General features: G+C 42.4%; 1 protein-coding gene across 1 annotated transcript; it reads left to right on the top strand.

Annotated features, from left to right (window-relative positions):
* Positions 1-31,062: 31,062 nt before the first annotated feature.
* On the top strand, positions 31,063-47,634 carry LOC120995370 (gap junction beta-3 protein-like). The gene is made up of 2 exons (XM_040424520.1): positions 31,063-31,153; positions 45,764-47,634. The coding sequence occupies exon 2, from the start codon at positions 45,778-45,780 to the stop codon at positions 46,582-46,584; it is 807 nt and encodes a 268-aa protein (XP_040280454.1). The 5' UTR covers positions 31,063-31,153; positions 45,764-45,777; the 3' UTR covers positions 46,585-47,634.
* Positions 47,635-72,089: the final 24,455 nt, after the last annotated feature.

The following is a 72,089-nucleotide window of genomic DNA, read 5'->3' as shown; positions in this document are numbered from 1 at the left end:
TCATGGGAGGATACCACAGAGGAAGCCACTGCTGTCCAAAAAAAAAAACATTGCTGCACGTTTACAGTTTGCACAAGAGCACCTGGATGTTCCACAGCAGTATTGGCAAAATATTCTGTGGACAGATGAAACCAAAGTTGAGTTGTTTGGAAGAAACACACAACACTATGTGTGGAGAAAAAGAGGCACAGCACAACAACATCAAAACCTCATCCCAATTGTGAAGTATGTTGGTGGGGGCAACATGGTTTGGGGCTGCTTTGCTGCATCAGGGCCTGGACAGATTGCTATCATCGAAGGAAAAATGAATTCCCAAGTTTTTTAAGACATTTTGCTGGAGAACTTAAGGCCATCTGTCCACCAGCTGAAGCTCAACAGAAGATGGGTGTTGCAACAGGACAAAGACCCAAAGCATAGAAGTAAATCAACAACAGAATGGCTTAAATAAAAGAAAATACACCTTCTGAAGTGGCCCAGTCAGAGTCCTGACCTCAATCCGATTGAGATGCTGTGGCATGACCTCAAGAAAGCGATTCACACCAGACATCCCAAGAATATTGATGAACTGAAACAGTTCTGTAAAGAGGAATGGTCAAGAATTACTCCTGACCGTTGTGCATGTCTGATCTGCAACTACAGGAAACGTTTGGTTGAAGTTATTGCTGCCAAAGGAGGTTCAACCAGTTATTAAATCCAAGGGTTAACATACCTTTTCCACCTGCACTGTGAATATTTACATGGTGTGTTCAATAAAAACATGGTAACATTAAATTTTTTGTGTGTTATTAGTTTAAGCAGACTGATTGTCTATTGTTGTGACTTAGATGAAGATCAGATCACACTTTATGACCAATTTGTGAAGAAATCCATATCATTCCAAAGGGTTCACATACTTTTTCTTGCAACTGTATATAAGTATATATGTGGAGGTAAAGGCAGCGATGTTAATTCTTTAACTAACTAATAAACTGTTAAATAAATATAATAATAAACAACACGTCCACTCAAATAATGATCGACTTCACCCAATGAATCTAACATCGCGACAATATAGGGGAGGGGGGGCGGGAACTGTTTGTTGTCCAGTGCCTTGAATGCGCACTGACCGTTATCTCCTTCTATTACAGGTACCTGGAATGTCCGTTGAAGAGAAGGACCAATCACCATTCTCCAAGGGCACCTGCAACTTTTCCCATTCGCCGATGACTTGACCAATCAAATCCTGTTGCCAGGTAATAAATCAATAACTTTATTATACACCACATACACCTATACAATGAACGGAATCATGCCATCATGTGTTCCCTTCATTTTATACACACTTCCGGGCCTATACATGATGGGCATAGGTTCCAGGAATTACTACCAAGACCAGTTAACTTCTGAATAACATTTTTTAAGGAAACTATATAAGTAAATATGTGGAGGTAAAGGCCGCGATGTTAAATTCTTTAACTAATAAACTGTTAAATAAATATAATAAGAAACAACACGTCCACTCAAATAATGAGCGACTTCATAACAATTCTGGTCTGATATAGATCTAGAATCTATCAGATTTCCATCTACCTAGATTTTTTATTAAGGATGAAGACAATCCTTGTTGCGCAGCCAAGGTCGCTGCTCCTATTCTGAATGAATGGGCAGAAATATTATAGTCTTGATAGCCTAACATATGTAGACATTTTTTTAAAGTTGCGTTAAATTGAAATCTAGTAAGCGGAGAACGATCCCGGTGTATGAATAAAGGACCATTCATCTTTGGCCTACTGTTTAACCAATTTTGCATAGCCATAAAAGGGCATAATTGGGTGTTAAGGAGGGGGTGTAAAGTTATCCAATGACCTTTTTGTAGTTGATCTGTATTTGATTTTTGTATGTAAAGTTTTAAAACAATATTATCGCAAACCAAATCGGAAATGTTAATTGGTGATGTACTGTGTTTATTCGCAGCTGTGAATTCGCTGATCCGAAGAGCAGCGAAGAAGGCCAAAAGAAGAACAGATCGGAAAAGCAGAGTTTCTAGATCCAAAGAACATATTGAGGGTAAAATGTCATATAATTGTAATAAAATTCACAGTACATCTATTCAGACCTTTTAAGGCCTGATTCAAAATGAAATTATTTTTTACTGGTTGTAGACATAAAATTTTGAAAAAGAATGAGATTCCGATAAAAATTTTGTTTATAGTATGGAAATAGTTTTTACTTACCAGAAAATTATTGAAAAATTCGAATAAAGGTAAAGAATCATTGGAAAACGTATCTAAATTTTTGAAGTCACAAAATGACGTCCATATTTTCCAAGTAGATGTGTAAGAGGACCATGTATTTGGGGAAAGAGATTTCCATATTAAGTCCCGCAGAACTCCTAAATTATTTTCCAAAAATGAATCGGGCAGGAAAAGTTGCAGGTTGCCGCTTCTGGTACTAGTTCTTTGAAGAGTGTGAGATTCTGACGAGATAAAGCATCTGCTATTAAGTTAGACTTTCCAGAAACAGATTTTGCTTTTAGCCAAATATTATTAATTAGACAGAACTAAACTAGCTTGCGAAGTAATATAGTAACCGGGATAGATTTTGACGCAAGACAATTAATAGCAAAAACTACACCCATGTTATCTGATAATAACAGAATTATTTTGTTAGCAAAATTCGACCTGCAAATATGTAATGCCACTAAGACAGGAAACAGTTTAATAAAGACTATGTTTTTTACTATACCTGTATCCTTCCATTTTTGAGGCCATATTTCCGCAGAACAAAAAGGATAAAAAAACGCACCATAACCTATGGATCCTGCTATATCAGTGTACAATTGTAATGCACGCGTGGTGTCCTGGCATTGGCCTCACAGAACACATTCCGCATGCACTGACTAGTCTTTCCACGGCGCATGCGCGAGATTACTGCGCACCAGGCATATGATGTCGGTGATGAGGAGTGAATAAATTAGCAGTTGCTGGGCTCAACGAGAAGGGGTGTGGCTGGGCTCCAACGGACAGAGGGACAGCCCCTTGGGCTCCTTATTTAGGTAATTTGCAAATTAATAAAAGCGATTTTATAGACAAATTACAAGACACAGGGCAGTAATACTAGTATATTGTAATATAAATCGTGAAGACTGATGTGGTCATGTTAACAGCTCAGTAAGGGAAATCCAGGTGACAGAATCCCTTTAACTTTGTTAGTTTCACTGGAGTTGTTGCTTTTTCCTTCAGTATCTTTTGAAGTTGAGGCCCCAGCTGAACCAAGCTTCTTAAAACACTTGAAGACTGGGTGGTCTCTGCCACAAAAGGAACATTCGTGCCTATATTTGCAATTTGCATACCATCTGCATATGTTTTCTTAAATGCAAAGCATAGGTCTCTCTTGTTGTTACTTTGTTGGCGAAAATTTGTATTCTTTTGTCTAGAACATTAGATTTAGCCATAGGCCAACATCCTTGGATCCCCATTACATATTAGGGTAAACTGACAGTTTCTGCCTGAAAGATTAATCATATGAATAGTGTTGAGCGAACAGTTCGAGCATAGTTCGGGTCCGTACCGAATTTTGGGGTGTTCGTGACACGGACCCGAACCCGAACTTTTTCGTAAAAGTTCGGGTTCGGGTTCGTCGTTCGGCATGTATTTTGGCGCATTTTGAAAGGCTGCAAAGCAGCCAATCAACATGCATCATACTACTTGCCCTAAGATGCCATCGCAGCCATGCCTACTATTGGCAAGGCTGTGATTGGCCAAGTGCAGCATGTGACTCAGCCTCTTTATAAGCTTGTGCGCACGTCGGGACGTGCTCACTCCCGATGTGAATAGAACAGGGATAGACGCAGCTGATGCTAGGGCGAGAATAGGCTGGGATAATCGAATAACTGGAAGCAAATTTCTCTCCTCCACCTGTGATTCATCTGAACAACTGCAGCTGAGCTGCTTTTTTGATAGGGATTGGCTATTTTTAGAGTGGCCAGAGTGATTTTTCCATCCACATGTACCTGGGCTGACCGCCGGCCGCCATTTTGCGACTTGTAGTGCTGCAGCAGAAGCTGCCACAGTGTGCATTCCAAAGCTCCAAACAAGTCAGACATCTACACCTGGGATTCAGACCAATAGCGATTTAGCAGCACAGTCCAAGGCTATTTTTTTTAAAGGTTGTGCAGACCATTTTGTGGCACATGTTACTGGGCTGATAGGCGGCGGCCATCTTGGGACTAGTGTTGCAGCACAATCTCTCCCAACATCCATTAATCACTTGTAATAGTGGTCTGTGCCATAGAAATCCTACATCAGGGACTTGGGTGTGCTTGTGTCACCCCTACTAATACCAGTCCACCTGTAATCCATACAGTGAAAAGCCATAAAGTATTCCAGTGAGGGAATTTTTATTTTATTTAAAAAAGGCCAAGTTAGTTTATCTGGCGTTCAATATACTAGATACAGTTAGGCCTGCGTTTCATACATCTGGAATTAGCAAACTAATGTGCTGGGGTTGGGAAAACATATATGTACCCATACTAGAATCTGTCAAAGAAAGCGGTACTCACATATAACAGTCATTCCATCTGTAATCCATACAGTCAAAAGACTGAAAGTATTCCAGTGAGGGAATTTTTTTTATTTAAAAAAGGCCAAGTTAGTTTATCTGGCGTTCAATATACTAGATACAGTTAGGCCTGCGTTTCATACATCTGGAATTAGCAAACTAATGTGCTGGGGTTGGGAAAACATATATGTACCCATACTAGAATCTGTCAAAGAAAGCGGTACTCACATATAACAGTCATTCCATCTGTAATCCATACAGTCAAAAGACTGAAAGTATTCCAGTGAGGGGATTTTTTTTATTTAAAAAAGGCCAAGTTAGTTTATCTGGCGTTCAATATACTAGATACAGTTAGGCCTGCGTTTCATACATCTGGAATTAGCAAACTAATGTGCTGGGGTTGGGAAAACATATATGTACCCATACTAGAATCTGTCAAAGAAAGCGGTACTCACATATAACAGTCATTCCATCTGTAATCCATACAGTCAAAAGACTGAAAGTATTCCAGTGAGGGAATTTTTTTTATTTAAAAAAGGCCAAGTTAGTTTATCTGGCGTTCAATATACTAGATACAGTTAGGCCTGCGTTTCATACATCTGGAATTAGCAAACTAATGTGCTGGGGTTGGGAAAACATATATGTACCCATACTAGAATCTGTCAAAGAAAGCGGTACTCACATATAACAGTCATTCCATCTGTAATCCATACAGTCAAAAGACTGAAAGTATTCCAGTGAGGGAATTTTTTTTTTATTTAAAAAAGGCCAAGTTAGTTTATCTGGCGTTCAATATACTAGATACAGTTAGGCCTGCGTTTCATACATCTGGAATTAGCAAACTAATGTGCTGGGGTTGGGAAAACATATATGTACCCATACTAGAATCTGTCAAAGAAAGCGGTACTCACATATAACAGTCATTCCATCTGTAATCCATACAGTCAAAAGACTGAAAGTATTCCAGTGAGGGAATTTTTTATTTATTTAAAAAAGGCCAAGTTAGTTTATCTGGCGTTCAATATACTAGATACAGTTAGGCCTGCGTTTCATACATCTGGAATTAGCAAACTAATGTGCTGGGGTTGGGAAAACATATATGTACCCATACTAGAATCTGTCAAAGAAAGCGGTACTCACATATAACAGTCATTCCATCTGTAATCCATACAGTCAAAAGACTGAAAGTATTCCAGTGAGGGAATTTTTTTTATTTAAAAAAGGCCAAGTTAGTTTATCTGGCGTTCAATATACTAGATACAGTTAGGCCTGCGTTTCATACATCTGGAATTAGCAAACTAATGTGCTGGGGTTGGGAAAACATATATGTACCCATACTAGAATCTGTCAAAGAAAGCGGTACTCACATATAACAGTCATTCCATCTGTAATCCATACAGTCAAAAGACTGAAAGTATTCCAGTGAGGGGATTTTTTTTATTTAAAAAAGGCCAAGTTAGTTTATCTGGCGTTCAATATACTAGATACAGTTAGGCCTGCGTTTCATACATCTGGAATTAGCAAACTAATGTGCTGGGGTTGGGAAAACATATATGTACCCATACTAGAATCTGTCAAAGAAAGCGGTACTCACATATAACAGTCATTCCATCTGTAATCCATACAGTCAAAAGACTGAAAGTATTCCAGTGAGGGAATTTTTTTTATTTAAAAAAGGCCAAGTTAGTTTATCTGGCGTTCAATATACTAGATACAGTTAGGCCTGCGTTTCATACATCTGGAATTAGCAAACTAATGTGCTGGGGTTGGGAAAACATATATGTACCCATACTAGAATCTGTCAAAGAAAGCGGTACTCACATATAACAGTCATTCCATCTGTAATCCATACAGTCAAAAGCCATAAAGTATTCCAGTGAGGGAATTTTTTTTTTATTTAAAAAAGGCCAAGTTAGTTTATCTGGCGTTCAATATACTAGATACAGTTAGGCCTGCGTTTCATACATCTGGAATTAGCAAACTAATGTGCTGGGGTTGGGAAAACATATGTACCCATACTAGAATCTGTCAAAGAAAGCGGTACTCACATATAACAGTCATTCCATCTGTAATCCATACAGTCAAAAGACTGAAAGTATTCCAGTGAGGGAATTTTTTTTATTTATAAAAGGCCAAGTTAGTTTATCTGGCGTTCAATATACTAGATACAGTTAGGCCTGCGTTTCATACATCTGGAATTAGCAAACTAATGTGCTGGGGTTGGGAAAACATATATGTACCCATACTAGAATCTGTCAAAGAAAGCGGTACTCACATATAACAGTCATTCCATCTGTAATCCATACAGTCAAAAGACTGAAAGTATTCCAGTGAGGGAATTTTTTTTTTATTTAAAAAAGGCCAAGTTAGTTTATCTGGCGTTCAATATACTAGATACAGTTAGGCCTGCGTTTCATACATCTGGAATTAGCAAACTAATGTGCTGGGGTTGGGAAAACATATATGTACCCATACTAGAATCTGTCAAAGAAAGCGGTACTCACATATAACAGTCATTCCATCTGTAATCCATACAGTCAAAAGACTGAAAGTATTCCAGTGAGGGAATTTTTTTTATTTAAAAAAGGCCAAGTTAGTTTATCTGGCGTTCAATATACTAGATACAGTTAGGCCTGCGTTTCATACATCTGGAATTAGCAAACTAATGTGCTGGGGTTGGGAAAACATATATGTACCCATACTAGAATCTGTCAAAGAAAGCGGTACTCACATATAACAGTCATTCCATCTGTAATCCATACAGTCAAAAGACTGAAAGTATTCCAGTGAGGGAATTTTTTATTTATTTAAAAAAGGCCAAGTTAGTTTATCTGGCGTTCAATATACTAGATACAGTTAGGCCTGCGTTTCATACATCTGGAATTAGCAAACTAATGTGCTGGGGTTGGGAAAACATATATGTACCCATACTAGAATCTGTCAAAGAAAGCGGTACTCACATATAACAGTCATTCCATCTGTAATCCATACAGTCAAAAGACTGAAAGTATTCCAGTGAGGGGATTTTTTTTATTTAAAAAAGGCCAAGTTAGTTTATCTGGCGTTCAATATACTAGATACAGTTAGGCCTGCGTTTCATACATCTGGAATTAGCAAACTAATGTGCTGGGGTTGGGAAAACATATATGTACCCATACTAGAATCTGTCAAAGAAAGCGGTACTCACATATAACAGTCATTCCATCTGTAATCCATACAGTCAAAAGACTGAAAGTATTCCAGTGAGGGAATTTTTTTTATTTAAAAAAGGCCAAGTTAGTTTATCTGGCGTTCAATATACTAGATACAGTTAGGCCTGCGTTTCATACATCTGGAATTAGCAAACTAATGTGCTGGGGTTGGGAAAACATATATGTACCCATACTAGAATCTGTCAAAGAAAGCGGTACTCACATATAACAGTCATTCCATCTGTAATCCATACAGTCAAAAGACTGAAAGTATTCCAGTGAGGGAATTTTTTTTTTATTTAAAAAAGGCCAAGTTAGTTTATCTGGCGTTCAATATACTAGATACAGTTAGGCCTGCGTTTCATACATCTGGAATTAGCAAACTAATGTGCTGGGGTTGGGAAAACATATGTACCCATACTAGAATCTGTCAAAGAAAGCGGTACTCACATATAACAGTCATTCCATCTGTAATCCATACAGTCAAAAGACTGAAAGTATTCCAGTGAGGGAATTTTTTTTATTTAAAAAAGGCCAAGTTAGTTTATCTGGCGTTCAATATACTAGATACAGTTAGGCCTGCGTTTCATACATCTGGAATTAGCAAACTAATGTGCTGGGGTTGGGAAAACATATATGTACCCATACTAGAATCTGTCAAAGAAAGCGGTACTCACATATAACAGTCATTCCATCTGTAATCCATACAGTCAAAAGACTGAAAGTATTCCAGTGAGGGAATTTTTTTTTTATTTAAAAAAGGCCAAGTTAGTTTATCTGGCGTTCAATATACTAGATACAGTTAGGCCTGCGTTTCATACATCTGGAATTAGCAAACTAATGTGCTGGGGTTGGGAAAACATATATGTACCCATACTAGAATCTGTCAAAGAAAGCGGTACTCACATATAACAGTCATTCCATCTGTAATCCATACAGTCAAAAGACTGAAAGTATTCCAGTGAGGGAATTTTTTTTATTTAAAAAAGGCCAAGTTAGTTTATCTGGCATTCAATATACTAGATACAGTTAGGCCTGCGTTTCATACATCTGGAATTAGCAAACTAATGTGCTGGGGTTGGGAAAACATATATGTACCCATACTAGAATCTGTCAAAGAAAGCGGTACTCACATATAACAGTCATTCCATCTGTAATCCATACAGTCAAAAGACTGAAAGTATTCCAGTGAGGGAATTTTTTTTTTATTTAAAAAAGGCCAAGTTAGTTTATCTGGCGTTCAATATACTAGATACAGTTAGGCCTGCGTATTATACATCTGGAATTAGCAAACTAATGTGCTGGGGTTGGGAAAACATATATGTACCCATACTAGAATCTGTCAAAGAAAGCGGTACTCACATATAACAGTCATTCCATCTGTAATCCATACAGTCAAAAGACTGAAAGTATTCCAGTGAGGGAATTTTTTTTTTATTTAAAAAAGGCCAAGTTAGTTTATCTGGCGTTCAATATACTAGATACAGTTAGGCCTGCGTTTCATACATCTGGAATTAGCAAACTAATGTGCTGGGGTTGGGAAAACATATATGTACCCATACTAGAATCTGTCAAAGAAAGCGGTACTCACATATAACAGTCATTCCATCTGTAATCCATACAGTCAAAAGACTGAAAGTATTCCAGTGAGGGGATTTTGCTTATAAAAAATAATATATTTCATTGTGGTGCGAGTTGAATCGCAACAATGAAGAAAAATACTATTAAGGGACGAGGACGCGGTCGTGGTGGTGTCCGTGGAGCCTCTGTTGCTGGTAGAGGACGTGGCCGTTCGGCCCCAGGCGCACACAGTAGGGAACGAACTCCCTCAACTAGCCGGCAGAATGTACCGCAATATCTCGTGGGGCCCAATGCCGCTCTTAGGATGGTAAGGCCTGAGCAGGTACAGGCATTAATCGATTGGGTGGCCGACAGTGCTTCCAGCACGTTCACCACATGGTCTTCCACCCAGTCTTCTGCGGAAAGCGCACAGGTGGCACCTGAAAACCAAGCCCTTCAGTCTGTCACATCACCCCCAAGCATATCAGGGAAACGGTCTGAGCCACAAGTTATGCAGCAGTCTCTTCTTCTGTTTGAAGACTCTGCTTCCAGGGTTTCCCAGGGGCGTCCACCTAGCCCTTCCCCAGTGGAGGAAGACATACCATGCACTGACGCACAACCACTTATGTCTCCAGATGAAGAGGACATGGGAATACCACCACAGCAGAGTCACCGACTCTCTGATGATGACGAAACACAGGTGCCCACTGCCGCGTCTTTTTGCAGTGTGCAGACTGAACAGGAGGAGGTCAGGGAGGGAGACTGGGTGGAAGACGATGCAGAGGACGATGAGGTCTTAGACCCCACATGGACTGAAGGTCGTGGCGATGACTTTCACAGTTCAGAGGAAGAGGTAGTGGTGAGACCGAGACAACAGCGAAGCCAAAGAGGGAGCAGGGGGCCAAAGCAGACGAGCCGCCGCCCCCAGAGTTCGCCTGCTACTGGACATCGCCAACAGGGACCCAGCCCCACAAAGGCAGCTTCAAAGAGTTCCCTGGCATGGCACTTCTTTAAACAATGTCCTACCGACAAGACCCGAGTGACTTGCACGCTCTGCCATCAGAGCCTGAGGCGAGGCATTAACGTTCTGAACCTCAGCACAACCTGCATGACCAGGCATCTACATGCAAAGCATGAACTGCAGTGGGGTACACACCTTAAAAACCAGGCACTCGCTGAGGCTCCCCCTGCTCCCTCTACCGCTGCTGCCTCGGCTTCCGCCTCGAGAGGAATGTTGCCACCTGCCGAGCAGCAAACAGAGGATGTGCCACCGACACCACCACCACCGCCACCGTCAACTAGCGTCTCCACTATATCACACAGCAGCGTTCAGCTCTCAATATCTCAAACCTTAGAGAGGAAGCGCAAATTCCCCCCGAGTCACCCTCGAGCCCTTGGCCTGAACGCCAGCATTTCTAAACTGCTGGCCTTTGAAATGCTGTCATTCCGGCTGGTGGACACAGACAGCTTCAAACAGCTGATGGCCATGGCTGTCCCGCAGTATGTGGTTCCCAGCCGCCACTACTTCTCCAAGACAGCCGTGCCTTCCCTGCACATGCAAGTGTCCGATAAAATCAAGTGTGCACTGCGCAACGCCATTTGTGGCAAGGTCCACCTAACCACAGATACGTGGACCAGTAAGCACGGCCAGGGACGCTATATCTCACTAACTGCACACTGGATGAATGTAGTGGCGGCTGGGCCCCCGGCGGACAGTTCCTTGGCGCACGTCCTTCCGCCCCCTAGGATCGCAGGGCATCATTCTCTGCCTCCTGTAGCCTCCTCCTCCTACTCGGCTTCCTCCTCCACTGCTTCCACCAGCTCATCCGGTCCGCCACACACCTTCACCACCAACTTCAGCACAGCCCGGCGTAAACGTCAGCAGGCCATTCTGAAACTCATATGTTTGGGGGACAGGCCCCACAGCGCAAAGGAGTTGTGGCGGGGTATTGAACAACAGACCGACGAGTGGTTTCTGCCGGTGGGCCTCAAGCCAGGCCTGGTGGTATGCGATAATGGGCAAAATCTCGTTGCAGCTCGTAGCCGGTTTGACGCACATCCCTTGCCTGGCGCATGTGCTGAACTTGGTGGTGCAGAGGTTCATTCACCACTACCCCAACATGTCAGAGCTGCTGCATAAAGTGCGGGCCGTCTGTGCGCGCTTCCGCCGTTCACATCCTGCCGCTGCTCGCCTGTCTGCGCTACAGCGGAACTTCGGCCTTCCCGCTCACCGCCTCATATGCGACGTGCCCACCCGGTGGAACTCCACCTTGCACATGCTGGAGAGACTGTGCGAGCAGCAGCAGGCCATAGTGGAGTTTCAGCTGCAGCACGCTCGCGTCAGTCGTACTGCCGAACAGCACCACTTCACCACCAATGATTGGGCCTCCATGCGAGACCTGTGTGCCCTGCTGCGCTGTTTCGAGTACTCCACCAACATGGCCAGTGGCGATGACACTGTTATCAGCGTTACAATACCACTTCTATGTCTCCTTGAGAAAACACTTAGGGCAATGATGTTAGAGGAGGTGGCCCAGGTGGAGGAGGAGGAGGAGGATGAGGGCTCGTTTCTAACACTTTCGGGCCAGTCTGTTCGAAGTGGCTCAGAGGGAGGTTTGTTTAAGCAGAAGAGGACAGGTTCACAAGTCGCCAGCCAAGGCACTGTACTGGAGGACGAGGAGGATGAGGAGGAGGAGGTGGAGGGGGACGAGGATGACGCAAGTTCACAGCGGGGTGGCAGCCCAGGCCCATCACTGGTGCGTGGCTGGGGGGATACGGTGGACGATGACGATACGCCTCCCACAGAGGACAGCTTGTCCTTACCCCTGGGTAGCCTGGCCCACATGAGCGAATATATGCTCCAATGCCTGCGCAACGACAGCAGAGTTGCCCACGTTTTAACGTGTGCAGACTACTGGGTGGCCACCCTGCTGGATCCCCGGTATAAAGACAATGTGCCCACTTTAATTCCTGAACTGGAGCGCGACCGTAAGATGCGCGAGTACAAGCGCACGCTGATAGAGGCGCTCTTGAGAGCATTCCCACATGTCACAGGGGAACAGGTGGAAGGTGAAGGCAGAGGAGTGGCAAGAGGTCGCCAACGCAGCTGTGTCACGGCCAGCTCATCTGAGGGCAGGGTTAGCATGGCAGAAATGTGGAAAAGTTTTGTCTCCACGCCACAGCTATCTGCACCGACACCTGATACGGAACGTGTTAGCAGGAGGCAGCATTTCACTAACATGGTTGAACAGTATGTCTGCACACCCCTCCACATCCTGACGGATGGTTCGGCCCCATTCAACTACTGGGTTTCGAAATTGTCCACGTGGCCAGAGTTAGCATGTTATGCCTTGGAGGTGCTTTCCTGCCCGGCGGCCAGCGTTTTATCTGAACGCGTATTCAGCACGGCAGGGGGCGTCATTACTGACAAGCGCAGCCGCCTGTCCACAGCCAACGTGGACAAGCTGACCTTCATAAAGATGAACCAGGCATGGATCCCACAGGACCTGTCCCTCCCTTGTGCAGAGTAGTCCTTATTAACTGCCTAAAACATGTCTTGTTGTGCTACGGGCCACTTCTTTATTTGATACAAATTTTATGAAACCCACAGTTGAATGAAACTCTTCTCTGTCTGGGCGCCGGGGCCTAACCAGATGAAAGTGGCCGGTTAAACTAACGGGTGACATGAAGCCATAACCTCTGCCATGCTACCTCTGTCTTCTGTCTGGGTGCTGAGGCCTAAGTCAAATAAAGCGGTCTTCTGCTGTGCTGGGGGATATGAAGCTAATCTCTGACCTCTCTCCTCTGTCTGGGTCCAAAGGCCTAAATCACTGAAAGAGGCCTTCTCCTGTGGTGTGTGATATGATGCCAGAATATGTGCTGTGGGGCCTCTCTCCTCTTCCTGGGTGCAGGGGTCAAATAAACTAAATTGTGGCCTACTCCTGTGGTGGTTGATATGATGCCTGATTCTCTGATGTGGAACCTCTCTCCTCTGTTTGGGTGAAGGGGTCAAAGTAACTAAATGGTGGCTTCTCCTGTGGTGGCTGATATGATGCCAGAATATGTGCTGTGGTGCCTCTCTCTCCTCTTCCTGGGTGCAGGGGTCAAAGTAACTAAATGGTGGCTTCTCCTGTGGTGGCTGATATGATGCCAGAATATGTGCTGTGGGGCCTCTCTCCTCTTCCTGGGTGCAGGGGTCAAAGTAACTCAATGGTGGCTTCTCCTGTGGTGGCTGATATGATGCCAGAATATGTGCTGTGGTGCCTCTCTCCTCTGTCTGGGTCCAAAGGCCTAAATCACTGAAAGAGGCCTTCTCCTGTGGTGTGTGATATGATGCCTGAATATGTGCTGTGGTGCCTCTCTCCTCTTCCTGGGTGTGGGGGTCAAAGTAACTCAATGGTGGCTTCTCCTGTGGTGGCTGATATGATGCCAGAATATGTGCTGTGGTGCCTCTCTCCTCTTCCTGGGTGCGGGGGTCAAAGTAACTCAATGGTGGCTTCTCCTGTGGTGGCTGATATGATGCCAGAATATGTGCTGTGGGGCCTCTCTCCTCTTCCTGGGTGCAGGGGTCAAAGTAACTCAATGGTGGCTTCTCCTGTGGTGGTTAGTATGATGCCAGAATATGTGCTGTGGGGCCTCTCTCCTCTTCCTGGGTGCAGGGGTCAAAGTAACTCAATGGTGGCTTCTCCTGTGGTGGCTGATATGATGCCAGAATATGTGCTGTGGTGCCTCTCTCCTCTTCCTGGGTGCGGGGGTCAAAGTAACTCAATGGTGGCTTCTCCTGTGCTGATTGATATAAAGCTGATGGTTGTGCCATCTGACATGGTTGCCAGGGTCTGATTCAATGGGGGCCTACTCCTGTGGTGGGTGATCTAAATGCCTGATTCTCTGCTGTGAAACCTCTCTCCTCCGTCTGGGTGTAGGGGTCAAAGTCTTTCAAAGTCGCCTTCTCCTGTGCTGATTGATATGAAGCTGATGGTTGTGCCATCTGACATGGTTGCCGGGGTCCTATTAAATTGTGGCCTACTCCTGTGGTGGTTGATATGATGCCTGATTCTCTGATGTGGAACCTCTCTCCTCTGTTTGGGTGAAGGGGTCAAAGTAACTAAATGGTGGCTTCTCCTGTGGTGGCTGATATGATGCCAGAATATGTGCTGTGGGGCCTCTCTCCTCTTCCTGGGTGCAGGGGTCAAAGTAACTCAATGGTGGCTTCTCCTGTGGTGGCTGATATGATGCCAGAATATGTGCTGTGGTGCCTCTCTCCTCTTCCTGGGTGCGGGGGTCAAAGTAACTCAATGGTGGCTTCTCCTGTGGTGGCTGATATGATGCCAGAATATGTGCTGTGGTGCCTCTCTCCTCTTCCTGGGTGCGGGGGTCAAAGTAACTCAATGGTGGCTTCTCCTGTGGTGGCTGATATGATGCCAGAATATGTGCTGTGGTGCCTCTCTCCTCTTCCTGGGTGCAGGGGTCAAAGTAACTAAATGGTGGCTTCTCCTGTGGTGGTTGATATGATGCCTGATTCTCTGCTGTGAAACCTCTCTCCTCCATCTGGGTGTAGGGGTCAAAGTCTTTCAAAGTCGCCTTCTCCTGTGCTGATTGATATAAAGCTGATGGTTGTGCCATCTGACATGGTTGCCATGGTCTGATTCAATGGGGGCCTACTCCTGTGGTGGGTGATCTAAATGCCTGATTCTCTGCTGTGAAACCTCTCTCCTCCGTCTGGGTGTAGGGGTCAAAGTCTTTCAAAGTCGCCTTCTCCTGTGCTGATTGATATGAAGCTGATGGTTGTGCCATCTGACATGGTTGCCGGGGTCCAATTAAATTGGGGCCTACTCCTGTGGTGGGTGATCTAAATGCCTGATTCTCTGCTTTGAAACCTCTCTCCTCCATCCGGGTGTAGGGGTCAAAGTCTGTCAAAGTCGCCTTCTCCTGTGCTGATTGATATAAAGCTTATGCTTGTGCCATCTGACATGGTTGCCGGGGTCTGATTCAATGGTGGCCTACTCCTGTGGTGGGTGATCTAAATGCCTGATTCTCTGCTGTGTAACCTCTCTCCTCCGTCTGGGTGTAGGGGTCAAAGTAACTAAATGGTGGCCTACTCCTGTGGTGGGTGATATGATGCCTGGTTCTCTGCTGTGGGACCTCTCTCCTTTGTCTGGGTGCTGTGGTCAAAATAATAGTAAGTGACCTTCTCCATTGGTGGGTGACTTGAAGCCTGATTCTGTGCTATGGGACCTCACTCCAATTAATATTGTTTAATTTTTATTTATTTTATGTTAACTCATCATTTCCCTATCTACATTTGTTTGCAGGGGATTTAACTACATTTTGCTGCCTTTTGCAGCCCTCTAGCCCTTTCCGGGTGTGTTTTACAGCCTTTTTAGTGCCCAAAAGTTCGGGTCCCTATTGACTTCTATGGGGTTCGGGTTCGGGATGAAGTTCGGGTCGAGTTCGGATCCCGAACCCGAACATTTTTCGAAAGTTCGGCCGAACTCGTCGAACCCGAACATCCAGGTGTTCGCTCAACTCTACATATGAATTCTAAGTCAATCCACCGAAACTTCGATAGGCTTCCAAAATTGAATCCATGTGATAAAATAATCCACAGCAAAATTCTGGTTTACGTTCACACATCACTGCCACATAAATAGTGAAAGCCTGTAACCAATTAAAAATAGATTTGTTTTTTGTGTTTTTTGTTTCCGGATCCTTATTGTCCTTTAATTCGGTTTTAGTACCGTAAGATGGGAGTAGGGAATATAAATCAATATATTCCCTGTTCCATATTTTTTCTTTTACTGTGAATGACAGGTGATATCCGAGAGGTGAAATATGACAAATAAAAGCCTCTTTAAGGCAGGATTGATGTATACCCTCTAAATTACGTATTCGTTTGAGGGTTAAAAACAGAGACAAGATCTTTATTTATGCCCATAAATCTGTAATTGCCTGATTGAGGATTGATAGATGTCTTATCCACCCAAACCTGAGTTAAGGAGTTAGAATCCTCCTTATTTATGTTTGATAACAACTTTAAAAACTCATTAAGTAAATATAATTTATCATCACTCTGTGTTATTTGGTTAATAAAATTGCGCAGCATCTGTGTGCCAACCTGACTGTTTTGACTGTTAGGCCTAGTTCACACGAACGTATGGCTTTTATAGTTTTTTGCGGTCCGTTTTTCACGGATCCGTTGTTCCGTTTTTGAGTTCCGTTGTGTTTCCGTTTCCTTTCCGTTTTTCCGTTCCGTTTTTCCGTATGGCATATACAGTATACAGTAATTACATAGAAAAAATTGGGCTGGGCATAACATTTTCAATAGATGGTTCAGAAAAAACGGAACGGATACGGAAGACATACGGATGCATTTCCGTATGTGTTCCGTTTTTTTTTGCGGACCCATTGACTTTAATGGAGCCACGGAACGTGATTTGCGGCCAAATATAGGACATGTTCTATCTTTCAACGGAACGGAAAAACGGAAATACGGAAACGGAATGCATACGGAACACATTCCGTTTTTTTTGCGGAACACAAAAAAACGGCCCGTACACCCGCAAAAAAAACGTTCGTGTGAACTAGGCCTTAATCTCACCCTTGTTAATAGGTCCAACTGTAGAAGGCTTGAGGGAAGGATGCAGAAGCTCTGTATCACCTGCTTCCTGAACTAAAGGGGTAATAGGTGAGTGTCCGAAAAGGTAAGTTCATCGAATAAGCATTTTTGTATCCAGGTGACTCCTCCTTTAGATTCAGCTTTGTAGATGAGTTGCTTGAGAAGTTCTTCCATAGGAAAGTATGACATAGGTCCTGTCTGTTTGTTGTCCAGTGCCGTGAATACGCACTGACCGTTACCTCCTTCAATTACAGGTACCTGGAATGTCCGTTGAAGAGAAGGACCAATCACCATTCTCCAAGGGCACCTGAAACTTTTCCCATACGTCATTCGCCGATGACTTCACCAATCAAATCCTGTTGCCAGGTAAGAAATCAATAACTTTATTATACACTACATACACCTATACAATGAACGGAACCATGCCATCATGTGTTCCCTTCATTGTATACACACTTCTGGGCCCATACAGAAGGGGCCCACTCAGGAGGACTAAAAGATTATATTGTCAGGACTGCCTGAATATCGGGATTAGTGCTAAAAGCAAGAGTACCACTTGTACCACTGTGTACCTTCAACTAATAAACTCTTAGACCCAGGATCATACCAAGTGCTTTGCCTTGCTACACATTTTATATACATAGCTATTAAAGGGAACCTGTCACCGGGATTTTGTGTATAGAGCTGAGGACATGGGTTGCTAGATGGCCGCTAGCACATCCGCACTATCCATTCCCCATAGCTCTGTGTGCTTTTATTGTGTAAAAAAAAAAAAATTGATACATATGCAAATTAACCTGAGATGAGTCCTGTCCCTGACTCATCTCATGTACAGGACACATCTCAGGTTAATTTGCATATGTATCAAATCGGTTTTTTTACACAATAAAAGCACACAGAGCTATGGGGACTGGGTATTGCGGATGTGCTAGCGGCCATCTAGCAACCCATGTCCTCAGCTCTTTACACAAAATCCAGGTGACAGGTTCCCTTTAAATTTCAGTGTTTTTTAAATCTTTATTATTTTTTATGAAATTGTACTGTGTGTATTATATAAAGCCATGATAAATTGTGGGATGTAGGTCTGGAGTGCCATAAATACTGTATATATCAAATGTTATGCGCTGTCTGACATGTAAAGTGTTGCAGAATACATTGACGCTACACAAAAGGTAAAATTATATATTATTATTGTTGTTGTTATTATTATTTTATTATTATAGAACATGCATACTAGGATTTGCTACTTACGTGCTTTTTTGAACACTGCCGTTATTTTACAGTCTAACAAAAAATCTTTAATTACTGTGAATAACTTGTAATTTTCAAAACTCTAGACTAACCTTTGTAGTTCTTGGTTAGTGATTAAACGATAATATACACTTTAGAGAATGCTAAGGTTTTACATTGTTTACAGGTGTTAAAATTGCAGATATGACTTTTATTAGTACTTTTAATAGGGCTTTTCCTTGTAAAATTGTTACCCATGGGCATCGTTGGTTCAGTGGCCTTCAGTAACATGGTGATTGAATTGCCCTCCACATTGTATTAGTTCAAAGAGCAAATTGTGAGCCATACATTAAATATGTAAATAGGATTCCCTTAACATTGACAGCCACTGTGAACACTGTATCTGAGAGCGCTAAAACATGGAAGCCACATGCTTCCCATCCTGGCCCACCTACCTCTGGCTGACATCGGGAATTCTGTAACAGATAGATATCTATCAAAGCAGGGATGCTCAACCTGCGGCCCTCCAGCTGCTGTAAAATTACAACTCCCACCATGCCCTGCTGTAGGCTGATAGCTCTAGGCTGTCTGGGCATGCTGGGAGTTGTAGTTTTGCAACAGCTGGAGGGCCGCATGTTGGGCATCCCTGCATTAAAGAATACAAGGGGCAATCTAGTTATTGCTTGTTATAGTCACTTAGGGTGACTTACTGAAAAAAAGTTTTTAAAAACATAAAAAAATACAAAAGTTCAAATCATTATCCTTTCCCTAGAATAAAAAAATAAACAATAAAACAATTAAACAACATGGGCATCGCTGTATCTGGAAATACCCATACTATTAAAATATGAAAATATGATTCCAATACGGTGTACTGCGTGACAGAAAAAAATCCCAAATTTAATAAATAGTGATCACATTCCAAAATAGTACTGACCCACAAAAAATGACCCATCATACAGTTGCGTACATAACCATAATAAAGTTATGGGGGTCAGGATATGGTAATTAAAAGAAAAAAATGTTTCATTTTTTTATTTTTGTAATAGCACTGACACAGATCAGTTTTACCACACAGGGAACGCCGTGAAAACAAAACTCATAAAACTGTGGTGGAATTTTTTTTCCAATTCCTCCCCATTTGAAATTTATTTCCAGCTTACCACTATATTGTATGAAATATAAAATGCAATAGTAGTGCCATTAAAAAGTACAACTTGTCCCGCAAAAAAACAAGCTCTTATATGGCTATGTGAGCGAAAAATAATAAAGTTATGACTATGGCATGGAGTAAAAAATGAAAATGGGATATCGCAAGGTCCTAAAAGGGTTTAACCACTTAAGGACCTGCGCCATACATGGACGGTGCAGATGTCCGTGACTTAAGGACCAGCGTCTTACATGTATGGTGCTATGATCGGGCGGGTGCAAGAGATGTGCCGATCCGCGGCAGGGGTCCGGCAGTCACTGATAACCGTACCACTGCTGCATGCACCGGCATCGGTGAAATCACTGATGCCGCTGCATTAACCCTTGATGTGCCGCGGTCAGCGCTGCAATGTTCTTGCTGGGATCGGCGCTTCCTTCGGGTCCCCACACTGCTGTGACGGGGACCCGATGGCAGGGAAGGCAGCCCAGTGCCTTCCTTAGGCATTGTCGCTGCCTTCTGTGACAGCATGAGAGACCCAGCCCATGGGATCTCACAGGCAAACAGGCTGAAGTGTATTACAGTGTGTAATACACTTACAGCCAATGCATCACAATACAAAAGTGTTGTTATGCATTGTAAAGGGTATCAGACCCCCAAAAGTTGAAGTCCCGGAGTGGGACAAAAAATAAAAGTTAAAAAAGTTTAAAAAAAATTTGTTTTACAAAAAAATTAAAAGTTTCAACCGTCACCTCATCCTGCAAGAAATGATACCCTACTTAAGACAATCGCCCCCCAAAAAATAAAAATATGGCTCTCAGACTATGGAGACACTAAAACATGATTTTTGGGGTTTCAAAAATGCTGTTATTGTATAAAAGTTAAGAATATATATATATAAAAAAAGTATACATATTCAATATCTCTGTGTCCTAACAACCTGCTCTATAAAAATATCATATGACCTAACCCTTCAGGTGAAAATCGTAAAAAATGAAAAATAAAAACGGTGTCAAAAAAGCCATTTACTGTCACCTTACATCACAAAAAGTGTAATAGCAAGCGATCAAAAATTCATATGCTCCCAAATATAGTACCAATCAAACCGTCATCTCATCCCGAAAAAAATGAGCTCCAAAAAAAAAAAATAAACTATGGCTTTCAGAATGTGGAGACACTAAAAAGTCATATTTGGTATTGTCGCATCCGTCACAACCTGCTCTATAAAAATACCACATGATCTAACCTGTCAGATGAACGTTGTAAATAAAAAATAAAAAGGTGCCAGAACAGCTATTTTTTGTTACCTTGCCTCACAAAAAGTGTAATATAGAGCAACCAAAAATCATATGTACCATAAAATAGTACCAACAAAACTTCCACCTTATCCTGTAGTTTCCAAAATGGGGTAACTTTTTGGGAGTTTCTACTCTAGAGTTGCATCAGGGGGGCTTCAAATGGGACATGGTGTCAAAAAAACAGTCCAGCAAAATCTGCCTTCCAAAAACCATATGGCATTCCTTTCCTTCTGCACAATGCCGTGTGCCCGTACAGCAGTTTACAACCACATATTGTAAACTACAAAATCAGGGCCATAAATATTGAGTTTTGTTTGGCTGTTAACCCTTGCTTTGTAACTGGAAAAAATGGATTAAAATGGAAAATCTGCCAAAAAAGTGAAATTCTGAAATTTCCACTCTATATTCCATTAATTCTTGTGGAACACCTAAAGGGTTAACAAAGTTTGTAACATCAGTTTTGTATACCTTGAGGGGTGTAGTTTCTAAAATGGGGTCACTTTTTTGGAGTTTCTACTCTAGGGGTGCATCAGGGGGTCTTAAAATGTGACATGGCAGCTTAAAATTATCCCAGTAAAATCTGCTTTCCAAAAACCATATGGCGTTCCTTTCCTTCTGCGCAATACCGTGTGCCCGTACAGCAGTTTACAACTACATATGGGGTGTTTTTGCAAACTACAGAATCATGGCAATAAATATTGAGTTTTGTTTGGCTGTTAACCATTGCTTTGTTAGTGGAAAATAATTTATTAAAATGGAAAATCTGCCAAAAAAGTGAAATTCTGAAATTTCATTTACATTTTCCATTAATTCTTGTGGAACACCTAAAGGGTTAACAAAGTTTGTAAAATCAGTTTTGAATACCTTGAGGGGTGTAGTTTCTAAAATTGGGTCATTGGGTGGTTTCTATTATGTAAGCCTCAAATGTGACTTCAGACCTGAACTGGTCCTTAAAAAGTGGGTTTGCTTTTAAACTTCTAAGCTTCTAAGCCTTCTAACGTCCCCAAGAAATAAAATGGCATTTACAAAATTATCCAAACATGTAGTAGACATATGGGGAATGTAAAGTAATAACTATTTTTGGTGGCATTACTATCTATTATAAAAGTAGAGAAATTGAAATTTGGAAATTTGCTAACTTTTGGTAAATTTGGTATTTTTTTTAATAAATAAAAAAAAAAATTTTGACTAAATTTGAAGTACAATATGTGACGAGAAAACAATCTCAGAATGTCCTGGATAAGTAAAAGCGTTTCAAAGTTATCACCAAATAAATTGACACATGTCAGATTTGCAAAAAATGGCCTGGGCCTTAAGGTGAAATATGGCAGGGTCCTTTAAGGGGTTAAGGAGCACTCCAGTCAAAAATAAAAAATCACATGGTATTTATATGTGTTCCATACTTTACATTGTCCAGGCATTCTCATCTCTTTTATTTCCTGTTACTACATTTTTTCCCCATTGCAGCATCAAGTAGCTGCTGCTTCTGTGACTCTATGACTCCATGACTCCATGGCCGGTAACTGAGTCAGCTGTATAGCAATTACCTCTCAGTACAGCCATGTATATACATGTGAATGTGCAGCTGTACACAACTAAGCCCGTCCCACAGAGGTGAAAAGGCAGTTAGAAATGATGTGTCATGGACCCTGAGGTAATATGACATCTTAACCTTTTCCAGGCCCCATCACCACTGGTGTTCTGTTAGTATCCTTCAGGGGGGTATATACTGTGCATATTTTTTTTGCTGACTCTGAGGTGGCTCAGGATAGAACTGCTCTGTTATTATGGTGGCACAGGCTTCAGTTGCAGCTTAGTAGGGTAAAGCATGGGATCTATGTATGGCACAATTCAGGTGACTAAAATTTTGGGAGCATGTACAGCTTCAGGACTTTGGACAAAAGAGTCAGTTTTAGATTTTGCATGGATTGCGTGCTAAAATAACAAAAGCAACTATACCTACGCCTTTTCTCCCCTTGTTGTGCTCTGGCCCTCCCCACTGCTGTTTGTTTTCCTGGCCGCCACATTGTCATTCTGCGCACACAGATAACCGCTGCTGCCAATCGCTGGCCTCAGCAGTGACGTCCTGTATACTGCTGAGGCCAGTGATTGGCTGCTAAGTGATCTGTGTTTACAAAACATCGCCTCTGCACCCAGGAAGATGATGTCAGCAGCAGGAGGACTGGAGCACAGTGCTGGAAAAAGCAGGGGGGGAAAGGGAGAGCAGATAGATTGTTTTGTTATTTTAGCACATTTATAGGGTTGTCTGAGTATCTATTTAACTTGGACAACCCTTTTAAGACTGGAGAGACATTTTATTGTAAAAGAATCTATAAAAAAAAAAAAACTTGACACAGACACTATAGCAACACGCACACAGCATAACAACAAATCTCTCTGATGAAACCACTACTCTGAATTCTCAATGCGTATGAGAGTGAGTCATACATGACTAATGAAGCTAAACTATCCCTCTGTGAGATAGATTCCAACACAATGTTATCAGACAACAATACCGATGTGTTTGGTTAACACCAAGAGAAAAAAAGTTTATAATGCCAATAAATCAGATGAGAGGTAGAACTATTACACTTATAATAGGCAATTAGCAACATAAAATTGTTTCAGTAGCTCTGTAGACTAATATTTACAATAGTGCAATATTTCTTCCTCCCAGTGCACTTTTTAATGGTTTGCAAACTTAATGAAAATGCATGTAAAACAGAAACAAATGTAAACATTCTGCCAGGTAAAAGAACTGTGTAATATCATACTCCTTAGAGCGGAATAAAGCACGATATGAAACACAATGTATAAATGAGTTTAACCCCTTCTTAACACAGCCGTTTTCCATTTTTTCACTTTCGCTTTTATATTTCCGCTTTCCAAGAATTTATCTCTAATAAACATTACACTGTGATATCTTTCCATAACAGTGATATCACTGTGTAATCTTTGTCGGAGATATCATTTACTATTTTGGGCCTTAGATTGTGAGCCCTATTGGGGACAGTTGGACGCTAATGTCTGTAAAGCGCTGTGGAATATAGTAGCGCTATATAAGTGCATAAATTAAAGAAATAAAAAATAAAATAATAATTTCACTGCTCTAAGGTCACAAGACATACCAGAACCTCATTATGGGCGTATTATCATGCTGGTCTCTATACAATGCAGCCATCTCTGACGTTGTCTTGTCACATGTGACTGCTGCAGCAGATACATACTGTAGGAACAAACATAATCACAGGAGGTTGGATTGTACGGAGTCCGGCATAGGACCAGACAAGGCAGAAACGGAAGTGCCAGGGGATGTGAGTATAGTGTTTTTTACTTTAAAAAGCAAGTTTTGTTTTTTGTTTTTTTTTTAATTTAGGACTTGCATGTAATCCGCATCATAATCTGCATAAAAATTGGGGTATGGGGGTTTGCGGTGTATTTTGAACTCAATGGGGAAAATCTGCAACCGTACCCATAAACTCCATGGCAACAATTGACATGCTGCAGATTTAAAAATGTGAACAGCAGGTTCATATCTGCACAGAAATGTATGTAGCATGTGGATGTGATTTATGCAAGTCTCATTCACCTTGCTGATACCATAATCCACTATGGTATTCAGAGAGAAAATCCAAAGCAATTCCGGTACATGTCGGACACCTCCTAATCTTCATTTTACTAGATGGGATACATTCTAAAGGTGGGGATACAAAATATGTTTATGTATTTTTATTGTTTATTGACTTTTATCAGATCAAAATGATCTATTTTTAACTATTTTTGTTTTGTTTTCATTCATAAATTTTTTTTTTCCGTATTACTAAGAAACTTTTAGCTTTAAATTATTTCAACTATAATGTAATGTCATATTTGTATGTGCTGTTATTGGCTGTGCATGTAAAATTCATACAGTTAAGGCTACATTCACATGACCGTATGTGTTTTGCGGTCCGCAAAACACTGATCTGCAATAAATATGGATGACGTCCTTTTGGCATCCGTATCGCATAAGTTTTTTTTTTTTTGCGGATCCATTGTAACAATTCCTATCCTTGTCCGCAAAACGGACAAGCATAGGACATGCTCTATATTTTTTGCGGGGCTACAGAGCGGACATACGGATGCAGACAGCACACAGAGTGCTGTCTTCATTTTTTGCAGACCCATTGAAATGAATGGGACACGGAGACAAAATACTTTCGCGTGCATGTAGCCTAAGGTTTGGACCAATACTTGACAGCCCTGTGGGCCTTAATTAGGTACTGATTGCAGTGTTTGGGATCAGGGTGGGGAATAATAAGTGTTGAGCAAAGCAAAGCATTTGAAGCAGAATTCGGTTCGAAGTTTAGGAAAACTTAAATTTGCAATGAATCCGAATTTCCTCATGCTTCGTGGTAACAAATCAGTTTTTCCTAAAATAGCAGCTGCACATGTTACAAAGTAAAAGTAAGAAGCCCGGGAACATGGCTGGCAGCCATAATGCCATGCAGCCTGCCAATCCGCAGATAGCCATCCCCTGTGATGTCACAGCTCTATCAAACCCTCCTCCCGCGCGGTCTCCGTCATTGTCCTGTGAGTTGAGAATAGGGAGAGACGTGGTAAGCGCTCATGCAAGTGTTGCTGAAAATGACTAATGGAATAATATTGGAGAGGGAGAGTGCATGGAGACTTACGCTTCGTCAGTTTTATTTGTTTATTCCTACATGTTCCTGACGACATATTCTCATTGATATTAGATGATGTGGAAAAGGAGGAAAAGAAGATGGCAGAAGAATGGCTCCCACCTGTAGGGCAGAAAAGCGCTGGGGTTTGAGAAATGGGTATGCCAGAGCTGATTAATATATTTAGTGTTTACTGTCAAATAACCTGCAGGAGATTGCAGGCCAGAACAGCAATAATATGCATATTGTGCCCCCACCTAACCAGCCAAAGCCCATACCAGTAACAGCATATGTTTAAAGGTGCGGCGCGACCATTAACAATGAAGATTGACTATACAGTGCAGTCTTCATTATTAAATAAAAGGCAGCTGTGGGATAATTGGCCACGCAGTTCTTTACCGCAGCATGTCCGCAACCCGCCCGCAACACGGGCGCTCCATGTGGCAGAGTGGCCTGGGTATACATGATTTATAGCAATTCATGACAAATTAATTGGTAATGAATCGAATTTCTTGGCTAAGGGGAAATATTCGAGGGATGAAGGAAAAATAACTTGAGTCCAGACCTTGTGGTGAAATTCAATGGCAGCTTTACTTGAATAAACGTTCATCCAAGTGATTGGCAGGTTTTGTCTTGGTTCCAGCAGGCTTTAGCATAAACTGGCAGGTAAATTCAATAACTCTGCTTTCTTTCTTTCTCTGCTATACTGACAGGCTTGCTTAAAGGGTTTCTATCACTTTGTATGACATAATTAGCTGTCAGACACTAGCGATCTGCTAGTGTCTGCTCTGGCCAACCATCCTACTATAATCGCTTGTGGGGCAGCGGTTTTGCTAAAAAACGAACTTTAATAAATATGCTAATGAGCCTCTAGGTGCTATGTGGGCGTCATTAGCACCTAGAGGCTCCGTCTACCTTCATAAACAGTCGCCGCCCAGCGCGTCCCTCCAGCCCGCCCATGTCCTCCTGAATGCGATCCTCCGTGTGACGCAGCGGCCGAATTCTCGCGCATGCGCCGTGCGCGGCTGTATTCGGCCCATTTGAGATGTCTGAGCTAGCGGACGAATTCTCGCGCATGCGCCGTGCGCGGCTGTATTCGGCGCATTTGAGACGTCTGAGCTGGGAGCAGACATTCAATGCGCATGCGCCGAATACAGCCGCGCACGGCGCATGCGCGAGAATTCGTCCGCTGCGTCACACGGAGGATAGCATTCAGCAGGAGATGGGCGGGCTGGAGGGACGCGCTGGGCGGCGACTGTTTATGAAGGTAGACGGAGCCTCTAGGTGCTAATGACGCCCACATAGCACCTAGAGGCTCATTAGCATATTTATAAAAGTTTGTTTTTTAGCAAAACCACTGCCCCACAAGCGATTATAGTAGGATGGTTGGCCAGAGCAGACATTAGCAGATCGCTAGTGTCTGACAGCTAATTATGTCATACAAAGTGATAGAAACCCTTTAATAACTTGGCTTTCTTTCTTTATGCTGCACTAAACTCTGTTTTGTCTGGCTTCTGTACTCCTGATCTGCTCTGGTATGCTTGGATGGGGTGCCGTCGACTGTTATTCCCCTCCTGACACTCAGTAAAACTTATCTTCAGCTGAAGAACCCTTTTGCTGATTTCTCTTATGGTAGCCAAAGAACTATTCCTCTGGCCCCTATGGCTTCCAGACATCTTTCTTCATGGCCAGCAGAGCTTAGGGTCCTCTGGCTGGCATAGGCACGCCTGAGGGTTCCCCTGCTCACACTCCTCCTGTCTAGCTTAGAACTAGAGCTAGAACTAACTAGAAACTTCTGCCTCACCCTTCTGGCAGGAAGCAGGTTTGGCCCACTTCTGCCCAAAGGAGGGAGAATGGAATGGTGACTTCCATTCTCTCTAACTGTAGCTCTGCCATTTTCACTGCCACCTGCTGGTGAACCAGGCATATTATATGTAATAAACAGTTTCATAGAAAGATTATCATTGCACAATGTAAAGGACCTGGACAGAAATACATAGATGACATTCAGGTTAGCCCATTGGAGACAGTAGCAGTGTTACAAACAATTTTTGCAAAATGCTACAGTTATGTAGTGAAAAATTGCTTCAAAAACACAATATGAGTTCAACATGTGAACCCCAACTGTATTATGAGTGAAATGAAAGGCATTTCTTCTACCTGAGATTTTCTTTGTGTGAGGATTTGCCAAAGTGTGTCCCCTTGCCAAAAATTCTGAAATAATTGGACTACATATAGCTGATTTAACAAAATTATTGTGAAAGCAAATTATTTAACCCCTTCAACCCCGGACATGTTTTCACCTTCCTGCCCAGGCCATTTTTTGCAAATTTGACATGTGTCACTTTATGTGGTAATAGCTTTGGAACACTTTTACTTATCCAAGCCATTCTGAAATTGTTTTCTCGTGACATATTGTATTTCATTATAGTCATAAACTTGAGTCAATATATTTCACCTTTATTTGTGAAAAAATCCCAAATTTACCAAAAGTTTAGAAAAATTCCCAAATTTTCACATTTCAATTTCTCTACTTTTATAATAGATAGTGATACCTCATATAATAGTTATTACTTTACATTTCCCATATGTCTACATCACATTTGGATCATTTTAAAAATGACATTTTATTTTTTGGGGATGTTAGAAGGCTTAGAAGTTTAGAAGCAAATCTTAAAATTTTGAAGAAAATTTCCAAAACCCAATTTTTTCAGGACCAGTTCAGTTATGAAGTCACTTTCTGGGGCTTATATATTAGAAACCACCCATATATCACCCCATTTTAGAAACTACACCTTTAAGGTATACAAAACTTATTTTTATAAACTTTGTTAACCCTTTAGGTGTTCCACAAGAATTAATGGAAAATGGAAATGAAATTTCAGAATTTCACTTTTTTGGCAGATTTTACATTTTAATCCATTTTTTCCAGTAGCAAAGCAAGGGTCAACAGCCAAATAAAACTCAATATTTATTACCCTGATTCTACGGTTTACAGAAACACCCCACAGGGCGCAGTAGGAAAGGAATGCCATATGGTTTTTGGAAGGCAGATTTAGCTGAACTGTTTTTTAGATGCTATGTCCCATTTGAAGCCCCCGTGATGCACCCCTACAATAGAAACTCAAAAAAGTGACCACATTTTGGAAACTATGGGATAAGGTGCCAATTTTATTGGTACTATTTTGGGGTATATATGATTTTTAATTGCTCTATATTATGTTTTTGTGAGGCAATGAAACCAAAAAATGGATGCTTTGGCACCATTTTTTTTTTTTATTTTTAACAACATTCATCTGACAGGTTAGATCATGCGCTATTTTTTAGAGCATGTTTTTATGGACGCAATGATATCAAATATGTCTACTTTCTATGATGTTTGTTTCAGTTTTACATAATAAAGCATTTTTGAAAACAAAAATTAGGTTTTTGTATCTCCATTTTCTGAACGCCCTATTTTTTTTATTTTTCTGCCAATCGTCTTGTGCAGGGGCTCGTTTTTTGTAGGAAGAGTTGACATTTTTATTGGTACCATTTTTGGGTACATATGATTTTTTGATCATTCATTATTACACTTTATGGGGCAAGGTGACCATAAAATTTGCTGTTTTGGCACAGTTTTTATCTATTTATTTTTACAGCGTTTACCTGAGGGATTAGGTCATGAGACTTTTTTTATAGAGCAGATCATTATGGACGTGGCAATACCTAATATGTCTACTTTGTGTTATTTATTTAAGTTTTACATAATAATAGCATTTTTGAAACCAAAATAATGATATTTTAGTGTATCCATAGTCTGAGAGCCATAGCTTTTTTATTTTTTTACTAATTGTCTTCGGTGAGGACTCGTTTTTTGCGGGATGAGGTGACGGTTTGATTGGTGCTATTTTAGGGGCTATATGCCTTTTTGATCGCTTAGTGTTGCAATTTTTGTAATGTAAGGTGACCAAAATGTCATTTTTTTTTTTTGACGGTTTCTTTTTATTTTTTTACGGTGTTCACCTGAGGGGTTAGGTCATGTGATATTTTTATAGAGCTGGTTGTTATGGACGTGGCGATACCTAATATGTATACTTTTTTTATTATTTCACTTTAGCACAATAATAGCAGTTATGAAGCAAAAAATTATCATATTTTCGTGTCTCCATTGTCTGAGAGTGATATATATATTTTTTTGGACCGATTCTCTTAATTAGGGTCTCATTTTTTGCGGGATGAGGTGACGGTCTGATTGGTACTATTTTGGGGGGCATACGCCTTTTAGATCACTTGCAGTTGCAATTTTTGTGATGTAATGTGACAAAAATGCCTTTTTTTTTTTACAGTTTTTTAAATTTATTTTTTACAGTGTTCACCTGAGGGGTTAGGTCATGTGATATTTTTATAGAGCTGGTTGTTACAGACGTGACGATACCAAATAAGTATTTTTTTTTAATGTATTTCACTTTAGCACAATAATAGCAGTTTTGAAACAAAAATATATGTTTTAGTGTCTCCATGTTCTGAGAGCTATAGTTTTTTTTATTTTTTGGGCGATTGTCTTAGGTACGGGCTCATTTTTTGTGGGATGAGGTGACGGTTTTATTGATATCATTTTGTGGGACATATGCCTTTTTGATCGCTTGGTGTTGCACTTTTTGTTATGTAATGTGACAAAAATGGCTTTTTTTCACACCATTTTTATTATTATTTTTTTATGGTGTTTATCGGACTGGGTGGATCATGTGATATATTCATAGAGCCGGTCATTACGGATGCGGTGATACCTAATATGTGTGGGTTGTTTTTTTTTTCCAGTTTTTTCTTATAAAACAAGGGCAAAGGGGCGTTTTTTTTTTTCTTTTTTTACTTTATTAATTTTATTAAAAACACTTTTTTTACTTTTTTTATTTACTTTATTTCTGATGTTCACTTTTGGGAGTCTGATATCCTCTGCAATGCATTACAATACATCTGTATTGTAATGCATTGCCTGTTCGTGTACTACAGTTAGTAGTACACAAACAGATTGCCAAGGAGACCCAGCCTGAGGCTGGATCTCCTCGGCACCCGTAGTAGGCAGGTCCCGATGCCATGCAAGGCATTGGGCAGCCTCTGCATGGCATCGGGCTGCCTTCTGACACATCAAGTCCCCACCACAGCAGCGCAGGGACTCGATGCGCTCACTCACCCGACACAAACCCCTTCTATCCGCCGGCTTTTACAGTGATGCCGGCGGATACAGCAGGGGCCCGGCTACCAGGGACTGCCGGGCCCCTACAGTGATCGTGCGCGCACCGTTCCGGTGCCCGCCCGATCACCAAGACGTACTATTACGTCAAATTGCGGGAACGCAGTGGTTTCTATGACGTAGTAGTACGTCATGGGTCGGGAAGGGGTTAAGGAGAAAGCGATTTTATATGTCTGTCTATTGTGGCTTGCATGGCTACAGGGATATACAGGTGAAACTCGAAAAATTAGAATATCGTGCAAAAGTCCATTTATTTCAGTAATACAAATTAAAAGGAATTACATTAATGCAGAATAAAATTATAAGCCATAATCATCCAAATTATACAAAAAAAAGTCTTGAAATATCTCGCTTTGCATGTAAGGAGTCTATCACATATGTTAGTTTCAACTTTTAAGTTGCATTACTGAAATAAATGAACTTTGCACGATATTTAAAATTTTCGAGTTTCACCTGTATATCTCAAAAACATTTCTAGAAGCTTATGTAAATAGCAGGCTTTCTACTTTCCTCTGAACCAATCACCTGATTTAAGTCTCTGCCTCTGAACACGATTCAACCTGTAAAGGTATTTCCCTGGCCACACCTAAGAAACATCTGAAGGAGACACGGCACTGTGGCTGTGCAACACTGTAAGACTGAAGTATATTAGGACACTTCTCTTCCCTTTGCCGTTCAGGTAGGACTCCAGAAATTAACACTTCATAATATGGGATTGTAACTTTTAGAAAAGATAATCTTCATGTCTGAGTTCTCTTTTTAGTACAGACGCTACTTCTGTCTCACTTCTCAAGTTGTTTTCTATTTTATTACTATGTATACGTTATGTAGTAAGTCCTAAATAGCTGATATATATCATAACTCACCATACTCCTCTCTTTCTTCACTTCTATTGAAGAATGAACCATTTTTTTATTCTCTCAAGCTTCTAGTATGATTTAAAATCTAAAAAGACACAAACATGGAAAACCAGGAAAATACTAGTTAAATCTCTCCATACTTTAATTGCACAGTAAAAGGAATTTGACCCGTGTGTGAGCTGGAACAGCACTGATTTCATAGTCATATATGTGGAAAATCTGAACACAGTATTAGATACAACTATAAGGAATCGTTAGCTCCACATGATGATATGTATGGCGTAACCAGTTTTCACGCATTTGATAAAGTGAAGTTTATTTAATGCACTATTTTTCAGACTATGCAGAATATATAATTTGGGACTGATGTTATCTCCATTCTTCAACGTGCATACAATCAATGTATTCATGCATTACAATTGCTTTGTTAGTGTACTCTATTCATCTTGTAGTTATGTTGAATTCTGGATATACGTGTAACCCCTGTAAGAGATTTATAAGAGCAATTACCGTAGCTACAGTGGATGGTCATCAGTAAGAAGAATTCTCTACAGCTGTTAGGGGAGGCAGCAGAACTACATTTCCTAGCTCTCTTTGGAGCAGTGAGCAGGAGACAAGTAACTGACACTTGAATAAGTAACTGACTTTTTGGTTTTGCCATAGACGATTATGGAGAAGCAGCCATCTACAGTTAGACTAGTAAAGCAAAAGATGCCTATTTATTAAGAGAGAAAGGAAAAGTATTAAGCCAAGGCTCGACGATTCATCTACTCCAGTGGACCTCCAGAGTAATCGTCCTAAAAGCATCCTGCTAGTTCTTCTCTTCGTGAACTATTTACTAGTTGATACTGCTGGTTGTTGGGGGCCTAAACCAAGCCTAGATTAACAGAAGAGTGAGTAAACTGTTACACCCCTGCAGGATAAGCGATTTAATGCTGAAGCGAGTTACTACTTAAAGGGAACCTGTCATCAACTTTATGCTGACCTCACTGAAATGCTGATTTCAGTGATGTGTCACTCATTAACTAAAAGTAAGTGGTTTCTGAGAACCAGCATCATAATCATTGCAGCACATGCCTTGAAAAGAGTCAAATCTACCTGAGAAGATCCTGGTTATTCATAATCTCCTGCTCTCTAACCCATCTGCTGATGATTGTCAGTTCTCTCCTAGAGAGAAAGAGAGAAAGGGAGAAAACTAGGTAGAAGACTGTCAGTCATCAGCAGGTGGGCAGGAGAGCAGGAATTCATGAATAACCAGACTCTTATCAGGTGGCCCGGTCTGTCTTTTAAAAGTTAAAAGTAAGTGGTTGCCGAGAACCGACATCACAATCATTGCAGACTGGAAATATGTAAAACTCCCCTAAAAGTTAGAGAATTAGTCAGGGGTTGTTACATACGTGTGTAATACATTTTTTTGCTGAAAATCTTTATTTGATGATATCTGGCATCACACTTTACTGTTAAACTGCAGCTTGTATAATACACTTTTTCATACATTTACATTAAAGGGTTTTTCAAGTGCATTAAACTTAAAAATGGAGTAAAATAATAGAATTAAATGAATTAGTCACATTCGCTTCACTGATTCTCCACCTTTCCTGTTCTAATGGTAGCCAAACCCTCTGGACACACAGAAAATTAATGCTCAGCCAATCACAGTCTTCAGTGGAGAGCAGCCTCAACCAGTGATTGGCTGAGCAGTCATTTCCTGTGCATCAAGAGGACCTAAAAAGGGTTTTCTGATATTTTAATACTGATGACCTGTCCTCAGGATAGGTCATCAGTATCTGATTGGTGGGGGTCCGATTCCCAGCACCCCTACTGATCAGCTGTTTGAGAAGGCACCGACACTCCTGCGAGCGCCGCGGCCTTCTCCATGCTCACCAAGCACAGCCCGTACATAGTATAGTGGCTGTGCTTGGTATTGCAGCTCAGCCCCATTCACTTCTATGAGGCTGAGCTGCGTCTACGCCATGTGACTGATGAATGTGTTGTCACTCGGCCTAGGGAAAGCAGCGAGAAGGCCGCAATGCTACTGTGAGTGCCGCTGCCTTCTCGAACAGCTGATCAGCGGGGGTCCCGGGTGACAAACCTACACCAATCAGATACTGATTACCTATCCAGAGGAAAATCATGGAAAACCCTTTTAAAGTAGAAAAGCATAGGAATAAGAGCAGCAGGGGATAAGTAAGATGACTTATTTTATGTATCTTTCTGCCCACTCCCCTTGGCACTTGCTGATTGATTCCAATATTAGATGACGTCTCTTAGTTCCTTAGGACAAAAAATTACACAGAACTTAAAAAGGCATTTCCGTAATATAACTATATTACAATATTCTTTTTTTTCACATAAATCTAACTAGCTGTATAGGGTAATTTGATATACTGTAAGGCTAGTTTCACACCAGCGCTAACATGATCCGGCAGGCTGTTCCAGTAGAGGAACAACCTACCGGAGTTCATCGTATCTGCATAGCCAGGAGGGGCCGGAGCACCTCCAGACCTCATTGACTATAATGAGACCGGGCAGGAATCTAAACTGTTTCCGACATTAGTGCCACAACTTGGCCCGACAGATACCGCTGCAAGTAGCAGTATTTGTCCAGCGAAATCCCGGCACTAATGCCGGATACAGGCCGGATCCCCGCTGGTCCCATTATAGTCAATGGGCTGTGACGGGGAAAGGTAGTATTCAGCCATACCGGATACAATGGACTCCAGCAGGCTGTTCCTCTAACAGAGCAGCCTGCTGGATCATTTTAGCTCTAGTGTGAAACTAGCCTAATATCAACATGGTATAGTTTAGTATGAGTGAACGACTGGTTACAAATGTAACAGTTGGAACTGCTAACACTTTCACACTAGCCTTTTCCCTTTACGCTATTGAGATCCGTCATAGGATCTCAATAGCGGGGGGGAGAATAATCTTCCGTTTTGTCCCCATTCATTGTCAATGTGGACAAAACTGAACTGAACAAAACAGAATGCACCAAAATGCATTCCGTTCCATTTGGTTGCGCTCCCATCTCGGACAGAATAACGCTGCAAGCGCGATGTGGTACGGAGCAAGGCAATAGAAAATGGATCCGTCCCCCATTGACTTTCAATGGTGTTCATGACGTATCCGTCTTGGCTATATAAGACATAATACAACCGTATCCGTTCATGACGGATGCAGGCGGTTGTATTATTGTAATGGAAGCGTTTTTGCAGATCCATGACGGATCGGCAAAAAGGGCTGGTGTGAAAGTAACCTTATTTAATAGAGGCACAGCTTTGTTAGCAAGTCCCCCTGGTAATGCAGGTATAACCCACAACGGTTCTCATGATGACTCCCTAAAAGGTGGTTTACTATACAAGGTACTGACATCACAGCAGTACCCTACTTGGGAGGAGTAAGGCTGCTAAACGGGTGAAAGTGAGGAGGAGGGAAGAACACTGATGAAAAATGTGTTCTAGTCTTGTCCTTGTCTAATATACTTTTATACTATTATGTTTACATGCCATATTATGCAGATATCGTGCTACAGGTTACCTTAAAAGCTTAAAAAAATGTTCAAAAAAACTTGTGTGGAGCTTGCAACATGGCCGTACTGCATTCAAATACTACACGCCTGTAATGGAACTCATTAGACCACACTGTTTAGTCGGTCTGTATTGGTAATGGCCGTGCAGCACCTTTAATACTGCATAATTATTAACAATACAGAAATACTGAACAGTACGGTCTCTGTAGTTAAATTAGAGCCAGCTGCAGCCTGTATGGTTGTGCAGTACTCAAGTTCATTGCAGTCTTGTCGCAAGCGCCATGTGACCGCGCAATGTGGTCATACCCTAAAATCCTCTTAGGCCCCTTTCACACAAGCGAGTTTTCCGCACGTGTGCAATGCATGAAGTGAACGCATAGCACCCGCACTGAATCCTGACCCATTCATTTCAACGGGTCTGTGTACGCATCAGTTCTGCGTTGCGTGAGAATCGCAGCATGTTCTATATTCACCCAGCCGTGGCCCCATAGAAGTGAATGGGGCTTCAGTGAAAAAAGCATTGCATCCGGATCTAACCTGGATGTAGTCCTTATGCATTGCGTTTTTCACTGATGATTGCTAGGAGATGTTGTTTGTAAATGTTCCGTTTTTTTTCACGTGTGTGAAAAATGCATCAAAACTGATTGAGCGGGAAAAAAACTGAAACACTGAACGCAATCGCGGACAAAACTGACTGAACTTGCTTGCAAAATGGTGCGAGTTTCACTAAACGCATCCTGAACGCATCCTGACACAATCCGTATTGTTCGGATTGTGTCAGGAGGCCTTAGTTTTGTTTTCTTCTGCAGTCATGCAGTTCATATGGCAGATAGCTACATTTTAGGGGGCATTCACATGACTGTATCCGTTTAGCAGTATGGATGCGGTCCGTATGCATCCTGCTCTTTTCTCAGGCCCTATTGAAATAAATGTCTATTCAATGGACAAGAATAGGATATGTTCTATTATTTGCAGCTGAGCCGCATAGATGCAGAGAGCACATGGATGACATCAGGCATGTGGATCGTACGTGAACAGAAAATACCCCCTATACCAGGCATCCTCAAACTGCGGCCCTCCAGCTGTTGCAAAACTACAACTCCCAGCATGCTCGAGCAGCCTACAGGTATCAGCCTACAGCAGGGCATTGTGGTTTGAGGATGCCTGCCCTATACCAATCTCTTGAGCACCTTTATGGTAATAGTAACTGTCATCCAGACATGTAAACGAGTTATAAATGACCCTAACTTTTCATAGATAGATGTGTCAGAGGTCTCCGGGCTTGCTGTGCAAGATGCTTTAGAAATTCCTTATTTACACAGCAGAACTATCTGTAGTAGGTTGGATAAAGTCTCTACAGCGCACGTGCAACTTTTTGCTAATGAAGGGAGAATCCTTGAATTATTATACTAATACTTACATATTAATACTTACTTTTCTCTTGGGCATTTTTTGTTTAGGCTTGTAAAAAACATCTTTTGTTAGGGTGCTGTTTAATTAATTTTTCCAGGTGTTTTTTTTTTCTCGTACAGAGAAGTCTATGAGAAAATACCTGAAACAAAACACCACAAAATGCACTGTATTATAGTGCATTTCCTAATTCTCTACCAACAAGAACAACAATAGCTATGGCGGTACATTGTATCAAGGTAAAAGTGTATCCAATGATTAGTGGGGGTCTGACCGCTGGAACCCACTCTTATCACACTGCTACTCCACTCATTCTCCATAGGACAGCCGAGGGGTATTTCCTAGCCTTTGCCACTCCATTCGGGGGGATTGGAACCCCTGTTCTTTTTATCCCTGAAGGTCCCCGCGCTAGGACCTCCACTAATCAGCCTCTTATCGCCTATGTGGTGGGTAGGGGATAAGGTTTGATCTTGGTAAACCCTGCATCGGGTCTTGGCACTCTTTCACAGAGCGGCATCCGCTCGTGTGAAACAGCCCTTAAAGGAACAAAATAAAGTAATCATTGCTACATACAGTAGTTCTTCCTATCATGGCCCTGAAATGATGCAGAAATACACACAACCATATTCAAGCAGTATTGTGTCTGTGTTTTAGGGCGTGAGAAAAAAAAGCACTGAAGAAAGGGTGTTGTTCATACAAGAATGCTTCTGTGTCAAGCTTAGTCATCGGTTAACCTCCTATTAGGAGGGCACCAACTCCCTCATCCTATTTCACCTATTTTATTATCATTATCACTACTAAAGCCGAATTGATGATGTGGTCATGGCATGATGAGAATAAGGTTAACTACATCCCTCTGTGTTACTAATACCAAGCTCTATTCTGTAACTTTTTCTCCTCTTTTCTCTTGATTTCACCCTTCTCTTGTCTATGGAAGAATACTTTTTGCACAAACCAGCCCAACAAGTTTGATGAAAGAAATCATACGCCCAGATGCTTGTCTCTAGTGTCTCACATTTTTTCTTTTACCTCTCAGTGAACAAACATTTAACAGCTCCACTCCTTGCCAAATATAATGCTCACCTGAGTAAAGGTGCAGCAATGTAACTTTTGTGACATTTTGCTGAAATGCATGGAACCCAACAAGTCAAAGGATGCACTGACTGCACACCTGGAGGGCTTAGGACTCTTTCACACAGTGTTTGATCAGTGATTTCCATCTCTGTGAGCCAAAATCACAAGTGGGGGATACACAGAGATACGGTATAATGGAAAGATCTGCATCTGTTCTGTGTTTAGAGCCGCACCTGGTTTTGGCTCAAAATCACTGACGGAAATCACTGACCAAAACACTGACTGCGTAAAAAAGGCCTAACATATCTGGAAAATAGACAATCACAGAGGGGGATAATAGTAGGCAAATAAAGTTAGTTTCACACCACTGCTGGCCCTAGCACATACTGTATATGTTTGGCTAGTATAAGTTAAAAAAAACTTTTTAACAGTATAGAAAACTTCATAGGAAAAAAAATCATATGCCAAGCATGTGCACATTCTTTTACAATGGGGGTCAGAGGCAAATGCATGCAAATGTATTGGCATTCTGTTGCATACATCAGGGCCACATGTCTGGCAACTGAAACAGAATGATAAACATGGTTTGAGCCTAGCAGGTGTACGACCCACAAGTCATGGTAAATGGTGGAGTACATCTTATAGGCTGCTTTCACACATGGTGGAATAACAGAAGACGATGATAATTCAGAGCTCTCTTTTTATGCTGTTTTACTTTTATTATACTTTTTTTATGTATGCACTTTCACATGGTCAGTATTTTGCATTACTATTTGTAATCGAAAACAAGGAGTGGGACCAATAGAGAAAAGTATAATGGAAAGATTCATGCCTCTTCTGTAATTGGACCCACTCCTGGTACTGACCAAACAGTGACCATGTAAAAAAGGGCAAAGGCTATTTTAAGTACGCACCTTAAATCATTTGTAAAGAAGACCCCAGAGGTATTCATCTTTTTAACTCTGTTCCGTGATCTTACAGTCCCTGGCCTGTAAACTTCCGGAAGGGGTCACATGCATTGCTGCAGCCAATGTCTGGAGTGGGGATTGGAAGATCGCAGAATGGATCGATGGGGAGAAAATGAGTATCATGTTTTCATTACATACAGCATGCTACTGGGGCTAGTTAAAAACACTCAGAAAACACCCAGAAAGGGACACTAGCACAGATTTACTAATCATAAAGATGGCGTGAGCTTAGACAGGCTGTCTGCAGGGATAGACACTTTTCACTATCTCTATACCAACTACTGGTTGGCTTACTTTGAGACAGATTTTTATACCAAAATTTCACCAAAACTGTTGGTGCATAATTGTGCCTCTAAGACCCACTCTCTGGTAGGCCCCAGCCACTTATTTAGCATGTTGGAAAAAAAAGTGTTAAAACCCTAGACAGATTTTTGGCGCAGACACATTAGTAAATCGGAGTCTCTGTGTGCTGCCTAATCGGAACAACTCATATGGGAACAACTCAATGGGGGTCATTTATTAAGACCAGCTACACTGGTCTTAGATTCCCCCCTATGCTGCCATAAAATCGGCATGAATTAGGCAGTCCGTACAGTCCGTGCATCTGGTGTTTATTTGCAAAAAGGTTGTGCCTGTTTTAAGCCGTAAATGTTAGTAAATTTGCCTGGGCCAGAGACCTGGCCTCGGCATAGCCCCTATCACACACCCCCGTACCACTCCTATACCACCCAACTGTCGAATACAGCATAAAACTCCCCATGCAACTAAATATTATCACGCGAATGAACAAAAAAGGGACTTGCACCTTTTTTTTTTACGACTAAAAAAGTTGCATGTCCTTTGATAAATGACCCCCAATGATTTTTATGTATTTTTATTTTATTTTAAAGACAATCTGTTTAAACACCTGTACTTGCATTATAGATATTATGTGAAATTAATCCATAGCCTCAAAGCAAGTTTTAAAGCAATGGGCCATGTTTGTGAAAATAAGTATTCCGTGCCACTCTTTGGCATAAAAAAAAAGTCAGAAGACTCAATTTTGTGTCTTTTTAAACACCCCTGACACAATATTTTGTGGCAGGGGTGTTTTTGCTCCGCATTTGACAATTGGGAGTGACGTGGCCCAGCCAGGGCTAGGACATCGTCCCTGACACATTTACCAACATTTTTATGCCTGCAAACAGGCAGAAATATTGGTGAAAAACTACTCCAGTCATGGGCTGGAGTAGTTTTCACACCTGGCACATGATCTGAGGGAAGTGTGCCTAAAAATATATGATGAGGTGTACACCTTGTCATAAATTAGGCGCATCCTCCGCCAGCGCAAAGGGGAAACAAAGACCAGCATAAAAAGCTGATCTTTGTAAATGACCCGCAATGTGCATGTCCACCTCACAAGGTCCACTGACTGGATACAGTAGCTGACTGCAGAGTATATTTACTCTGGCCAGCTACGAGTCATTTCTTTCATAGACACAGCACTTTCAAAAGCAAATAGCATTTATCAGACTTACTACTGATATTAAATGGTCTCTTTTATGTGTTTATTTAAACCGGGTGTGACATTCCTTCCTATATGTATATAAATGAATATAAGAAAAAATTTTACTTGATGGCCGCTAAAGTCATTTCACTTCTTTGTATCTATCAGTATGGAATTTTTATTACATTTCTATAGAACAACACAAAAATTTTATGTGAAGCTGAACTCACAAATCTAGACCCAAACAACCATTTCCTACTTTCCTGCTTTTTGGCCTTTTGCTTCCTCTTTCACAACAACTGAGAATTTCTTGCTAGCAAGGTGAGTCCTCACTGAAGCACGTGGCCTCAAGTCTTCCTTATAGAGTTCACATCCATGTACACATTCAGTTGGGCACGTGCAGTAAAGAAATTACCATAAGCAATACAGACTCCTGGATGCCAGTCCCTCTGGGTTACTGGGACAGAATAGAATTATTGACGAGATATTTTTTAGAAGTTACTGGGTCAGTCACTGGCAGACACAGATTGTAGATAGTAGACATACATAGTAACATAGCACTTTTCAGGTGATATAAGGAGCTTTTTGATTTATTATCTTTGTATCACCCTATAGTATATAGCATTAATCTCTCATAGTCTAAGAAGAGGTGTAAAGCCAGTCATACGCTTAAAGGGCTATTACCATGTCAGTGGTGCATTCTCCATTCACCGCCATGGGACTTCTGAAAATAGTTGAGCACGTTCACTCAGCTATTTGCAGAACTCCCATAGCAGTGAATGGAGGATATGACGCACATGAGCAGTGTACTCTCCTTCATTTTGGGAGACACTTTCTGGAGATAGAAATTGGTCCCAGAGGTGAGACGCGCTCCTATTTGACAATGATGGCAAATCTTAGAGATATGCCGTCAATGTCTAAGATGGGAATACCGCTTTAAGATGCAAGTCAGCCAAACATTTATTCAACTGACAGCTATTATTCCCAATTCCCCCATACACATGCATACTCTACTCAGTTGCGCCACTATCTGCAACTTTTCCCGGCTCACGCCAGTTCTAAAATTGTGGGCGTGGTGTACCGGGGAAGGGAACGGGCCACTGTCTCATTCATCGATTTCTACACCTGTTTTAGGTCTAAATGTAAGACAGCTTACGTTCTTACATTTAGAACTGGCACTAGATGGGCCTGCACCTCTTCATAACGTCAGCGGATGGGCCTTTATTAAGAAACGACGGTCTTAATAAATGTGCCCCATATTGTGTATGGCAGCAGTGAGCTGGAAAAATATCTATGATAGGGTTACATTGGATTTTGAGATATCTATTGTATACTGTGGTTGCTGTTGTTGGAAAGGAGAATGGAAAAGATAGGCCCATGCAATGTAAAGTATTAAAAAAAAGTTCGATGTGAACTGACGCACATGAATGACTGACCAAATGTGTCATAGTTCCATCAGGAAAACAGAATTTCATAGCACGTGTCATATTCCGCATGTTTTGTGCAATCATTTGAGAAATATAGTGCACATTGACAGTTTTATCAGGGCTCTAATACATTGGGACAGTATTCAAACATAGAGTACATTGCATATTGTTTGCTAGTAATTGAGTATATCTATAGATTTGTGCTATGTAAATTCTACTTTCAAAACTAGTATGGCAGAACTATTGAAATTAATCACTTCATCATTTAACTTGTGATTTTCAACCATATGTTTCAAAGACAGTAATCATGTATACAATCATATTTAATTACCATGTGAACAAGCTATATATATATATATATAGATATAATAATGATCTGTACCTCAGTTAGTGTTCCTGTGACTATGTTTCGAGCTGAACAGCTAATGTACAAAGAATAAAAACCATCTAAGGAATGCTAGGAAAGTATGACGAGTACTCCTATAGTCAGGTTGGAACAACATGTGACTAGAGGAAAACATGAGACACCAATTGCATTGTCCTTTTACAGTATTTACAGTATTGTCACGTATAGCACCATATACTGTAAGGATAGCCTCACATACATATGAGCAGCTTTTTATATGGCTGAGGTGGACACAACTGACACTCAGTAGCACAATTTGAGCACCTGTCCGGCCTCCATAAGCTGAAAGAGAAACGTTGCATCTAATGTGTCTCTATTCAGCTCAGGGTGACATCCGAACGCAAATTTACACCAGACACATAACCAACACTATAGCAAATAGCAAAAAACCCTCGGATAAACACCGTAAAAAAAAAAAATAATAAATGGGCCAAAAAAGCCATTTTTTGTCACCTAACATCACATAAAGTGCAACACCAAGCGATCAAAAAGGCGCACCTCAGGGATCTGTTCTGGGACCCATATTGTTTAATATCTTTATCAGCGAAAATTGCAGAAGGCCTCGATGGTAAGGTGTGTCTTTTTGCTGATGACACAAAGATTTGTAATAGGGTTGATGTTCCTGGAGGGATACACCAAATGGAAAAGGATTTAGGAAAACTAGAGGAATGGTCAAAAATCTGGCAACTAAAATGTAATGTTGATAAGTGCAAGTTAATGCACCTGGGACGTAAAAACCCAAGAGCAGAATATAAAATCAGTGATACAGTCCTAACCTCAGTATCTGAGGAAAGTGATTTAGGGGTCATTATTTCACCTTTAAGACTTAAAGGTAGGCAGACAATGTCATAGAGCAGCAGGAAATTCTAGCAGAATGCTTGGGTGTATAGGGAGAGGCATTACCAGTAGAAAGAGGGAGGTGCTCATGCCACTCTACAGAGCACTAGTGTGATCTCATTTGGAGTATTGTGCGCAGTACTGGAGACCATATCTCCAGAAGGATATTGATACTTTGGAGAGAGTTCAGAGAAGAGCTACTAAACTGGTACATGGATTGCAGGATAAAACTTACCAGGAAAGATTAAAGGACCTTAACATGTATAGCTTGGAAGAAAGACGAGACAGAGGGGATATGATAGAAACTTTTATATACATAAAGGGAATCAACAAGGTAAAAGAGGAGAGAATATTTAAAAGAAGAAAAACTGCTACAAGAGGACATAGTTGTAAATTAGAGGGCCAAAGATTTAAAAGTACTATCAGGAAGTATTACTTTACTGAGAGAGTAGTGGATGCATGGAATAGCCTTCCTGCAGAAGTGGTAGCTGCAAATACAGTGAAGGAGTTTAAGCAAGCATGGGATAGGCATAAGGCCATCATTTATATAAGATAGGGCCAGGGGCTAGTCATAGTATTCAGTATATTGGGCAGACTAGATGGGCCAAATTGTTCTTATCTGCAGACACATTCTATGTTTCTATGTATGCCCCCCAAAATAGTACCAATCCAACTGTCACCTCATCTCGCAAAAAATGAGACCCTAACTAAGACAATCGGCCAAGAAAAAAAAAAAACAATGGCTCTCAGACTATGGAGACACTAATACATAATTTTTTTGGTTTAAAAAATGCTATTATTGTGTAAAACTTAAATAAATAAGAAAAAGTATACATATTAGGTATCGCCACGTCCATAACGATCTGCTCTATAAAAATGTCACATAACCTAACCCCTCAGGTGAACGCTGTAAAAATAAAAAAAATAAAAACTGTGCTAAAACAACCAATTTTTTGGTCACCTTGCATCATAAAGTGTTATAATGAATGATCAAAAAATCATATGTACCCAGAAATGGCACCAATAAAAACGTCAACTCTTCCTGCAAAAAACTAGCCTCTGCACAAGACGATCGGCATAAAAATAAAAAAATATGGCGTTCAGAATATGGAGACACAAAAACATAATTTTCTTTCGAGAATGCGTTATTATGTAAAACTGAAACAAACAAAGAAAGTAGACATATTTGATATCATTGCGTCCGTAACAACCCGCTTTATAACAATAGCACATGATCTACCCTGTCAGATGAATTTTGTAAAATAAATAAAATAAAAAAACATTGCTAAAACAGCAATTTTTTTGTTACTTTGCCTCACAAAAATCATAATATAGAGCAATTAAAAATCATATGTACCCCAAAATAGTACCAATAAAACTGGCACCCTATCCCCTAGTTTCCAAAATGGGGTCACTTTTTGGGAGTTTCTACTGTAAGGGTGCATCAGGGGGCTTCAAATGGGACATGACATCTAAAAACCAGTTCTGCAAAATCTGCCTTCCAAAAACTATATGGCGCTCCTTTTCTTCTGCGCCCTGCCGTGTGCCCTTACATCAGTTTACAGGGTAATAAATACTGAGTTTTGTTTGACTGTTAACCCTCGATGTGTTAAAGAAAAAAATGGATTAAAATGGAAAATCTGCCAAAAAAGTGAAATTAAAAAATTTGATCTCCATTTTCCTTTCATTCTTGTTAAACACCTAAAGGGTTAACAAAGTTTGTAAAATCAGTTTTAAGTACCTTGAGGGGTGTAGTTTCTACAATGGGGTCATTCATGGGGGGTATCCACTATGTAAGCCCCACAAAGTGACTGTTTTAGAAGCAGATAAATTACCATTTTGAAAATTGATAATTTTTCAAAATTTTTTGTAAATTTGGGACTTTTTCATAAATAAAATGTGAAATACAGTATATGTATATAATTCCACATGTGTTAATTCATAGTTTTGATGCCTTCATAGTCATGAAAATAAAGAAAACTCTTTGAATGAGAAGGTGTGTCCAAACTTTTGGTCTGTACTGTATATTGACTCAAATTTATGACTATCATGAAGTACAATGTGTTACGAGAAAACAATCTCTGAATGGCTTGTATAAGTAAAAGCGTTCCAAAGCTATTACCACATAAAGTGACATATGTCAGATTTGCAAAATTAGGCCTGGTCAGGAAGGAGGCAAATGGCCCGGATGTGAAGTGGGCAATGCTCAATGAGTGTTGTGTATAAAGATCTGGAAGCAGCAATTTTCCTACGTGCCCTGGTCCTAGCAATTATGTAATTACCAGGTGTCGGGTTTCTGAGGGCTATATTTCCGCTGTTTCTGTTACAAATATATCAGCCCCTGTTACAGGAGAAATGAGCAATAAAAAGAAAATGTAATACTAAAAAGACCCCAAAGGTCAATGATGAGATCCAGCACGTTCTGCCTGCACTCGCCGCTCAATGGTCTTTTGCCAGTGTCTCGCTGCACTGTGAAAAGAAATCGCACAGCATCAGGTCATAGTGTGCACTATGTCCTGACACTGTATGTAGTTAATGTATATAATATATCGATATAATATACCATAATGGAAGTGCTCATTAGTTTTCGCTTCATAATATGCACTGCCATTTCCCCCCACCTCCACCCCTATTTTGGGGGGTAAAAATGCATCTTATTTAGTGAAAAATACAGTAAATGCAAAAAATACTAAAATAAAAATGGCATAAAATAGAACTCCATGTGTTACCAAAAAAGATACAAATTTGATTTAAATAACCAAATGATAAAAAAAAAAGTATGACTTTCGAAGCCACATGTAAAAAATAAACAATTTAAATGTGTCTGGTCCAAAAGGGTAGAAAATGACTAAAAACACAAAAATACGTCTGGTTGGGAAGGGGGGTTTGTCGGTCTTGAAATGATCTATTATATACTGTATAATTACAAAAAATATGTTGCATGGCAATGATTTATAGGGATGAGCAAATCGACTTCGGATGTTTTATCCGAAGTCAATTCGCATAAAACTTTGTTTCAATACTGTATCGAGCGAACGCTCCTTACAGTATTAGAATGTATTGGCTCCAATGAACCAAAGTTATTACTTGCATAATAACTTCATAAATTGATTTATACTGAAAAAAAAAACATTTCCCGAACTCGGGTTCAGTTCCAAGGTAACAAGATGTTCCATCCAAAGTCAATTCGCTCATCTCTAATGATTTACAGTACATATGTATTAAAATATTTTAGCATCTACAGTGAATCCACTTATAGTCCTAAATTAATTCAATTTTTTTGTCTCTTTAGGCAGCTAACTCAGAATGGATTGGAAAACATTCCAGGGAATCCTGAGTGGTGTGAATAAGTATTCTACAGCATTTGGAAGAATCTGGCTATCAGTGGTATTTGTATTCAGAGTTCTCGTGTATGTGGTCGCCGCAGAGAAAGTATGGGGAGACGAACAAAAAGATTTTGATTGTAACACTCGACAACCTGGTTGCACCAATGTTTGCTATGACCACTACTTCCCTATATCTCATATCCGACTTTGGGCTCTACAGCTCATATTTGTGACTTGTCCTTCACTGTTGGTCATTATGCACGTGGCTTACAGAGAAGATCGAGAAAAAAAGAACAAGATTAAAAATGGAGATAAATGTAATAAACTGTATGAAAACCCAGGCAAGAAACATGGTGGTCTGTGGTGGACCTATCTTTTGAGCCTTTTCTTCAAAACTGGTATAGAAATATCATTCCTGTACATCCTTCATAAAATGTGGGATAGCTTTGACCTGCCAAGACTTGTTAAGTGTACGAATGTGGATCCATGCCCTAATATTGTGGATTGCTACATTGCCCGACCAACTGAGAAGAAGGTTTTTACCTATTTTATGGTAGCAGCCTCTGCCCTCTGTATCATCCTAAATATTTGTGAGATATTCTACCTCATTTCTAAAAGAGCTCTCAGATGTGTTTCAAAGTATAAGAAGTCCAATAAACATTCAGTTACCTACAGCAAAGCATCAACCTGCCAGTGCCATGTTCATTTGGATGCCTCAGAGAAGAAACCAATTAACAAAACATTGGAGTCTCTCAGAGCTTCTGCACCCAATCTGACCTCTTTGTAAAATGTTCAAATTAAAGATCAAGCAACAGTCAAGCAAGTCACCTAGGACACAGAACTTGTGCTGCCTTCTATTTTGGTAATGTTGATCTAAAATGTATTGGAGAAGATACTGGCAGTCATAATGTGGGGACTCTATCTAAATGAGCCTACAAGTACTTCTTTCAGAGCTGCCAAAAGAAAATTCAAAATGTGTGTTACCTAACTTAAGGATGGACATACCACTGAGACATAGGATAACATTATGAACACTAAAGAACAAAAGAAAAAAAAAATATGACTGTCTTCTGAAGTCAAGTCCTATACAAATCCTATAATATGCATTTCATAGTTTAGATACGAAATGATGTGACTCAACAATTAATGGAGATCTTCAAATGAAAGTAATAGTTACTGCCACAATAAACATGTTGACATAGACTGGACTAATCTAATGAACTACTTATGTTATTGGGAGTTGAAGAAGAAGAAAAAACATTCTACAGTTATACTATATGGAACAAGATTGATGTTGGTGACATTTATTCACATGGTCCTCCAGAGGAACAGAGGATCCTCAAAAAGGCTCTCATTTTTATACCCACAACAGGGTTTGTGAAGCTCAGAGAAGACATTGTCACTTACAGATGACCAGCTGCTAGGCTCTGTCACATTTTTGGTTGTTTCTTATTAATGATATGACTCGTGTAGACAAAAATAGCAGAGTTTACAAGGTAATCAAAACAGGACATTTGTTCTAGCCACCTGGAGGATGTGCCCTCAGATTTACCTCTTATGGTTGGACTACAATAACTCAGTTGTTTTTGTTTCTTTCATCAAAACACTGGAAAACACTTTTTGGATATATTTCGATAAAAAAAAACTGAGTATGAATAAAATTCTGGCTATAACACGTAATGTTTGATATCCTACAGCGACTAAGCTAGCGATTATGCTTGGTTCCAATTCTAGGTCTATTTTTACTCATGTTTATCGCAATGGATGGGAATTAGGATAATAATAGAGACATTAAATTAGTTACGTCCATTTAGAATGCATCTGTACTAGAAATATTGAAAAAATGTCCAGGTTCATGCACAAATTGACAGAAAAATTAAGGAAATAATTATTTTGTAACTGTATGTAACATGTTTATGCTAATGAACAGACATAGAGCTGGATTATAGGGCAGAAGGGGGATTTGCCCAGGGGCCTTCACCACATACTCTTCTTAATAGGTTTGGCCAGGCTTTTAAAACCTATGGCCTATCCACTTATACTGGTGGGGGTCCAACTCTTGGCTCCCCTGCAAAACAGCTATTTAAAGCACCAAGGCATTCATGCAAGTGATCAAAACATTTTTTAAAACTGGTGTAATTTTAGTACCAGCTGTGCAGGGTGTTACAGCTTTGCGCCCTCTAAACAGCTGAGCTACTGAGTATCGAACCTCACCAGCCTAATTTTTATGGCTTTCACTAAGGAAAAGCTATACATTTTAAAGGGCTTCTGTCACCAGAATCAAAACAGGCTTACCTGCAAAATGTGCATTGGTCAGCAGAAGCTAGCAGTCTTGGCCCCATCCCCACCCGTGGCTTTTTTTCTGTCAAAACTAAACCTTTAATATATGCAAATGAGTTTCTAGGAGCAATGGGGCACTGCCGTTACTCCTGGAGGCTCCGTTCTCCTTGCTGCTGCCATGCCCCCTGCACTTTGATTGACATGGCAAGGCAGTGTAAACATCATCATGCCTGGACGTGACTTTTCCTAGTCTCGTGCCTTTGCTGTATGTTTCAGTACCCAGCGCATTACAGGAGAGAGGTTCGAGAGCAGTTCTTCTCTGTACTGCACTTGCATTGGGTACTGAACCGCACAGCGAAGGCGTAAGACTAGAAGAACTCAGGGCCAGGCATGATGATGGGGATGGGACCAAGACTGTTAGCTTCTGCTGACCTGTGCACATGTCGAAGTTCAGCCTGTTTCACTACAATGATCTGGTGACAAAAGCCCTTTAAAAGCCTGGATAACCAGATTAATATCTTTCCAGATACTCCTAGCAACCAGACATAGATGTTTCGGCATATTAAAAGTTGTGCAACTGCTTGTCTAATCAGCAGCTGACAGGGTCTGAGTACTTGACACCTAATAAAAGCCCAAGAGCAGCATCTCCTCGACCATAAAATTTGCATCAATTTCAGACTCTCACCTAGGGAAGAGCACTTCAACTTGAGATTAACGTGGTTGATACTTAATGGCATCAATAAGATGGAAAGGTGCTAACCACCAAATTCTTTGCCCAGGAGCCTCCACCAACCTTCATCCAGCCCTTAGCAGAAAAGAAGCAGTTGTGAAATAATTAACACTTAAAGTGACGAATAAAGGAGAGCTAACTTACAAATGATAGAGATAGGATGCGTGAGGTGATGGATGAGTGACATTGTTCTGTTATACCAAGTTCCAAGACTATTTCTACTGCCTTTGTATTTATTATTTATAAACCTGTGTATATTTTATTAAATTGTATTTTTTAAATAAGTGACATTGGTTTTAATCAGATTTTTTTTCATTTGCATGGAAATGAAAAAGTTATTAAATACTCAGTACAAAATGCGGATGGAGCAGGGATTTCATAATAGGTACAAGCTGGAAATAGTAATATTTCTGCTACAGCTTTCCCAGTCACAATATTAAATTCTAATGAGTATTCTATAACATATTGCTGAAATGAAGCAATAGGGACTGCTGTCCTGGATCATGACTAATGTCTACCAGCCATAAAATGAAAAGCTTCAGGTCAATTCACTATTTACCATTTGTGTAGTCCAAAACTTCTCAAACTTTAGATATGTTATTGTATTATTTTCACTTATAACATGGTTATAAGGGAAAATAATAGCATTCTGAATACAGAATGCATAGTAAAATAGCACTAGAGGGGTTAAATTTTTTTTTTTAACTCACCTTAATCCACTTGATCGCGGAGCCCGGCTTCTCTTCTGTCTCCTTCTTTGCTGATTGCAGGAAAAGGACCTGTGGTGACGTCACTCCGGTCATCACATGGTCCATCACATGATCCATCACCATGGTAAAAGATCATGTGATGGATCATGTGATGACCAGAGTGATGTCACCACAGGTCCTATTCCTACAATCAGCAAAGAAGGAGACAGAAGGAGATGCCGAGCTCCGCAATCAAGTGGACTAAGGTGAGTTCAATTATTTATTTTATTTTTTTAACCCCTCCAGCCCTATTTTACTATGCATTCTGTATTCAGAATGCTATTATTTTCCCTTATAACCATGTTATAAGGGAAAATAATAATGATCGGGTCTCCATCCCGATCGACAACTAGCAACCGTGCGTGAAAATCGCACCGCATCCGCACTTGCTTGCGGATGCTTGCGATTTTCACGCAGCTCCATTCACTTCTATGGGGCCTGCGTTGCGTGGAAAACGCACAATATAGAGCATGCTGCGATTTTCACGCAACGCATAAGTGATGCGTGAAAATCGCAGCTCATGTGCACAGCCCCCGCGCGGAATACCCGTGTGAACTCAGCCTTAGGGTACTTTCACACTAGCGTTTTTCTTTTCCGGCACTGAGTTCCGTCATAGGGGCTCAATACCGGAAAAGAACTGATCAGTTTCATCCCCATGCATTCTGAATGGAGATAAATCCGTTCAGGATACATCAGGATGTCTTCAGTTCAGTCACTGAACGGGGTTTTGGATGGATGAAATACTGCAGCATGCTGCGGTATTATCTCCGTCCAAAATTCCGGATCATTTGCCATTAATTTACATTGAAATGTATTAGTGCCGGATCCGGCATTAAAAATACCACAATGCCGGATCCGTCCTTGCACAGACCGGTAGAAATGCGAAAAAAAATATATAACGGATCAGTTTCTCCGGATGACATCCGGAGAGACGGATCCGTTCTTGCAATGCATTTGTAAGACGGATCTGCATCCAGATCCGTCTACAAATGCTGTCTGGAACTGCTTGCCGGATCATTCTGCCGCAAGTGTGAAAGTAGCCTTAAAATCACTGCACACGTCACTTATTTTGGCAGTCACAGGGCCAAAACTGACCAAATAACTCAAGTGTAAACTCAGCCTTACAGGTCAATGTTAGTGTCAAGAAGAAGCGCACTCCTTTTACACAGTCGTCAGCTGATTTCACATAGATGTCAACAGAATCTGTTCTATTAAACGCTTATACAAGTAGAGCCCCCCGATAGAGTGGAGAGGGTGTCAGCAGTAAGTTTGTGTTGAAGTCACTGATTATTTTGCCCTTCCTCTGATCCGTCAGAACAATAACTCCCAAAAAACTGATCCTGTCTGTGGAGCAAACGAGGTGCAGAACAGCGCAACACCGCCGTGCCCTGGACATGTGGTATGCTGGAGGGGCACTGTGAATTGTCCCTGCAGTGGAGGCTGAGGACACAGTGGAGGAGGCAGAGGCAGACATTGTCGCAGGACCAACGGCGTGACAACGTGGAGGCGGAAGCGGCGTCAACTGGCCAAGTTGCTGGTGTGGCTGTGCAGGAACCACATTCCCCTAGCGGACCATAAAGGACATGTATTGTCCCTGACCGTAGTTACAGCTCCACATGTCGGCGCTGCAGTGCACTTTGGCAGACACTGACAGGCTCAAGGACTGGCCCACCTTCTGTTCTACATACGTGTGCAGGGCTGGTACTGCCTTTTTGGCAAAGAAATGATGGCTTGGGACTCTCCAGATTCTACATATGGCCATGTTCACCTCCTCCAGCGGGTTAACAAGAACCTCCACACCGCCGAGTAGGTGGTTTTACCCCCAACACTACGCACTGACTGACTGCTACCGCCGCTGCCTCCGTGAACCTGTGCACCGCTACTTCCCTTGCAGTTAGGCTCCTGCGAAGTGGGTGGTCTACCCCAGGCACGTTTGGCTACCGACCATGATGACGTAGGTTTGCTACGTCACTCCTCCCTCTTACCGTTCTATCCCGCCGCACTATGCAAGACACAAGCCTCTCTATCTGAACCCTGGGACGCCCGCACCTCTGGGCCCGTTGCATTCTGCTGGACCAGACTCTCGGCGGATCCCCTGCGTTTGTCCGCCTTGTTTGTCCGATGTCTGCTTGCTGCCTCGCTCACAGACTGGGCGGTCGTCCTCCTTCTGATGTTTCAGTCTCCGCTGCTTCCTGCCGCCCCCCTCCTTGGATCTTCGGTGTCGGCTGGGACCTGGTTATAGTTTTGAAGTTTGAAGTATCGAATATATGTTGCTTCGTGTCCTCCTCTGCCTCCATGTTTGACCCCTTCTCCCCCATGCCCTGTGTAATCGTTTTCACGATCTCCCCGCTTCGTCTATTCATTTATAGGGAATATGGGACAGAAGGTTAAAATTTCTCAACTTTATAAAGTGTTGCTTAAAACACCATTTAATAATACACGTTCTCTGGGACAAAAGGCTTGGCAAATTGATTGTCCAGGAATTTCCCTCGAAGATTGGGATAATATATTGGCGAATTTAAGTTTAGTTTCTCATAATTTTAATCACGTTTTGGTTCAATTTAATATTTTGCACCGAATCTATATCACACCTTTATGGCTTAATAAATGTGGTTTAAGGGATAATTCGAATTGTCTACGGTGTGATTTATCTGGGGCGGATCACTTGCATATGTTTTGGTCATGTATAGAGTTGAAAAAATATTGGGGGGCAATTTAGAATTTTATTATCCGGGAATTGAAAGTTGAGAATGTTGGGTACTGAGTGACCTCACCAAGGTAGAATGTCCAAAATATAAGAGGATTCTTCTGATTAAAATAATGATCTTGACGAGACTTTTGATTGCTAGGGTTTGGTTTTCTCAAAATACTCCAAGTATTATTTCAAGGGTTAACCTGGTTAATAAGATTAAGAGATATGAAAACATTCTATACAAGCAGAGAAATACTGAGGAAATATGGACAAAAATTTGGGAAGAATGGAAGTTTTAAGGTTTTCCTGCCTACACTCCATCATTATCCCCCCCCCCCTTTTTTTTCGCTTATTGATGAGGGGGGGATGGGAGACGCATCACAAGGTAGAGGGTTGGTTGGGTATGAACAAGGGGTAGGATTTATTAGGAGAAAAAGAATATAATAATGTTTTGTTTTTGGTGAATTGTATTGTTTGAATTTATAATAAAATTTTAAATAAAAAAAAAAGAGAAAAAGATGAGTAGCATATCACACACAGAGTGAAAGGAGCAGGATTCCTCAGCAGTATTTCAGGAGAGGGGTGTGCTGATCTTGTTGAAGATTGTGGACTAAGAGTTACAAGGTGGAAAGAGCAGGGTCCCCAGCAGCACAGAGTATTTCAGGAGTGTGCCGTTTGTGTTGAAAAAACCCCAGGATTATTGGTTCTCAAAAAGCTTAGAATCAACGTTTAAAAATATATAAAATCAGTGGTGTGTGAGGACTCCATCACAGTAGGACGGGTACGCCATCCAGGACAGATTGTATATGTGGGCGACATACAGAATATAACCAGGAAACAGATTGAAGAATGGGAACAATTCGATCTGATAATTGGCGCAAGTCCTTGTAATGACTTATCTGTGGTTAACCCGCACCGGAAAGGCCTTTATGGGGGCAGTGGACAACAGTTTTTTTACTTTCCAAGAGTACTCAATAAAGTGTTGCTTAAGACAGGAGAGAATCAGCCAGTCTTATGGTTATTCGAGAATGTGGTTGTGATGGAGAAAGCATTCCAAAAAACTATTTCTCTCCAAGTGGAGACGAATCCTGTCAAGATTGATGCAAATGCGGTATCGGCTGCTCATTGAGCTAGATACTTCTGGGGGAAACTGCCTGGCATGAACAGGCCTCTAGTAGCTACAGACAATGAGTAGACAAAGCTTCAAGATTGCTTGGAGCCCAGAAGAGTCGCGAAGTTCATCAACATGCAAACCATAACTACCAGCCCCTGGTCTCCTTGCCAGGGAAAACATCACGAGTTCCCAGTCATCATGGATGGGAAGGAGGACATCCTGGGGTGCACGGAGATGGAGAGTGTCTTTGGATCCCGCCCGCACTATACGGACGTCTCAGAAATTAACCGCTGCTTCCAACAGAAGCTCCTGGGAAGGTCATGGAGCGTTCCGGTCATCCGGCATCTATTCACCCGCTGAAGGATTATTTTGAAAGTGTGTAGAAGCCACACAGGGCCACCACGCTGCAGATTTATTATGGAGACACAGAAATTTATAATACTACATTATTATATAAAGAAAAAAAAATTAAGCCCATTCGTCACCCGGCTCCCAAGTGCGATCAGCTACATCATCATCATCGAGTACTGTCTGCACGTCACTGATGTCCTCCTCAACCTGACTGCTTGCAACACCAGCTCCCACACCACTCTCCTCATCACTATGTGCCTGCCTAATAAAGGAGGCGGCCGATGTCTCCTCCACATCTTGGCTGGCCAGTAGCTGCTGACTGTCTTCTAGTAGCTGGTCCTCACTGTATAGTGGAGCTGAGCCCACAACATACAATACTTCTCTAGCTCTGGGAACAGAAAAGGACAGAGGCACGTTGAGGACAGGTTAGGGCACAGGGCCTGCTCCCAGGCCATGCCAACTAGGGGTTCTGTCTGATGAACCCACTGACTTTTGGCTGGGGGTGTCTGATGTCACTTGCGACGAAGTTAGAACAAATAAAAAAAAAAATAATGGAAATTAAAACACCCCAAAAAAGTCTGTAATTTTCTCACTTCACCACACAACGGCTAATAAGCCTTTTTTTTCCACTAATACACGCCACAAAAGAGTTAGGAACAGATAACTGCACAGATGAGCAGCAAATATATTTCTTCTTATTCCACTAATACATGCTACAAAAGGCTTTAGAACAGATAACTGCACCGCTGAGCGGCAAATTTATTTTTTCTTTTGCGGCTAATACACACCACAAAAGGCTTTAGAACAGATAACTGCACCGCTGAGCGGCAAGTATATTTTTTCTTTTTCCACTAATACATGCAAAAAAGGGCTTTAAAACATAACTGCACCGTTGAGCGGCAAATATATATTTTCTTTTTTCACTAATACACCCCACAAAAGGCTTTACAACAGATAACTGCACCGCTGAGCAGCAAATATATTTTACTTTTTCCACTAATACACAACAAAAAGGGCTGTAATTTTAGCACTTCACCACACAACGGCTAATAAGTCCTTTTATTCCCACTAATACAAGCCAAAAAATGCTTTAGAACATATAACTGCACCGCTGAAGGGCAAATAAGACAGACATATTTCCTTGTAATAAACCCTGTTAATGCCTGTATCAAACAGCACCTGCACCATAATAAGAACGGTTTGCTGGAACTACAGAGCTGTATAATGCCAATTTGGATCCCCAGTCAGTGCAGCAGGGTGTAATAGGAATGTTCCTATTTCTCAGGCTGTAACCGCCCCTACTGAACCCTGTTCAACATAAATGCTGTGGAATGATTCCTCCCTATTCTTTCCCTACACCTTGAATAATCTTTCCCTGCACTTGTAAATCGTTTTTTTAGCACAATGAAGTTTTTTCTATTACTGTTCCTAGTGCCTGCAGACGTCTCTCCCTGCACTAAGTACACTGGTAAATGGCAGCAGATTGCTGATACTATTTATAGGGCTGTGTGGCAGGCGCAGCACTATGAAGTGCCTTTTGCGCTGTGGCATTAGAAGAATTTTGATATCTCTGACTTTTAGTCTAACCTGACTGTCTATTACTCTGTAATTCCTCTAGCGCCGTTCTATGGAAACAGTAGGTTTAAAGAGCACACCAAATGCTTCAAATAACTTCTTTATTAACTTCAACTTTTCTTCATATAACACTGCCGCCTCTGCAGCAGATAGTCCATGTTCAAAACACGTGTTAAAAGATATCACAAAATGGCGGTATGCATAAGATGGTGGTTCAACTGTTCAATCTTGTCATTCAACATAAAATGGTGAATATATTTCTCTCTTCAGTATCTGTACTGCCACTTTAACCACTTCACATCTGGGCCATTTGCCCCCTTCCTGACCAGGCCTAATTTAGCAAATCTGACATCTCACTTTATGTGGTAATAACTTTGGAATGCTTTTACTTATCCAAGTCATTCAGAGATTGTTTTCTCATGACACATTGTACTTCATGCTAGTCATAAATATGAGTCAATATATTTCACCTTTATTTATGGAAAAATCCCAAATTTACCAAAAAGTTAGAAAAATTCACAATTTTCTAAATTTTCTATTTCTCTGCTTTTAAAACAGAAAGTGATACCTCATAAAATATTTATTACTTAACATTCCCCATATGTCTACTTTATGTTTGCATCATTTTGGAAATGTCATTTTATTTTTTGTGGACGTTAGAAGGCTTAGAAGTTTAGAAGCAAATCTTAAAATTTTTAAGAAAATTGACAAAACCCACTTTTTAAGGACCAGATTTGCAAAAAATGGTCTGGTCCTTAAGGTGAAAATGAGCCCGGTCTTTAAGGGGGTTAAGGAACAAAGATGGTCTTGGGTCAAAAAGAGAGACTGTCCCGCCAAAAGAACTACACTTGGGAGGCATGCTGCTACGTATTTTCTATATGCTAACTGCTGAAAAAGTGTCTTATATGATTACTAAGCAAAATGTCATGATACAAGCTGAGTTAAAGCAGAAGAAATTAGGCATGAGGAATATCACTGTTCTTGTAAATAAGTAAAATTATCCTGTTTTTATCAGTATTTCAGAGAAGTAAGATTCCTATTATTGCAATTGTCCAACAAATTAGAGGAAGCTATATAGCAAATTCCGTTACCATGACTGTCCACAGTTTTTCAAAAGTCCTGGAAAACATGTGATTACTTAGACATTGTGGAACTGCATAAACACTTGAAAGAGTTGAATAAATATATAAGCCAAATAAGATAGCAGAGTAGGAACACACTTACAGTAAGATAAACTGCTTCGCAGGTCTGTGAGGAGGCAGTGAATCCTGCAATTTTCCTGCAGCATCAGTTACTCTATGAAATACCCACACTTCCTCCTGCCTGTCTTTGCTGCTAGAGAAGGACCGTGTGGTCATGACTTTGCAGCTTGCTTGTGCAGTACGCAGCCCTGCAGGGTATTGCGATGTGAGGTCACGGTTACTTAGGCAAACGAGGGTTGCCATGGGTTACTCACAGTTTGTAGGAAGACCCTGGGCAGGCGTACAGCAGTGATGGAGAGGCTGGCACAGAAGTCCTCTGGGGCACTCTCTGTATATAGGGACCAGGCCTGATGGTGGGTGAGGTGCCCTGGATGTTGCAGATGTTTAATGTGCCTAGGGCAAGGTCTTTTTAAGGTTCGTGACGCCAGTGCCTGTAACGGTGGCACACCAGTTGATAGTGGTAGGAGTAATAAGTGAGGAACACGTTGTTGTGGTGAACCAAACTTTCTTTACTGGAAAATGTTTAACTTTATACAGTCTTTTATAGGTTCAGTTCCCCGAGTATGGGTAAGGAGAAGTGTAATTTTATTCTAACCCTTCTTAAATATGTTCTTACCCATAACTTCTTCCTGTTTGGGGGGTCCTTCTACCTACAGCTCCAGGGCACCGCGATGGGGGCGGCATGTGCACCCTCATATGCAAACTTGTTCCTGGGGCTGTGGGAGAGGGACATCCTACAATCCAGTCCCCTGCCAGAATCCAGTAAGGTACAATACTGGGGTAGGTATATCGATGATATACTGATTATCTGGCAGGGGACTGAGGAGGAATTTGTGAACAACATTCGGCGACTTAATAATAACACTAAGAATATTAAACTTACCTTCAAGGTGGCTCGCACGAATGTCGAATTTCTGGACGTGATCTTTCAGGTGGATGCGACCGGCCATCTTGGTACCAACCTATACCGAAAAGAAACCTCCGTGAATGCATTGTTACATGCAGGCTCTTCACACCCTGGCAACCTGATAAAGAGCATACCGGTGGGGAAGTTCCTGCGGGCACGCAGGATCTGCTCGTCGGATGGGTTGTTTGAGATACAGGCTGAGGACCTGAGGAGAAGATTTGGAGAGGGTATGGAAATCGATGCATAGAGACGGCATATAAGAGAGCACGTCTTTCAAAGAGAAGTGACCTACTCCACAAGAAATACACTCGGCAAGATTCGCAACAGATCAGGTTCATTACAGGATACAACAGCAAATGGAAAGAGGTAAACATGGTTCTAAAGCAATACTGGAATATGTTGACCTCTGATCCCCAGTTACAAGAAGTGATACCCCCACAGGCTTCTACAACATCTCGCAGGTCAAAAAATCTGCGTGACCAATTGGTCCGCAGCCATTATGTCCGTAAGGAGGTGAGACTGTTTGGCAGTAAAGGGCCATCGTGGGGGAGTAAAGAATGTGGGAAGTGCGTTGCATGCACCAATATGGACAGAGCAACCCACTTCCACAATTCGGCAGGAAATAAGGTGTTTAAGATCACACACACTATCACGTGTACGACCATTGGGGTCATTTATTGGGCTATCTGCCCTTGCAATCTCATTTACGTGGGACTGACGTCTCGGCAGTTGAGAAGAAGGGTTAGGGAACATGTGCCTTCCATTGAGGCAGCGAAAGAGGAGCAAGATATTACACAACTGAAGACCTTACCGAGACATTTTAAAGAGAAACATGACTCAGATGGTACCTTACTTAGGATTAGGGGTGTTGATCGAGTGCTCATTTGCCCCAGAGGAGGAGATTGGAAGAAGATATTGGCTCAAAAAGAAACCAAGTGGATATTTCTACTTAATACAGTGACACCATTAGGTTTGAATGAGGGCAATAGCTTCGCACCATTCCTCTAGATGGTGGAGCCTCTGATAAATTCTCCCTCAGTAATCTCTCTCCCCCTCGCTGTCATACCCCTTCCTTCCTTTTTCCTCCCCCCCACCACACCTCCTCCTTCCTTCCCCCCATTATAGCAGTGCTTATGGTAGTGTATTCCTTGGTGTCAGTGGCTTAGATTAGTTGGCGCCATGTGTGTCATCCCCTCCGGGTCTGGGTCCATTGCCCAGGACTTATTGTTTTTAACTGGTATTTTAATGCTCTCATATTTGTATTTTAACAGGTCTTGATATATCTTGTGTTGTATTCTGGATATACTCATAAGATTGTCTATATGTTGCAGATAGATGATTGTCCGATGCCACAGGTCACAATTGATGCTTCGCTTGTTATTCAAGATTCTGGGAACTAGATGGACCATACGGTGGTTACTGGTGCTGCACCCCTATATGGACAGCTCGGGTGCCATACACGGAGTTCAATATCTTGTATATATGGTGTAATAACTGATGCTTATCTATTTATGTATTCATTCACAGCGATCTGGCTGCGCATGATTTTACTGTGTAAATAGGCACAACATATCTGGTTATATATGTTTCCAGTCTGATTAGGCATATGCCCTGTATTTAGTAGCAGGGCATGAATAAGAGTTCTAGTGTCACTGTCATATATTCTTCATATATTCTTTTTCACTTTGCACTGCATGAGCACTGAGCACTTGCACTTTTTGGCACTTTAGCACTTTAACCATGGGACTTATTCCCATGTGTGTATAATATTATTATTATTATTTTTATGAATTATAAGGGGCTGTACACCCATTCATTCATGAATTGCGTTCACCTTTTTACCTTAAACTATAAGTATTGCAAGTAACATGAGTGAATATAGAGATATACATATATACATGGTATCTTTTATCTGGTTGTATGAGTTTTTGAAAAAAATATAATTTTTGTATGTATGGTCTAATCATGAATTTGGCGATGTAGTGATACATGTATTTATTTTATTTTATTTTTTTAAATTTATTTATGTATTACTCATCGATATTCCAGCATAATATTCTGGACCTATGATGGTTTAGGTGCCAGTTCTTGCCTATTGGTTCCCTTCTCCCACATCCCATGTTGCTATTATTATTATTTTTAAATGTTGCTGTTTCTATTCTTAATGAGGGGACTGTGACTCTGATTTCGCAAGATTGTATTATAGAGGCGATTTATGTAGATCTCTAATGTTATAAATTCAGCGATTGGGGAACTGCCCTCGGGTCTGGTCAGGGGAGTAGCTAAAAGCTCATGGGCCCTAGTGCAAGAGTTCAACTTGGGCCCCCCTTCCCTCAGTGCTTGTTGGAAAAGGGCAGGGGAGGACGTAGCCTTCCTGCTGCCTGAGGCAAACATTGAAAAGGCACCCCCTCATGCCAAATTCTTAACCTAACCCCTTCCCTCCAGCCAGAGGAGTAACTTGACCAGCATGCACTTTCTATAATGTCAGTGTCTTATATGGCACAAGGGTCTTTGGGCCCCTCAGGCTCCTGGGCCCGGTAGCGACTGCTACCTCTGCACCCCCTATAGCTACGCCCCTGGATCTGGTGATGGACGCTGCGGCTGAAAATGTATCACAAAGGTGCAGGGTATTCCGCAGTATTCGCTGCCATAACAACACTAGCCAGTGTTAGATTTAGTAAGACAGGCCCTGATCACGTGTGACGGAAATTACCGGTGCAGACTTTTTCTGTTAACGTCATGAGCGGAAGTGATGTGGCGCATCGGTCCTCTGCCTCCTCTGTGGGCGGATGTGACGGAGCTGAATTGACGGCACAACAGAGGATGGGATGTGGGTGGAAGTGACGGTATGGTCTCACATCTGGGTTCCAGTATGGGCGGATGTGATGTAAGGCAGCGAGGCAGACTATAGGCGATTGGTTGATTCTCTCAGCTGTGGCTAGATTTAAAGTGGAGTATGTTGGCAGGATAGACACGCCCCTTCGAAAAAGCTTGACGAAACGTGCGCCAGGGGTCCGCTCACCAAGGCTCCAAGGTCGGTTCCTCAATACTTTCATATGTGTTTTTTATATGTGTTGGTTTTTTTGCTTGCTGTGATTTCATACGAGGTGGATGCAGGTGGCATACAATTACATCCGATGTCTGGATGTGGTATTCATACACTGCGTCTATCAACTGCCATTTTGCAAGCATGCCAACACTTGCACTTTCACTAAAGCTCATGTCTCTTTTTGGCCTGTGGATGAGATAATTTATCTTAGTGTAAGGCCGATTCATTAGGCTGTATTTGTGGGAGGGGCTTGGCTGCCTACTTCAACGGCCAGCGCCCCTCCCACCTTGTACGACGAAGCAGAGTTTCGCAGGAAGCGTGCGCTCATACCTGGTGTCGACTCAGCAGGATCGAGGGTAAGAAGCTGTTAGTCCGGTCAGCGGGGTCGGCCCCTAGGTGAGTGGAAGCCCCACGCTCCGGACAGTCACTCAAGGGGTTACTCTAGCCGGCGGGGGGGCGGGGCCCATGACGGGAGAAGGGCTCCCCTCCTCCCCCGTTCTGAGTGCCTGAGCGATGCGGCGCTCCACGCAGCAGCAGTCTCTAACCGGCCGGGGCGGGGCCCGTGATGGGAAGGGCTCTCCCGCCCCCGATTTCATGCCAGGGGGCTGCGCTGTTTTCCCACGTGGCGGAGTGCCCAGCCGGCGGCGGGTCGGCCCCTTAGGCAGAGGGGGGCACCCCCGCACTGGGCGCTCTGCCAGGGAGCAGTGCGGCCTCCCACTTGGCACATCTCCAAACCGCCTGGGGGCGGGCCCAGATGTGTAAGGCCTCCCCCTGCCCGGCTCAATGCCAGGGGGTTGCGCTGGTTCCCCACGTGGTGGAGTGCCCAGCCGGCGGCGGGTCGGCCCCTTAGGCAAAGGGGGGCACCCCCACACTGGGCGCTCTGCCAGGGAGCGGTGCGGCCCCCCACGCGGCAACATTTCACTGACCAGTGGGGGCGGGGCCCATGTTAAATTAGGGGCTCCCCCCATACCGGTTTATGCCAGGGAGCTGCGCTGCTCCCCATGTGGTAGAAGCGCCCAGCCGGCAGGTGGGTTGGCCCTTAGGTGAAGGAGGGCATCCCCGCACTGGGCGCTCTACCAGGGAGCCGCGTAAGCTCCCCACGTGGCTCACGAGCGTGTTGGTGTGGGGCGGGGGCCATCGCGCAGAAAGGATCCCCCCTGCTCTGACCCACGGTGCCAGGGAGCGTCGCGCGGAGGGGGGCGGGGGACGCGGTGGCCCCGCTCCTCACCTGCATTAAAGTCTGGCATGGGCTGCCGTGCCGCGTAGATAGGCAGGGATCCGTGACAACACCAGGGTCGATCTGGGGGAGCAAATGTTAGCTAGTGGCTAGCCTCCTTCTACCGGCCGTACACAAGGTTGACAGTTACGTCATTCATGTCTTACTTATTCGCATGGTTCCTTACAACGCGTGCACAATCCAGGGTTGACGCTTTAATTGTTTGCTTCTAGGTCCTAGTCTTGTCTTGATTACATCCTGAGATTGTGGCTTGTCGGCAAGGTAGTAGGGGTACACGTTGGGGAAGGGGGAGAAGAGGACTTACAAGCAAGGTTGTGTCTCATGCACTGTCTCACGTCCAGGTTGTGCTGTTTCACAAGTTTTCTGCGGTGGTCAGTCTGTAGATTTCTAAGCGGGTATATCATATTCCCTCTGTGTGGTACTTCTGGGTGACGGTTCCTGGCCACTTCCTCACGGTCCTTCTGGTGTTAATGTGCAGAGCTACACGGGGCGGGGCACCTTTCCATACATTGCTGAGCAGGTTCACTGGTGCTGGTGGTCATCCAGTTTAGCTGGTCATTTACGTTACTGTTTCCACAGCTGTCATGTCACACGCATCAGACATCGTCGAGGCGTCTGTGGACGAGAATGTGGCAGGAATGTCCGAAGGGGGCAGTATACCGTCCCTGAGAGCATGGACTATCCCTAAGCTTATGTCGGAATTAACGAAGAGGGGTATCCCTTTCCCGGCTTCCGCCAGGAAGGCGGAATTATATCGGCTGTGGAAAGACTCTGTGGCGCCCAGTCAAGATGATCTCCCCATGACCACGGTGCAAACATCGCTCGCTCAGCTACATGTCATGCTGAACAGCCTAACGTCAGCTGTCACTTCTATACAAGCGAGGTTGGAGTCAGTTGAGTCTCACGGCTCGGTCGTCCCTGTTTCTCCCCCTGAGGTTCCGGTCGCTACTACCTCCGCTGTAGGGGATATCCGTACTACCCTGGCCGTTCCCAATGTGGCTCCTTCTCATTTTGTCCCGACCAACGTCAGGAAAGACATCTTAGAGGGTAGGGATGTTAACCTCGCTTCTTTACTGATAGCTTCCAGGGATTTGTCCGACAATAAAGTTATAGCTTGCGGGGAAGTCTCTGTGGTGCTGAGAGGCCGTGACCACAGGCTTAACCGCAAATTAACCATCCCGGAGTTTGTCATGGCATTTAGCCTTTTCAGGGATGTCATATGTTCTGCTAGGCCGGACAGGAGGGAGGAACTCTATCTGTACCTTTTTCGAGTTACAGAGTTGGGACATAAGTACGGAGGAGTTTCATTTTATGATTACCACTGTTCTTTTGCAGCCAAGGCAGCAGCAGCTTTCACTCAGTTTGGATATGTCACAGATTGGTCCAACTTGGACACAGAGTTGTTTTGCAGGCATTTTGCGGGTCTGAAAGCTCCCTCCTGTTCCGCCTGTCAGTCCATCTTCCACTCTACCGAGTGGTGCCACAAATCATCCGCCAGTTCACCGTCATACCCTTCTGGCTCATCGGCTGGGCCACTTGATGTCTTCAGACCTCCTAGTTCAGTCGACAAGTTAGGCCGGCCCATCGTTCAGTTGGGTAGGGCCCAGATTTGTAATAATTATAATTACGCGTCTTGTAATTTTGGTCAATGCCGTCTATTACACATCGGTACCAATTGCTTTAGGGCCCATCCCAGGGTCGCATGCTCATTAAAATCAGTTAAAGCCTACATGAGTGTGGTCAATACCGATTGTTTACGGGGGTTTTTGCAAGGTCACCATAATCCAGGGTTCGTGCAGTTTCTGATTTCAGGATTCTGCGGGGGCTTTCATACAGGGTTAATCACGACACCAGAATACACGTATGAGTGCAAGAACCTTCAGTCTGCCGACAGGAATCCTGAATCTGTAGACAAACTAATAGAGTCCGAGTTGGGTAAGGGTTTCTTGATCGGTCCCTTTAAAGTGCCCCCCTTCCAACGGTGGAGAGTTAGTCCCGTTGGGGTCGTCACGGGCAAATTTAGCAAGAAGGAGAGACTTATCATCGACCTGTCAGCCCCTCATGGTTCCCATGTCCCTAGTCTTAACTCCCTCATTCCTTCAGAGGAAGTGGGCATGAGGTATTCTTCTATTGACCAGGCCATCGCCATTATCATGCAATTAGGGCCCGGAGCGATGTTGTCTAAGGCTGATATATCGGACGCCTTTAAGTTACTTCTCATTATGCCAGCGCTCTGGCAGTGGCACGGCATCAAGTGGAAGGACCAATACTATTTTTCCACCAAACTCACCTTCGGTTCTAAGAGCAGCCCGTGGCTCTTTGATCAGTTGGCACAGGCCCTCCATTGGGTTTAAGAACATAAGGTCCGCTGTGAATTTGTTATCCATTATTTAGATGACTTCCTGCTGATTGAGAGGCCAGGGGCAGCCCCCTAGGATTGGGGAAGTTATTGAGGTGTTTCTCCCAGTTAGGTGTACCGGTCTCCCCCAAAAAAGTCGAGGGCCCGTCCACAGTCATCACCTTCCTGGGCATTGAGCTAGACTCGCAGGATATGTTAGCCAGGTTACCATCGGATAAACTAGTCAGATTTAGGGAAGTCATTCACAGGTTTTCTGTCACAACTGTGGTCACCAAGGCGGATTTACAGTCGCTACTGGGTATGTTGAATTTCGCCATGCGTATCATTCCGCAAGGCAGGTCGTTCATCTCCCGCTTGCTGGTGCTCCTGGCCACGGCCCCGGAACAAGACAGCCCAGTGCGTCTGGATAGTCAGGCCTTAGCTGACCTTCACATGTGGGACCACTTTCTTTGCCAGTGGAACGGGGTGTCTTTGTTTATACCTGAGTTGTCTAGCCAATCCCCTGTAGTCTTTTCAGACGCGGCTGCTAGCTCAGGGTTAGCTGCTATTTTTGGCACCCACTGGGTCGCAGGCGAGTGGTCTGCTGAGGTGAGACAGATCCCAGGTTTCCTAAAAACCTCAGCGCTGTTTGAACTGTACCCCATTGTGGTAGCCGCCCATGTGTGGTGCAGTCCCTGGGTAAATCGCTCTGTTCTGTTCGTAACTGATAACGCTGCGGTGGTAGACATTTTAAATAGTGGGTTGTCTAAATCCTCGTATGTTATGTGTCTCTTGAGACGTTTAGTTCAACTCTCCCTACATTATCATTTCCGTGTCAATAGTACGCATGTGCCAGGTTTGCAAAATGTGGCTGCTGACGCTTTATCGAGGGCTAATTTCTCCCGTTTCTTGCAGGTCATGCCAGAGGCAGATGTTGTGGGCGCTACCGTCCCTCCCCACGAGTCATTAATACTAGTGTGACCGGTTACCTAGAGACGGCCCACGCTTTACTAGCCAAGTCCCTTTCACCAAACACGACCAGGGCATATAACACCGGGTGGAGGGCGTTTTGCAGGTTTCAGGGGGAATGTCCTCAGGGAGAGTCCAGTTTTGTGGAGTATATTCTTGCTTTCATTGGCTACTGCCACTCAGAGCTCAAGCTGTCCCACAACACGGTGAAGACATACTTGTCGGGAGTGCAGCATTTCCTCTCTGTCAGTCATCCTGAACGGGCATCGGTGTTTTCCATGCATGTTGTCAATGCCACGTTGAGGGGTCTGAGCAGATGTGGATCCGGAGGCCAAGTGCGCAGACAAGCTGTTACTGGGCTCCTTTCCCGTAACCTGTCCAACATCCTGGATAGGAGCCCTTTCGGGGTCTTGCCCAGCCTTGTTCTCAAATCCGCTATTTATCTAGCCTTCTATGGCTTCTTGAGACCTGGGGAGTTTACTTGTTGTCCTGGTAGTGGCAGGTTTCTCACAGTCGACCAGTTGGTCCAGACCGCCGAGGGTTACGTGCTACTACTCAGGACGTCCAAGACCTCGCAGATGGGTCCCCCAGTCCCGGTGTCCTATTTCCCCACGTCTCATCAATGGTGCCCTGTCACAGTCTTCCGTCAGTTGCAGGTAGCATTAACTGGGTTCGGGCCAGATAGTCCTCTATTGCCGTTCGGGGTGGTACCACTCACTACTCATCAGTTTGTGTCCCATGTACGCTCCTTAGCGGCCAGTTTGGGCGGTGACCCAGCTGCGATCTCGGGACACTCATTTCGCATAGGTGCCGCATCCGCGGCCTCCAAGAATCAGGTACCAGCGCATGTCATCCAGAAGTTAGGGCGTTGGCGCTCCGCGTGTTTTAGCCGTTATATACCTCATCCCAAATCTGAGATGTCAATGGCTTTCCAAAGTTTGGTTTTGTAAGTTATGTTGTAATAAATTATTCCTGCTAATCAGTGTGTCTTTTGCCCTCTTTCAGGCGTCCCTACTACGACGCGGTTGCGGCATAACTCTAACCGCTTAGGGGCAGGATAATTAGGTAGGACGGGGTGCATTCTCTTGGTTGCCACGACCACAACTGTAAGGCCAATTCATTGGCCTGTATTTGTGGGAGGGGCTTGGCTGCCTACTTCAACGGCCAGTGCCCCTCCCACCTTGTACGACGCAGCAGAGTTTCCCCACCCACCCTCCCTTACTGCCTACTACTCTCAAAGGGGATGCCCTCTTTCAGGCGTCCCTACTACGACGCGGTTGCGGCATAACTCTAACCGCTTAGGGGCAGGGTAACTAGGTAGGACGGTGTGCATTCTCTTGGTTGCCACGACCACAAATAATAATTAGACCACTTAGAGACATAGGGGATATAGCGATTTTTGTGTAACCTTGGTGGGGCGCTGTTTTGCAGTGCCACCACATTACTGCATCATATTTAATATATTTACTACTGTTTATTTTTGGTCGTCTTTTATGTGACTTATCAATAAAATATTAGAAATTTATGTTCATGTGTGTTCTTGTTTATCGGATCCATTGAGTTAGTGCTCACATATGATTTTCTCATTTCTATTGAGGAACAGTTCGGTTATAATCAGTTCCCCATAGCAGTATCACATCACAAGCAGGCTTTTACATCAATGGCAGGCAACAATGTTCTTTGCAAGATACTCAGGGTGTTAAACAACACTCACAGACCAGGCTGTACCTTCTCCTCAGAAATACTGTACACTGTTCCTCAGAACTCCTGTCTGTCTGTATCCCAAGGCCCGTATGCCCTAATGCTGGCTTTTATCCTTGGTAGAAATCCTCCTCAGGTATATATCCCTTGCTTTAGGTTAATGATCCTTCTGCCCTTCAGCTTACTTGACTAGCTGGAACACTGGCTCTGTTCTGCTCTGGTTAGGGAACTGCAGGTTTCTCCCAGGAGGCAAACTCTTCTCTTGGGGTGAATCTTCTGAGCTAACAAAGGCTCAGGAACTTCAGGCAGGCTATAATCCTTCACTAGCCTCCTGGTGGCAACTAGAAGCCTGCACTGTCTAGCTGCATGTCAGGAGGAGGTCCTCAGCTTGTCTCTGGCTGGTGCCCTCTCACTTCTGTCTCTCCACAGACTCCTGACTACAGACTCACTCCTCCCTGTCTGGGTCTAAGTATATATACTAGGTGTTTCCTAGCTCCCTCTAGTGTCTAGGATGCCAAACTACACCATATTAGGCCTGCTGCACATATCACAGGGAAAATACACATAAAATACATATAAAAATGCATTAAAATGTACTGTGAAATACACTGCCACTGTCCCACGGGAGGTGGAGAACAACGTGGCCCAATTGACCCTTGTGTAGTGCCCACATTTACCTAGTGGGACACTACACTTGTAGTGGTCATGACTTTGCAGCTTGCTTGTAGTGGTCATGACATTGCAGCTTGTCTGTAGTGCTCATGACTTTGCAGCTTGTTTGTAGTGCTCATGACTTTGCAGCTTGTTTTTGGGTGGATACAGACAAATATTCTAAAGTGGTTTAATCACCAAAAAGAAAGTTTCAGGCAGCACTACACCAATAAAATCTCTATCATGAGCATATAAATCGTCCTCTGTGTAAACCGGGGTAGTATGCAGCTTTCGGTGGTGCCTGCTATAATACACTGTCAACAGAATGCAATCCACCATCCAGTGGTGGGGACCAGGAAAGTATGAACCCCACTGTGGGCCACTCTGAGGTCTTTTTAATTCCTGGATAACCACTTTAGAACAAGATGAAAGTAGTAAAATCAGCGGCACTCACCAGTTGCAGTTGTCTTTATTTCTTTATTGCTTTGCAAAAACATCCAGATATCACAGGGCTGAGGCGGACAAGCCTTCACAAAAACAAAATCCGCATTAGCGGTGAGGGGCAGCAACGGCCGTTTCGCACAAACGTGCTTCTTCTGGCTACCTGTATGACACGGACAGGTGTGCTAGCCTTTTTAAAGGGGCGTGTAAATTAACCCTGAGAGGCATGGCAAAAAATACACCAAGACACTGTAGTGTCCCACTAGTAAGGGTGGGCACTACACAAGGGTTAACATGTCTATTGCATTAATGTGATGTTTAATGTTCATTTCCCTGTGTTATCTGGTGTCAGGCCTGTTAGGGTGTAGTTCAGCCTCCTAGACGTTAGAGGGAGCTAGAGAGCCCTGAGTATATATAGGTAGGCCCAGACAGGGAAGGGTCAGTGTAGTCCAGGTGGCTAGAAGTGCAACCTAGTCAGCCTGAAGTTCCTGAGTCTAAGCTTAGCTCAGAAGAAGTCACCCCAGTAGAAGAGAATTTGCCTCCTGGGAAAAACCTGCAGTACCCACAAGCCAAGCAGAGCCAGTGTATCCAGCTAAGACAAGTAAGCTGATGGGCGGATGAACTATAAAGTTAGTGCAAGGATAAATACGAGAGGAAGATTATTTGCCAAGGATAAAAGCCAGCATTTAGGCATACGGGCCTTGGCATACAGCCAGCCAGAATATTTGTGAATTAGTGCAGCCTGGTCTGAGAAGCATTGGTCGTTTATCCTCTGAGTATCTTGCCAAGATTATACCTGCCAGAATTGAAATAAGCCTGCTTGTGAAGCACTTGATTAAAGGGACTGTATTATCATTGTACAAAGTTGGACTGTTATTCAGTAAAGCAAAGTTTGGTTCACCATACCATCTGTGTACCTCAATTACTACTGCTATAAAATCGGTGTGCCACCGTTACAGGCACTGGCGTCACGAATCTTAAAGGGAACTTGCCTCAGGCACTCAAAACACCTGCAACATCCAGGGCACCTCATCCATCATCAGGCCTGGTCTCTACATAAAGAGTGTGCCCCAGAGGAACTTTGTGTCAGCCTCTCCTTCACTGTCGCATGCCTGCCCAGGGTTCTCCAATACAGTGAGTAACCCTCGATTGCCCATAACCGTGACCTCACTTCGCAATACCCTGCAGGTCTGGCGTGCTGCAACACCACCTGCGTGCGTGTTAAAAACAAATCACAGAAATCAGATTACATGATAAGATCAGAGTATTTACTTCAAACAAATGCACTAAGATTGTTGCGGTCATTCAGGCCTAAGGGACCCATTGCATCCGTACGGATGATCCATCGCGCTTCTTTTTGTAGCAGGAGGCGATGTCTATCACCCCCCTATGTCATTAATGGAACCACTTCAATTCCCGCAAAACCCAAACATTTTTTATCCCCCCCATGCTCTTGCCATACATGATTTATAAGGCGGGGGCCGCCTTTTTTCGTTTTTATGGAATTAAGGTGTTCCCGGAATCTTTCTAACATCGGCCTAATTGTCTTGCCTATATAAAATGCCCCTGCCGTACGGATGCAATGGGTCCCTTAGGCCTGAATGACCGCAACGATCTTAGTGCATTTGTTTGTAAATACTTTTATAATGTAATCTGATTGCTGTGATTTGTTTTTAACACGCACACAGGTGGTGTCTTCGGGTATTTTTTGCCATGCCTCTCAGGGTTAATTTACACGCCCCTTTAAAAAGGCTAGCACACCTGTCTGCATCATACAGGTAGCCGGAAGAAGCGCGTTTGTGCGAAACGGCCGTTGCTGCCCCTCGCCGCTAATGCGGCTTTTGTTTTTGTGAAGGCTTGTCCGCCTCAGCCCTGTGATGTCTGGATGTTTTTGCAAAGCAATAAAGTAATAAAGACAACTGCAACTGGTGAGTGCCGCTGATTTTGCTACTTTCATCTTGTTCTAAAGTGGTTATCCAGGAATTAAAAAGACCTCAGAGTGGCCCACAGTGGGGTTCATACTTTCCTGGTCCCCACCACTGGATGCAAGTTCTATTGCTCCCTTGCCATCTGTGCAATACTGATACTCCATGTGACAACTGCAACAGCCCGCTGCAATGAATCACTGGCCGAAGCAGTGCCCTATCAACCGCGAGACAAGTGACTCAATGATGTAACGCATGGGTGACAGGTCAATGGCTGCAGCAGTCATGTGGCACCCATCAACAGGATGTTGATGCCAGAGCATCGTGGAACTGCAGAGACAGCCAGGAACAATGGAGCTGGAACCCAGTGGTGGGGACCAGGTAAGCATAAACCCCACTGTGGGTCGGCCACTCTCTGAGGTCTTTTTAATTCCTGGATAACACCTTTAAAAAAAAAACGTGATTTACAGATTTGATAATTAGGCCATTTCCTAAGAAATGAAAATAAAATTATATAAAAGTACAGTGACTCTTTAAAAAAATAGAAAAATCCCTAAGTCAGCTGGAAATAAAGATACAGCAGATTAGTGCCCCCTTATAATAGTGCTGCCTCTGTACTGTTAAATAAATAAAAAAGTACTACTTACTGTACCTTTATCATCAGCATATTTAAATTGAGTATTATTTTGAGTCTTCTGTTTTGTCTGCTACCGGATCTTGAACTCAAAAACTACCGTCCCATTTCAAAGACATAGACCTTACCATTGAGCCACAGGCTCTGCCATTGTTAAGAGTGGATTTTTTCTGGACATGTCATTTAGCAAGCAAATACACAGTGTATCTGAAAGTCATTCTGACTTTGACCCTGATCTGTGATGAAAGTCAGACATCAAACTCAAACATCATTTGAATTTGTCTTCTAGCTATAGTACGGTATTTAAAAACTGTAATTCCTCTTTTAGGTTTACTACCGGGTCTTGAATCCAAAAGCTGCTGTCAATGAAACAGAGGCCTTACTATTAAGCCATGATCTCAGACGTTGTGGGGTGGGGATTTTCTCTCACTATGTGATGTAGCATGCAAATACACATTGTACTTGAAACTCATTCTGACTTTGACCCTGACATGTGAGGAAAACTATAACATCAAGCTAACATATTTCAAAAAATCTATCCAACTTTATTTACAAATTATCTACTGCCAGGCTTTGAAACCAAAACCTACCAGATATGAGTCAGATGCAATCCCATTAAGCATATTTGATTTGATATTCAGACAATAATATATAATAAGCAAACAATTAACATACGCATGTTTAGGTATTGAATAGTCACATATTAGAGTCAATATCAATTCAGATGTCAAAGGCAGGTATCACAGTCAGATGTCAAAGTCATATGTCAGATGGAGGTGTCACAGTCAGGTTTCAGAATCAGATGTCAGTCAGATAATCAAAGTAAGGTATCAGAGTCAAATATCAGAGTAAGGGGTCAGAGTTAGTTATTAGGGAGAGTAATTTGCCTCAAACTGACATTATTCTTTTTTACAAGTGGATGGGACTTTTTGTTTGTCCAGCTGCTATACACGTGTATGTCCGAACTTGATGCACTGGCAGCCTTTTTTCCGGAGATACATATGTGTACACCAGTAAAATTGTGAATACTTGTGATATAATAAACTTTTTACATGTGAAATAGGTCCTATGTGCGTGTATATATGTGTACAAGTCTGGAGATATGCATCTGCACTTTTTCTGGACATCTGTGAATTCTAGCTGAGTGTTAGCCTCACTGCCCTCTTTTTCTAATTGTAATCAATTAGGTTATGTCCTCTCAGGTGTAGTCCAACTTTTTATCTGATGTGATACATCACATATAAATGAACTTTTTTATGTATTGTCTAACAAAGTATATGTATATTTTGCTACTATACCCGTCTAGTCTCAGTTTATCCTTTGTTCGTGTATGCTTATGTACACTGAGTGGGTACGTCACTATAGGTTTTTTTTCCATCACATAGGATCACTAAATGTGAACGCAAATCTGTGTGCATTCTGTGACTGTTGTATTCTAATTATCCTGATATATGATGTCTGATCATCTCCTAAACTGAACACTGACCACTGCAAACAAATTTACCCATTGTAGGTCAATAATGAAAAAAGAAAGGAGAAAAGAAACATGGCACAAGATTATTTCTATATTTGCTTGGCCAGCAAAATTAAATGAATAAAAATTAAAAGCTAACCCTAGACATGTTGGTAGATGTAGAAACTGCCACCTGTCCTGCAAAAGTGGCAGTTGCACAACTGTAGAAAAAAAGACATGGATTGTACACCTACATGTTGATCTATTGCTGCTAAGCAATGAATGCTAAGCATG

The sequence above is a fragment of the Bufo bufo genome, chromosome 3, assembly GCF_905171765.1.
Source record: "Bufo bufo chromosome 3, aBufBuf1.1, whole genome shotgun sequence".
Taxonomy (NCBI): Eukaryota; Metazoa; Chordata; class Amphibia; order Anura; family Bufonidae; genus Bufo; species Bufo bufo.
Note: the sequence above shows the minus strand (reverse complement) of the source record. Positions and strands in the feature narration are given on the sequence as shown.

What these genes read in the sequence shown, in the direction of transcription:
- LOC120995370 (XM_040424520.1), top strand. Translation starts at nt 45,778, where the DNA reads ATGGATTGGAAAACATTCCAGGGAATCCTGAGTGGTGTGAATAAGTAT.